Source organism: Schistocerca piceifrons, chromosome 6 (genome assembly GCF_021461385.2).
Source record: "Schistocerca piceifrons isolate TAMUIC-IGC-003096 chromosome 6, iqSchPice1.1, whole genome shotgun sequence".
NCBI lineage: Eukaryota > Metazoa > Arthropoda > Insecta > Orthoptera > Acrididae > Schistocerca > Schistocerca piceifrons.
In genome coordinates, this window is record NC_060143.1 from 572,153,846 (window position 1) to 572,225,934 (window position 72,089).

Sequence of the window (72,089 nt, forward strand, 5' to 3'; positions counted from 1 at the left end):
GCGTACTCCCACTCCCTACTGGAGCGCTGGCGCACAGGCGTGCGTCAGGGATCTCATCGACAGAGATGGGTATTGACCCCATCCATCTAATGTGGACTCCGTAATACGGTGCATCTTAGAAATTTTTACATTAACAAATCATTGCCAGAGGCGAAGGAGGCGATATCGAGTTGGGATCGAGTCTTTTATTTGATAAGACTAAGTTTTGTTTTTTTCCTTGGGATGACAGATAAAGAAAAAAGGCTCGTTTGCAGTATTTCTATATTTGTTTTTATCTTCTCCTTTCGGCTGTGTGTGCTTTACTCCCGTTTGTGATGCATTTGTTTTAAAATTTCAGGACTTACTACTGAAGAATTATTGTCAAGAGTCTTGCGAATTTCCATCGTATTTCTGACGTTTCCGTATTTTATTGCCTTCCACAGGAATGAAATACCAGTAATCATCCATGTTTGTCTTATCTTCGGTTTTGCTATTTCTATTATGATCAGGTTTCTCTTTCCTTCAAAAATGCGTACGTTAAGATGTTCATAAGACCAGTTATTATTACCGTTAATTAGGAGAAGGCAGCACACATAATGACAGAAAGCATATCTTGATTACGTGATTGCAGCATTCTTGTTACAATTATTATATTGTCGCAGCAGAAGCTGCGTAGTAGCGTCGTGTAGTGGTTATAATACTAAACTGTTGACTGGAGGGTCGTGAGTTCAAAACTCACCTGGACTGCAGGATTTTAATTTCTATATTCTGTTCGCGTACATTCTAGAAGTGTTCACAAATGTCAGGAATCATTGTACTTGAATGTTCTGTAGTTGTATATTATACTGCATGTGTTCTGGCCGGAGGCAGTTCGCTCCGCGCTCTTGTATGTGCAAGTGCTGAATAAACCTTGGTTAAGTGAAGTTAGTGTTCGTCATTCATCTAATGACAGCTTCTTCTACGTGACAATATCAAGGTCCAAGTTACAGCATAGATTCACCTAAAAATTGATATTTGAGTTATATATTCTTACCATTAAAGGATGCCGATTTCATGATCGACTATTCTTTAAGTTTTCACACATATTGCGGATAAATGTTGACTAATAAACCTTGCATATTGTTCATACAAAATCAACAGACATAACAGAGACTCTCCTAATAGAGTAAGACGTCTCGGGGAAATGTAAAATGAGTCGTAAAATCTACATACTTCTAACAAAATTATTTCGCAATAATTTATTGGAATTAGATGATTTTGTTTCCCTTATATTCACGTTTACTAATTTTTGTTTTTACTGCCATAATTTGACTAACCATATACTTACGGCGCCACCTACTCTTTCATGGTTTATGGTGCAAATGGCTCTAAGCACTATGGGACTTAATATCTGAGGTCTTCAGTCCCCTAGACTTAGAACTAAAACCGAACTAACCTATGGACATCACACACATCCATGCCCGAGGCAGGACCGTAGCAACAGCGCGGTTTCCAGACTGAAGCGCCTAGAACCGCTCGGCCACAGCAGCCGGGTTTCATGGTTTATATTTGAAAAAAATATTACCACAAAATTTTTAATTTAGTAATTTGATGTTGCAAAACAGATTGAAATATTCTCCACTAATAATGATGAATATAAAATTATTGATGTCCAGCTTCACGATATAAAGTCGTATTAATTTACGTAAGAATTATACACTATCTGAGAAAAGGTATCTGGTTACCGCTAGGTAATGCGCAGCTGACTACATAGTTGTCACTGGAGCCAGATCCGCGAGTGTGAAAGAAGGCGGGGTGTAGTGTGTTGCAAGCAGAGTGTGCTAGCAGCAGAACGAGTCGTTCAGGAGAGCTCAGCCAGTTAGATAGTGAGCTAGTCATTGGTCGTCACTTGACTAATAAATAAATCAGGAACGTTCCACCCCTTTTAAAGCTGCCCAAGTAGACTGTCGGTGATGTGGCTGTGAAATGGTAAAACGAAGCAATAACCACAACCACAGCCAAACCAAGGACGTCGAGTATTTCGCGGGATGACTGAAGAAACCTCACGAAATGAGTGGAAGGAATCGCGAAAGCAGTCCAACTGCTAGACTAGCGGTCAACTGTGCCTACGGCGTTCGAAAATAGTGGGGCGCAGCGGCCGAGCGATAGGAGTGGTCTGCAGCGATGACTCGCGTCGTACTTTGAGTGCAGTCCGACGCAAGGGTTAACTTGCAGTGTCAGCCGTGAAGTACGGAGCTGGTGGAGTTACGGTCTCAGGGGTTCACTTGTACGTGGAACCAGATTCCGTAATATAATTCATGAAAAACGACCTGAAGAGGATGTAGGAGAGATTGTATCTTTGACACCACTGAACCAAAGGTGTTGCCTGAGTGGCAGAAACGGTTGTAAGTAGGGGCGCGCAGAGCGCAGTGGCTGTTGCCGTTGCACTCGTATCATAGGTGGGATGTAAGACTTGAAGCTAGTGGCTAGCCGTGAGAATTTACTTGTTCGTCTATGGACGCAGCAGAATACAGTTTTTACAAAATGAAGTGATGTATCATGTTGTTTGTGCTCACACAGAGCCACTAAATGTTAGGTCGTAGTTATTTCTACAGAAGTGTAAAGTGTGTTATTAATTTGTGAGGCTGCAACATAATCAGAAATTGAAGTGATAGTGATCGTTAACAAATGCTGAGCATTGCCCACGGCAGTTATAGAAGAATAATGAATTCATACGTACCTAACTCAAAGGTAAAGGAACTGAACAAATTTGTAATGTAATGAAATTTTGTATGTTTAGTTTTAAGTATGCAGCAACTCATTGCGGATTTCGCTGATTTTTACTGTACTGCCCCTCGAATGTAGGAACCAAACATTTTCCATCACATTTAATGTATAGGTTGATTAGGTGTATCCGATTTGTAATATTTTGTGTGTTTTGTAATCGTGATACAGAGAAATTAAATTTTTGAATCTATTTTCTCAAACGATGTCAGACTTTTTGTCATGTAAAAGTGCAAGTGTTTTTCATTTTGACAGTAAGTGAGAATTGTAGAACAGTTGAGAAGTTCACTGATTTTGAACTTAATGTAAAATGTTTTATATCAGATATGCGTGAAGATTACACTTTATTTCGAGTATAGTTTACAAACTGAAGCATTCGGTCTTAGCATATCTCCTTATCAGTGCCTCATCCTCTTCCATGCCTCGTTTATTTAAATCGAATGAATATTTTTCTAAAAGAAATCGTGTTTCAGTTAGAAATTATTAATGTGCTAGAATCAGAAGACTATTAATGTTTGCAACAGTTTCAATGCGGGCAGCATTGCAAAGTGCTGAGCCAATATTCAGTATTTTCACTGAACATTAGCAAGGTTATTCATTTATCACCTAATCTATTTATGTTATTTCTATGAAGATATTTTACGGCTGGCATTGCACTTCGCTGTGCCAAGACTGAATATTTTCTTTGCCTACTGTGAAAAGAACTGAATACCACAATTACGTCCGTTGCGACTCTAGAGCTAAGGAAAATTTATTTTATTGTTTACTTGCACAGAGAACTTTGCCACTTATTGTACAGGGCCATAGAACTCGTGCTCACAAGACTGGCTAAATTTCAGAGGTATTGATTTCATTATGGGCATTACGTATTGGTTTGGCAGATTAAGTCATTTGCTCAGCAACTCATCACACAGTAAATTTGAATAACACAAACAGTACGCAAAAAATGGTTCAAATGGCTCTGAACGCTATGGGACTCAACATCTCAGGTCATCAGTACCCTAGAACTTAGAACTACTTAAACCTAACTAACCTAAGGACATCACACACATCCATGCGCGAGGCAGGATTCGAACCTGCCACCGTAGCGGTCACGCGGTTCCAGACTGTAGCGCCTAGAACCGCTCGGCTACACCGACCGGCAAACATTACGCATTTCCTATTGATTGGCAAACAAACTTATACATTTTATAAAGAACATTATACACTTGATAAAGAACGTTACATAATTAAGATGGTAACCAGTACTGTACTTAAGAAAACGCCAAGTGTGGAACGATAAGAACACATTTTACAGCATCGTGTACTTTGTACAACACAGGGACAGCTCGCAGACGGATGTTGTTCGTATCAGCATGACAATGCACTCTGCCGTTCGCGCAGCATCTGTGAGGCGATGGTATGCGTACGATAACGTTCCTGAAACGGACTGAACTGCCCAGTGTCCCGACCTGAACACAATGAGACACCTCTGGGATGAGTCACAACGTACACTTCGTTCCAGCCTCAGCATCCCTGGTTTCGCCTCTTGAGGAAGAGAAGACTGCCATTCCTCCGCAGACATTCACACAGCTCACTGGAAGTGTCTCCAGTTAACGCCATCGTAAAGGTGAAGGGTGGAGACGCGCCATATTAACTTTCAACAGCAGCTGTCTGGATACCTTCGATTAGAGAGTGTACGTTTACTTTGCACCTTGAATGGATTCAAAAAATGGTTCAAATGGCTCTGAGCACTATGGGACTTAACTGCTGAGGTCATCAGTCCCCTAGAACTTAGAACTACTTAAACCTAACTAACCTAAGGACATCAGACACATCCATGCCCGATGCAGGATTTGAACCTGCGACCGTAGCGATCGCACGGTTCCAGACTGTAGCGCCTAGAACCGTTCGGCCACCTCGGCCGGCTTGAATGGATTAATTATATTTGTACAAAGCTACATCGCAATATATGTCATTTTTCGTGTACAGGTTGCTTTTTTAAAAGCTGTTCCTTTTTTAAAAGCTGTTGCTTATTTTAGGCAACAAAACGTCTACACTCTCTAGTAACTTAATCTATATAATGTTTCACGGCACACTCTACACCGATCAGTACCACATCGGTCGAAAACCCCTACTGATAAATACGTTGTGTATATTCGGCCAGGCTTGTTTGCAATTCTTATGTTTGTGTGCGTGTGTGAAATTCGTGTTGGATCTATCGTTATATTGCAGTGTACTTTTTCTTTTTTGGTAAGACGTTTCGGGTTATGGTTTTCAGAATATTTCTGCGTTCGATGAAGAACGTTCGGAGTTGATACAGGTTGCAGTTCATAGCTTTAACGTCGGTTGATGCTTTTTCGCTCTGCAATGATGTTCTGCTAATTAGGTAACTTGTGTCCCAATGATAGAATATACTTTCCATGGAAGAAACAATACCGTTTTCTCTAATATTCATTACCTTTCAACCACCATTTTCATAAGGGTCTTCTGCGGCATTCGCCTTTTGCGGACACCAGCTGACGGCCATTTCCAATCAACCTGATATTTGCGTTCGTACGGAGAATATGTGGGATAAATACCATACTTTTGGGAGAGCTGTGTTGCTTACGCATCGTAGTGTTAGCAACAGACTCAGATCTCTGTGTAAATATATTTGTAATCTTGCTCCTACTGCTGCTAAACCTTCTCAGATTTATTGCAGATGAGTTTTGTAAACAATTCGTGAATAAAATACCTAATGATTTCGTTTTGTTACATGGCTCTATCGATTAGTTAATGCTGCATCTTGATGTGTGGGACCCATATACGTAAGTTTAGATTTGTCTGTATTTATTTTGACGTTGCATGTCTTCAAATGAGTCCTCATTTTTCTTCTATTGGTGCGTTATGATATTCGCATTGTCGACGTATGCACATACTCCTAGTTTCTCTGCGAGAAATTGGATTGCTGTCACTTTTTTAAATACAGCTGACGACAATGGTTCGCCGGCACATGCGAACAGAATCATTGACTAAGAAAACCAGTCTGATGAATCTGCTTATCTGGATTGCTGAACTCAGCTGTGCGTTGATTGAGAATCTTGACGTAGCCTCGTGTTTCGCTGCGCCTATCCCTACGTATTTCCTCCTTCGTCACTGCTCTGTGCAAGTAGTGTTGGTTGGCGCTGTCGAACGCCGTCTTCAAAGTCGATGGTCGAAAGTAGAGATTTTACTTCTGCTGCGCTACACACTGTAATCGCGCGTCGAATATCTGTTTCTGTGGGTAGTACTGATCGCCTGTTTGCGACACTTTTTGGTGGTTGTCTGAATTAGTCAACTTGGGCAATCTATATTTCTCGATTCTTATCCTATCTTTGCCTTTTTTCAATCATTATTACTGATCCTTCTTTCGTTTTGGTAGGAACAGTGCATATGGTCAGCATGTCGCTATACATTTCAACGAGAACTGCTTCGGTATGTGCCAAAATGCTTAATAAGTCTCCGTAGCCAGTCCGCTACGACCTGGTAATTTCCAAGGGGTGGGGGAGAGGCGGGGACTTGCTTTATTGCATTGGCACTCTCTTCCTTATTATCGTCTACAGGCATTTCTAAAGTTATACTATAAGCAAAAAACGATTTGTAATAAACGGACAAATTTTGACTCTTGTTCGAACAGTCGCAAATGCAAGAGAAGCTGGAAACAATATGAAGTTAGTGATGTCAGCTGCTGAAGATTTTGGCACCAGTGGTGAAAGACTGGACGATAAAATACATTTCCTCAGGCAACATTTGATCAGTGTTTACAAAAGGAATACAGCAGTCCGTATAGTGCTCAAACTTCATTATTGACAACCACAATGTTCTAAACATCTCCTTCTTACTGTGCTTTACTTAAAATAGAAATTCATGAAGTATAAGACAGCTAACTGCAAGTTTCGGTTCCTGTAACATCGGTATTACTGAGAGCCATGGTAGTTATCTCAAAGCAAAATGTGTACATTTACTTAAACACTGATTACACAGCTCTTAAATGATTACAGTTGCGTAAGTAAGATGAGAGTCCTCCCCACCCCCTCCCCATCCCAAAGCAGACGGGGAGAAGATATGAAGAATAAAGAACTGCAATCGCTACGGTCGCAGGTTCGAATCCTGCCTCGGGCATGTGTGTGATGTCCTTAGGTTAGTTAGGTTTAAGTAGGGGACTGATGACCTCAGATGTTAAGTCCCATAGTGCTCAGAGCCATTTGAACCATTTTGAATAAAGAACTGCGTTAACTCACGTGCGACGTAAGCCAAATCAAAGCTTGGGTCAGAAATAGCCTTCATTTACGCATTACCTACTCTTACACAACTGAACAGGGTAAAAAATCATAAAATTGAGAAAAGTTGCATTTATAGCAAGAACTAAAATTTACATCCAGGTAATAATATATTTCGTGAAAGATTTCAAAGTCGAGAAGTACTTCACTTTCGCCAGCAGGCTGAGCCCTCGCTCGTGACGTCACGTACACTATGTGATCAAAAGTATCCGGACACATGGCTGAAAATGACTTAAAAGTTCGTGACGCCCTCCATCGGTAATGCTGGAATTCAATATAGTGTTGGCCCACCCTTACCCTTGATGACAGCTTGCACTCTCGCAGGCACACATTCAATCAGGTGCTGAAAGGTTTCATGGGAATGGCAGCTCATTCTCCACGGAGTGCTGCACTGAGGAGAGGTATCGATGTCGGTCGGCGAGGCCTGGCACTAAGTCGGCGTTTCAAAACATCCCAAAAGCGTTCTCTAGGATTCAGGTCACGACTCTGTGCAGGCCAGAGATGTTATTGTTGTGTAACCACTCCGCCACACGCAGTGTATTATGAACAGGTGCTCGATCTTGTTGAAAGATACAATCGCAATCCCCGAATTGCTCTTTAACAGCGAGAAGCAAGAAGGTGCTTGGAACATCAATATAGGCCTGTGCTGTGATAGTGCCACGCAAAACAAGGTGTGCAAGCGCCCCCTCCATACCTGCTGGTATAAAAACTTTTTGTTGTATTCAGTCTGTCTGTCCATATTTATTATGTAGATGAACTGCGTAATTTTGATGCATGTTTCCCTCTAAAGAATGGTAATGTTTAACGTTTCAGAGACGTGGTCTGAAGATCATTTTTGATAAAATCGAAACCGGTTTTCGTCCGACGTGTGATTTTTAGTTTCTAATGAATCCTTGCGATCGAGACTGAACACTATTTTAATTATCTATGAAGTTCCTGTTAATCTCCAACAATGTTTCCAAAACTTATTAAAGGTAATTCTCCTAATATGAACAGGGTAAACCGGTCAGGGTGGCCGAGCGGTTCGTTACTGTTTTTGGTGAATAAAAAAAAAGCGGTTCTAGGCGCTACAGTCTGGAACGGCGCGACCGCTACTGTCGTAGGTTCGAATCCTGCCTCGTGCATGGATGTGGGTGATGTCCTTAGGTTAGTTAGGTTTTAGCAGTTCTACGTTCTAGGGGACTGATGACCTCAGAAGTTAAGTCCCATAGTGCTCAGAGTCATTTGCACCATTTTTTGAACAGGGTGATAGATAGCTACGTTCAGAATTGTTACACCTAGGCCAATTATTACATCCGTATAATTACAGCGGATAGAGGAAACATTAATTTCGTATCAGATGATTTGATTCTCTGAATCGTAGCAATGTATGAGAGGGCGATAGAACGCGACGTTACTAGTGTTCACGTGGAAGGAGGAACATAACTCAGTGTAATGTCCGAAAAGCGGAATGCTAAACAGCTGACAGAGGGTGTGTGTGTGTGTGTGTGTGTGTGTGTGTGTGTGTGAGAGAGAGAGCGAGAGAGAGAGAGAGAGAGAGAGAGAGAGAGAGAGAGAGAGAGAGAGAACCTCATTACTAATGCTTGTAATTCATAACACAGAAGACCGAGCGAGGTGGCGCCGTGGTTAGCACACTGGACTCGCATTCGGGAGGACGACGGTTCAATCCCGTCTCCAGCCATCCTGATTTAGATTTTCCGTGATTTCCCTAAATCATTTCAGGCAAATGCCGGGATGTTTCCTTTGAAAGGGCACGGCCGATTTCCTTCCCAATCCTTCCCTAACCCGAGCTTGCGCTCCGTCTCTAATGACCTCGTTGTCGACGGGACGTTACACACTAACCACCACCACCACCATAACACAGAGTTACTCTCGTCCAACAACATCTGATAGCAACGCAATCCTTTCTTCTCCCATACACAGCAATCCTTTCTTGTCCCATAGACAGCAATATGTCAGTACATTCAATTGACTAGCAGCAGTTACGTTCAGATGTGGCTTCCTGTGTCTTCACTTTGTTACGCATAGCACCTAGTCAGATGGATGTGCTCTGATAATTGTATATTGAATTCAATACAAGATACGTAGTGGTTGCGACGAAGCAACGATCGGACACTTCATCAGAGATATTCTAGAGTGTTCAAGAAACGCCATATAAAATGTGATCTGTCTTCCGGATAAAATCGTCGCTTCAGTTGCCTCTGTGACAGATGCCTGCTTTTTCAGAAGTGGGACGTTTACAGAACATCGTGTCCGTGTGTCTCGGGTAAACTGCTTGCACCGTACAGGGGCGATGCTTCGAGACTTCAGTGGTGTCACGTTTTACTCTCTAGTCTTAGCTGAGTGAGCTTCACTCGCCACGTTCAGCACTACGTAAAGAGAAAATCATCTTAGCACTGGCGTATTTACGCGTGTCGTAACAGAGACTCAGCCAGCCAAGAAGGTTGATTTCTGTGCGCGGGCACGATTAGCAGTTCAGAGAAGACGAGCAATAGAAGTTTCCGAAGTGTGGTGCTATAAGAGAATGTCGAAGATTACATGGGTAGATCGAGTAGCCAATACGGAGATACCAAATCAAATTGGGGAAAAAATAGATTTGTGGCACAACATGACTAAAGGAAGGGATCGGTTGATACGACAGATCCTGACGATCAAGGCTCAAGGAATCGTATATTTCGTCACGGAGGGAGGAGGGAGGTGTGTGTGTGTGCGTGTGTGTGTGTGTGTGTGTGTGTGTGTGTGTGTGTGTGTGTGTGTGTTTTGTGGGGTGGCAAGTGGGGGGGGGGGGTGTAAGAGTTATTGACTGGCACCAAAAGATAGCTACAGTAAGCAGATAGAAATGGCTCTGAGCACCATGGGACTTAACGTCTGTGGTCATCAGTCCCCTAGAACTTAGAACTACTTAAACCTAACTAACCTAAGGACGTCACACAACACCCAGTCATCACGAGGCAGAGAAAATCCCTGACCCCGCCGGGAATCGAACCCGGGAAGTAAGCAGATGGAAATGGATGTAGGTTGCAGTAGGTGTTTGGAGGTGAAGAGACTTGCACAGGAGAGACCAGGTCGGAGAGACAACAACACCGCTAACGAGTGAAACATTCGTCCTGGAAAGGTCCAGCTCTACCGCAGGCTAAGTACGCGGTCATCTAGAGTGCCAAAACTGGGGTACGGAAAAGGGAAGGCTGTTGTTTTTGTTAAACTGGCGGAAGTAGAGCTGTGAGGACGGGGCGTGAGTCGTGCTTGGGTATCTCAGATGGTAGAGCACATGCCCTCGAAAGGCAAAGGTCCCGAGCCGCGCGGGTTTAGCCGAGCGGTCTATGGCGCTGTAGTCATGGACTGTGCGGCTGGTCCCGGTGGCGGTTCGAGTCCTCCCTCGGGCATGGGTGTGTGTGTATGTGTTTGTCGTTAGGATAATTTAGGTTAAGTAGTGTGTAAGCTTAGGGACTGATGACCTTAGCAGTTAAGTCCCATAAGATTTCACACACATCATCAAAGGTCCCGAGTTCGAGTCTCGGTCCGGCACACAGTTTTAATCTGCCAGGAAGTTTCATATCAGCGCACACTCCGCTGCAGAGTGAAAACCACATTCTGTTGTTGTTTTCAGTCTCAAGGATTGTTTGATGCAGCATTCCACGGTTCTCTATGCTGTGCAAGCTTCTTCATCTAATGTGGAACTGGCATGAAAATTCAGAAATTTTAGACAACTACAATTTGTCCATACACAAGTTAGCGGCTTTTTTCCATGACAAACCTAGTATAGAAGCATTACTCTTGCCATCACGAAGGCACCAGCAACTCGCAGCCCCTTTCCATAACAATGCGCACTATTTAGTAAATGGCCCGTGTTCTGTACACCTATATTCGGTGTCCGCTACGACGATGGACGAACTTCCGTACCACTCCTAGCGATTTCCTTGTCTTTTTTATACTTCTCATTTTCTGTCAGGTGCCTGGTTGTCTAACAGTAAAGCCCTTGACTGGAAACAAAGGTCGTGCGATCGAATCCCGATAGAACCTTAGATTTTTCAGTCCGCATTTTAGCCTAGCTTTCACCTCTAGCGATGCGAGGAGTCTCAGAAACGACACGAGGTTCAGATTCTACGTTATACTTTAGGCTGCGTTTTTCCGATGGTATTACTGATGTAGGTTAGGGACACGAAAGTCACCGAAATAGCATCCAATTGAAAGACTTGCAGGAGCCACACGAAATTACTGCCAGGGAAGGGAGAGGAGTTTGTGAGAGATAGGATGAATTATAGGGCCTCGATTCTTTTCGGCCATGTACCAGAAGGGCTTGTAGCGGGACAACGGGGGACCCAATTATGGGTGGAAGGAAGGGGGTGGGGGGTGGAGACTTCCTGTTCCGCTGTTTTCCTTACAACTGAGGAAAACCTTCCCAAAACCTTGATCGGAGCCCGATGACTGGAATTGTTTTTAATAGTTTGTATTTATTTTACATACGGCGGATCACGGTATTATTATACAGATATAATAAGGGTGGGGCAAATAAAAGTGGCCTAGAGAACAGAGCTCCAAGGTACAAAGATACACAGTAGAGGAAAGGAAACACAGTACTAACATGACTATAGTAGATGCTGAAAGTGACCGCGATTCACCTCTTGGCCTTTTTGGACCCTGTTTAGCAAGTTGCTGAAAGCGGATCGAAGCTGGACTGCTGCAGTCTCATCCGAAATATCCTGCAGCAGTTTTTGAAGACTATGAGGGTTGTTGCTATGCACCTTAGACTTGAGGGCTTCCCACGCAAACTAATCGCTCACTGACAGATCAGGTGACAGGGTGGCCGGCTAGGACAGCGACCAGACTGACCTCTGCTAGCAGTTACATCCAGCGTTAGGATCGTGTAAATGTGCTTCAATGCGGCACGTGGCAGGCGAACACGTGGTGTGCGCGTCACGAGGTATGTTCATGCGCAAACATTCACGTCCAGTCTGACCCACCCGTCCGGGACACTTTTATTTCCCCCACCCTGTACAATGGTAATAATGAAAAATAGTTAAAATGTAGACAGAAAATACATTGATGGTACATTAATTTCCCAATACAGTCAACAGCATCTGGGTTCAGCGCCATAAAGTCCTTTGCCGTGTATTTTAAAATCGTACCCAGGCAGTGCAAACATGAAGAATATTTTCCAGCAGAAGTTATCAAATTATCATTTGCTGATACCCTACCATGGTAGTGTACAACGTTATGACGGTGTGTAATAACTCTTATTAAATTTGACAGTTACTTTGTTATAGTCCTTCTGTTCCTCAATCGCGTAGATAAATCTTTCAGATTATTGTCTTATCCACCTGAAGGACGTGTTAGAATTTTTGTACGTCCATTCTTTTGACTGGAGGCCTGGGGGACCACGGCCGTTCACTATTGTAAGAAAATGAAACACCTACAGCCGTCCTTATGAAATTATTTATTGTGCAGCTGCCAGTTTCGACGCTTCAGTGCGCCATCTTCAGGCCTTACTTGATGCTGAAGGGGTTGTCATGATCCATAAATACGACGCATCAGTGGTCAACATAACTGGTTTACACAGGCTATCTGTAGATATGTCATCTCTCCAATCATAAACTGTCACTGCTACAGATAGTCTGCGTAAACCAATTATGCTGGTCACTGATGCATCGTACGCAGGGTGTTTCACTAAATGTGTTTGCCTCTGTAGGTTACGAAGCAATATGCGACGGAAATATTGCGGTAGGTCACCATAAGAAACGTTACACTGTCTGTGGAGCTATGAACATATTTTATTGTCTTATTATACAAAGAGTTCAAAAAGATACAATTTTTAAATGGGACAATAGTTGTTTCTATCATGAACTGGAATCAATAACACCAGCTGTGTATACATCAATTTAAATTACATTCCTATCACTTTTAGTTTTGGAGCTGCAACCCTCAAAGTTTCAGGGGCAGTACCACACGCTGTACATAATACATGGCTGTGTGGTGCGTGATGGGATGTTCTGGCGGTGGGAAGTTGATTTAAATGAGATGTTCAAATGTGTGTCCATGTTCCTCAATGCACAATGCATTGCGCCTTCTAAGGGATCTGCGGACGAGATGTAACATCGCCGGTGTCACGGAGCAACATGCGTCCTCGATGCGCCGTTTTAGATCATTTGGCGATGTGGGCTCAGTGACATAAACACGATCCATTAGATATCCCCACAAAAAGAAATCTAATGGTGTTAAATCGAGCGACCTTGCGGGCCATGAATGAGGGCCATGGCGCCCCAACCACCTTCCTGCAAACCTGTTGTTTAGTTCTTCCACACCAGCGCGCGCAAAATGGGCTGGGTGACTATCGTGCTTCATCCACAAATGGATTCTCGAGTGTAGACACATGTTCAAGGAGACCACCCAAGCTGTCCTCTATTAATGCGCGATAGGGTTGCAGCTCCTAAACAAAAAGTGTTAGGAATGTAATTTAAATTGATGTATACACTGCTGGTGTTGCTGATTCCAGTGCATGATAGAAACAACTATTGTCCCATTTAAAAATTGTATCTTTTTGCTGTAACTCTTTGGATAATAAAACAATAAACTATGTTCATAGCTCCGCAGACATTGTAACGTTTCTTATGGTGACCTACCGCAATAAATATTTCCGTCGCCTATTACTTCGTAACTTACAGAGCCAAACACATTTATTGAAACACCCTGTATATGGATCGTGATAATCCTTTCAGCATCAACTAAGTCCTGAAGACGTCGCATTGAAGCGCCGAAACTGGTAACTACACAATAAATAAGGTAATAAGGAGGGATGTAGGCGTTCCATTTTCTTACAGTGTTAGAATTTAGCTTTCTTTACGAGCAGGTACGGTTGACTAACTCGTGGTTGAGGATGGGGGTGGGTAAAACATATACTCGCCCCCGGGCGAACGCGAAATGTTATGGAAAGAAAGACCGGCCGAAAGTGCGACCCGTGTCGCGCTGCGCGTAGCCGCGTATCTAGTGTAGCCTAGTGCACGGAGCGCTCGCGAACCCGCAGCCCGCACGCCGCGTGACGTCACACAGTGGGGCGGGCGTTGCGCCGGCGGAGCGCCGGCCGGCAGTCGCGGTGTGGACGCGGCTGGGTCAGCGTCGCCCTGCGTGTGCTCGCGCTCCATCGGCAGTCTGTGCGCCACAGTGCTGCTAGTACCTACAACAGTGGCCCGTCGGCGGATTCACGAGGGACAGCCCGCGTGGCTCTGTGACCGCTACTACTCGCCGGCCCGGTGCAGTCGATAGCTGCGCCGCCCTGCCGGCAGCTGCAGTACGGCGGACTGCAGAACAGCCGAGGCGTGACGCCGCTGCTCCCAGCGGTTCCCTCAAAGTCGCTGCTCTTAGCCGCAGGTATCTGCCTCCTGTCATTCTCTCCGCGTGGCGTATCGTACCAGTGCACTCTCCGATTTAGGTTTTAAGCCTTGTTACAACGAGAGAAAGCGCCCAAGTACCTTTCTCCGATACTTGTGGTATTCAGACGCCTGAATGGCTCTGATACCACAGTGTCACAAACGGTAAAAATGTCCTCGTAAGGACAGCCTCCTGATTGTTAAAACCAGACAGCGCTCTGATTACGGCTTAAGTGGATAATTATTCCTTAAGACTACTAGCATCTTAGCTCACAAGAAAGGATATGTGCTGTTCAAATACCTACGGTTTTTGTACCTAAGATATGACAAGCGGCTGTGACAAAAATTGATCTCTCACGATTTTAACATCTTACATTAAGGGTATAGAGTCATTCCGAAGACCTGTCTAAAGCAACATATATTATGTAGATGGGACAGCAAGTCGGGTGAAAAATCAAAGAATCTTCAAAATGTTGCGTGTGTATTCATATTTTCGCTATCATTAACGTGGATACGAGGCACTTGCCGGGTAACTGCCTGTATTAGAGTTAAAACACACCTAAAAGACACTACTTAGCCAAGTCGTTCCACCAGTCTAAAAGGCGTTAACCCGCCCCCCTGTGTCTGCAGTAGGTTATTTGAGCAGGCGAGAAAAAAAAGAGAGAGACCCGTTTAAAATAATTTGAAGCCATAGTGATTATTAATCGATAGTGATTGTTTCAAAAAATGTGAAAAGGTTTTCAAATACCGCTAGCAGTCCCAAAATTTGTTGACAACTAAATTATTTATTTAGCGATCTCTTTCGATGTTTTACCTCATGTAACCTGACGTGAGGCGTCACCTCGAAACAGATCGCTAAATAAATAATTTAGTTGTCAACAAATTTTGGGACTGCTAGCGGTATTTGGAAATCTTTCCAAACTTTTAAAATAGTTTTACTGTAGTCACATTTCTTTGAAGTAGTCTCCCGATACCAGTGCACTTCTGAGAAAATAGGTCCCAAGTGCTTTTCTCGTGACAATTCTATGTTATAATCACTCCAAGCGTACTCTTTTGCCTACAGATGTTAATGGAATACAACGTAACAGATATCACAAAATATGCACTATCTCCAAAAAATACGCGTCACTCGTTCCAAGACCTGCTTACATAGTCCTAACTTGAGAGGAATTCTGTCGCTAACCACCTCACTACAGGACGAGCTATCATAGCGATGAAACCATTCCGCTAGTGCTGAGGAAGAGCGGTGTTCGAAACTTTGTTTACATTTGCTGTCATTCGGAAACATGACTCCAGGTGAATACTGGGAACTTCAAAAAATGGTTCAAATGGCTCTGAGCACTATGGGACTTAACATCGATGGTCATCAGTCCCCTAGAACTTACAACTACTTAAACCTAACTAACCTAAGGACATCACACAACACCCAGTCATCACGAGGCAGAGAAAATCCCTGACCCCGCCGGGAATCGAACCCGGGAACCGAGAACGCTACCGCACGACCACGAGCTGTGGACATACTGGGAGCCGGCCGGTGTGACCGAGCGGTTCTAGGCGCTTCGGTCTGGAACCGCGCGACCGCTGCGGTCGCGGGTTCGAATCCAGCCTCGGGCGTGGATGTGTGTGATGTTCTTAGGTTATTTAGGTTTAAGTAGTTCTAAGTTCTAGGAATCTGATGACCTTAGATGTTAAGCCCCATAGTGCTCACAGCCATTTGAACCATTTTTGAACACTGGGAAGCCAAACATATTTGTTAGTGAACAGCACAATCTGCACTGCAGTTTTAACTACCATTTATTGTGTAACACGGCTCGGTAAAAGCTGTCACGATGAACCGTTTGCGTACGTGCTTAACACCAATGTAACACCGTTACAAATTGAATTAGACCTTCGGTGCTACAGAAACGGCACAGTAATAAGACGGTGCTGTCAGTAGCTATCGTCTGTAAGGGAAGCGACTGTTCGGCTCTTCTTCAGAATGCTGGTTAGTTTAGTGTAAAGAAAGAATATTCGTTTAAAATTCGCACACGATTACTGTGAAGATGAGATTCCGACGTAGTAATCTGATTGTGAACCATAATAACGCTCGTAGATCAATACAGACTACGTAGCGTGAATTGCTTCTGTGATCTTGACAGAACGTTAAACATGTACCTCTTCTTCGGTGCAGCTTGATTTTCCTCTCTAGCAAGACTTCCTTTACTTTTTATTCGTGGGCTCAGTCAGCTTCCAGTTCGTCGTCGGTGGAGAACGCCCACTCTTTGTGGGGAATTTCGCTTCCAAATCATCCTCCCGGAAATTACATTCCAGTGGCTCCATTAAGCGGGCCCTTTTTCAGTGGTTCGTGATTCTCTGGAGATTCTCGGGCCGGTATATCCATTACCTTCTGGATCTGTGAAGGTCCTGTGCTACAGGGCCAAGAACTGACATATTGCAGACCAGAAAATTTCTGTCACGTTGCAGGACGTTTCACCTGAGTGGAAAATTGTAACTTCACGCTGATTCTCGTCAAATTTATATTTCCTCGTATCTTGGTCGAATCGGAACGTTCGGCTTGGTTTTAACGGCTCTACAGTCGGTAAAACGCTGCAAAAAAAAGGCTCTTGTGTAGATCAGAGCAGTTGTCATGTAATCTGTTGCGTCGACTGTGTAATAAACTTATGCTTAACCAACCTTTGCGTTGTTGATTGCTGATACTAATGCTTGTGTTTCCCGAAGATGCGTCTGCCCCTAGGTATAACCTTCCTAATATTCTGAATACCAAAATGAGCTGAGTACGTTTGCATGTTACATTTCTGGTTTATTTAATTCGTCTGTCAATAAGAATTTTGTCCTTGAGGTGTGTGCAAGCACTTAAGTTGCCTAAATACAGAAATTGCTCATGACTGGAATGTTGCGGGAGTGAGTTTTTATGAGTTGTCAGCGGTTTACACTGAATTGCTTCCTTCTCCGGTAATGTCCTTCGCATTTCAGTGTTGCAACTTTCTTTTTCAGTACCGTGACCACAAGTCCATCTGGTTGTGCCAGAGTTATAATAATGTCTGTTTTAAGATTTCTCAGAACAAAATTACAAACTGATTTCATTAAACACAGAAGTAACAGCTCTAGGAGGAACAGATATTTAGTGCACAGTGTACTAAAAAAGAGTACGTAGTGTAATTTCTGAAATTATCTCTAGTTCACCTGAAATCAGTTTGTAATTTTGTTCTGAGAAATCTTAAAACAGACATTATTATAACTCTGGCACAACCAGATGGACTTGTGGTCACGGTACTGAAAAAGAAAGTTGCAACACTGAAATGCACTATTTGTTACATTATGAGGAAATTATAGTTTCGTGAGAATCGATTCCCTAACGCCGGTGTAATGCCTAAACCCTCCGTTTATGTTAAAATTACACTAACATCACACGAAACTGCCATACTTTGCCAATTTTTTATTCTTTTCATATCACTGTTTTGACCTGAGATAATTGAATACTTCATAGCAACACATGTAAATCGAGACCTTTCGCAGAAAAAGTGCACAGAAACGTGTTTTCCCTTGCCCTGGTACAACGTAAGAGTTATTTTAACTTATGGCAACACGATGTGAAGAGTCCAATAAATGCCTCGACGCTCTAACCTTGGTGTAACGCCTTTCACGAGCGGCCATGGGATGTTCTCATAGAGGAACAGCTGACTGCACGTCCCGCATTTTTCCACTCATCATTTGACGACCGCCTGCCTCCCCCATTTTTCCTCGTATACTTTAACGAGCGTCAGTTGTTGCTTACACAGTATTTAACCATCTTACACTTGAGCGCCCCCTGGCTCTCCTCTATGCTTGGCGCCACAAACGCCCGCTACTAACTGTGTAAAGAAATTTACAACTGGGATGCCTCTGGCGGCGGCTTGTGCTTTAAACCGGCCATGGTCGACTAATATGGGCAATGACGTGACGAATTTGCCTTTTCAGCCGCAGGAAAAATGTTAGTAAAATGGTTCAAATGGCTCTGAGCACTATGGGACTGAACTGCTGAGGTCATCAGTCCCCTAGAACTTACAACTACTTAAACCTGACTAACCTAAGGACGTCACATACATCCATGCCCGAGGCAGGATTCGAACCTGCGACCGTAGCGGTCGCGCGGTTCCAGACTGTAGCGCCTAGAACCGCTCGGCAACTTCGGCCGGCAAATGTTAGTATCTAACTTGACAACAGTTTTGTTATAGGAGCTGGAGTGCGATCTAACTGAAAAAATACTCGTTAGCAGCAACAAATGCACACAGGGCGTAATAAATAATTTAACACTGAGTTTTCATTTTCTGTCGCCAAGGTAACGTAGATCTTGATCTATGTTGCGGGTAAGCCTGTCACGATAACTTACATTTCGCATATGCGACCAAATCGTGTATAATATTTCAATACACACAGTGCAAAGGTGCAATATATACCAATAAAAGAAACGTCTATAAATGGAAAAAGCAGAAAACGAAGAAGGGCCGCCCATACAACGCGAGAAATTCGTACAGTTTTGTCAGCACAACCAAGGTTCATATTTCAGACTAAATCACTACAATAATATCTGAATACAGAACGTGCTATACAGTATAACAGAAACGTTAATATACTGGAAAACTATAATATCAAGGAAATGCTGTTTACAAAATGTGTTTAATTCGTATGTTACTGGCATAAAGAGGTAGCTGATTATCAGTTGTTCGTCGCCTGCCACATATGCTATCCTCGCATTGACAGTCTCCAACTTGACACAGAGAGACATTTCCAACTTCAGCTCTGGCGTTACCTCCGCCGACCGTGTACGACCGTTAGCCACATATGCGGAATTGGGTACTCCACACACGACTCTAGGGATGAACGTCACGCAGTCTGGTCAGGGCTACGTCTCGGCACAGAAGAGCGCGTCTAATGACCCCACAAGACGTGTAGCCCGTCGCACCACAGGACTGCCCAAACTGTGGGAGGCAGGCAGCCAAGACAGTTTAAAGTTACTGACGGAGGAGGATTACACTTTCGTTCAGAACTCACTCTAGGGCAACTAGTAGAATCGAAAATGACATTCGCTGCACACACGGCAGGTATAAACGTGGGATTACAGCTCCATAACACTGGAGTTGGAGCAGCAAACCATTAAGCTTGAGAAACGTCTAAATAAATCTTTATTGGCAGCGAGATCGTGTCAGGTATAGGTGATAAAAAAAAAGGAAAAACTGACATTCTTTAATTTAGCATAATGTCGTATAGCATATTGGGATAACTTATCAAGCCAAGCTAAAGTTTTGAGACTTCAAAACCGTGTAATGCGATTTATGAAGACGATAACGTCGTGCAGAAAGGCCATTCCAGGAACTGGGATCACTAGCTGCAAATTTATTCTTCTATGAATATTTATCGATTATCATTTTCAAACTAATAGCTCAGTTCATGGGACCAGTTCTTCCTTTGCCGTAACGTTTACCCCTTGTAATTAGGATCCAATTTCCCTAGGTTTGGCCAATTTTTATTTCGTTATTGAACTTTGTGACCGTGTGCCCTTCCTGACGCTACAGTATTCAAGGCAACCCAAGAGGGACTCGTGTGCGGTATTTTAACTGTTTGCGTATCATATTCTCTGAGGCAGAACGTGGTGACAAGCCCAGCATTTGTCTAAACGAGCGTGGGAAATCGCCTAAAAACCCCACTGAGTCTGGCCGCTGCACTAGACCACTGTCGTTAATCCGTCGCGTGGAGTGGATACGGTTCTAGTTCATCTCCCTGTCTCGCATGCCAGCACCTCTCATGGGATCAGTACTACAGATGAGAATAATTTTACTGTGAGGCGGTTAGGTGTCCGTTATTCAGGATCACACAATTTCAATAAATCGCCATGTGTCAAAAAAAGGTTAGCTACTTGTAAAGTTCAGTTTAAAAGGAGCCTTCTGGTCAACTTCTCCTCCTCCTCCATTGACGAATTTCTTAGCAGAACCGAATGGTGTGCAGAAACAAGATTTTACGTCTACAGGTTATTTGATATTATTAATAATACATTCCTCCTCACACAGTAATGTGGCTCGTAGGGGCGAGTGTTGAGAAGTTGTTTTATCCCTTCTGTTGTTTGTGCATTTCCATGTTTGTGAGAAGACTGGTATTGGGTTTTATATGAAAATGCTTTTTAATTTGGCTTAACCTACTTTCTTGAAGGCCGTTTAACATTGAATTTTTTGAAATAAAATTAAGTAGTTCTGTTTTGTACGACGTATTCTACATCCTTGATCTTTTTACTACGTATTTATCGAACTAAAAGCATATCAATCTCATCGCTTCGATCCTGCAACACAGCTAAACAGCTGGGAGCTTACCACTGCCCCAACGTAAGTGGACGTCATCGTTAGGGTCCAGGCAGGGGTTAGAGGTTATCCGCGAGCGGGGCTGGCATCAGAACATCTGCACAAACACTGTGCCGTGACCCCGGATTGCGGAATCTTCGACGACCCCAGCACGAGACGTCATTTCGGACCAGGCTGTTTGTTGCTCTGTGATGGAAACTGGCTTGGTGTCGATTTTGTACATGAAGTCAACAAAATAGACGCGGCGGGTCTGCGCCTTCGCTGTAAAGGAGTGTACGCTGTTTGGCATTCGAGTTGGGCCGAGGAAAGCCGCGGAGCTGGCGGAGGTTATCAGCAGCACTTACCGATAAGCGAGCAGGTAGGTCGAAGTTCTGCCGGCGACGCGTTACACGCAGAAATGTTATGACGTTAGTGCTACAAAAGTTCCCTCGAACTGCTTTTATCGTGTGTCCGTTGCATCAAACCTAAACCAGTCTTCCGAAGGAAGGTCGCAACAACAGAAGTGGATTGAACAAGCTTTAAAGGAGTTTCCCTTTTTTGGTCATTTATCCTAACCGGTAATCTTAAATTTCCCTTTGTGTCCTTCGTGGACCACGTTCAGCTTACGCTATTCAGTTTTCTGTCTTTCCGAACCTCTTCATGTTGTGACTTCTAGCTTCCGTTTATCGGTCAGCAGCGTCTCCCTCTTATTCTCACGTTTTTTACACACTTTGCGCGTGTCTATTACTCTCGTATACGCGTCCCTGTCAGTGTGTTTTGTGGTTACGCCTGGTTCCTCTCTCTCTCTTTTGTAACTACTGTACTTTCATACATATTGCGGTGGCATCGCATTTGTTAGCCTAGTCCCAGATTCTCCTGCCGCTCGCTTTATGGATGTGTTATGTTTGGCAAAACTTCAGCTGAAGATTTATACTGGCTGAAACCGAACTTCTCCGAAAATGTCCCCGAATAATTTCCGAAATTTTTCATTTGATTTATTACTCCCTTTTATTTTTGTACCTGTAATTCACAGAAAATATCTGCACAACAGCGCAAACGTCTACTAAGTGCACTGTGTGTCTTCTTCTGACACAAACTTGTTCCACTGGCTCGCGGTACTTACTTCGTGTTGAAAGCCGTAATGCCCACTTTATTCTCCACTATCAAGCTCGCCTCTATCTCAGGTTAGTGGTAGGTTAACATTGATACAAAGCAACATGGATACATTTAGTGGTGGCGAGCTAGGCGATATGCATCTCGTTCACTGAATACAACGGGTGTGTGCTGGTCCCACGGCGACGGCGACCACGTCACATGCTTCTCATCTGTACACTGGCACCTGTGATTTGTATTGCTTGTTTTGGTTATTGCATATTACAGGGTATCTCATTCTTGTGAAAGTATTTTCACACAAACAAAGGTAATAGGAGTTACAAATCGAATAAAACAAAATTACGTTATTACTCTGTAACGAGCCACCGGACATTATCGCCTTTATGCCGAAATACTCGAACAATATCGCTTAAGTACTTAAGAAATTTTGTCGACTGAGTTAGGCTTCGCCCTATATGAGGCAGGTGCCAAGTTCTACCGTCGTTTATAAGTCTACGATAAACTGTAGGTTTTTATACATAATGCATATCCCTGGCCGGATGAAGACAGGGGTTTAAACATATAAACATACATTAAGACTACGCCAGACTGTGATCTAGCAGAAGACTGCTAAGGACTTCTAATTCACCGACGAATTCTTGAGTCTTGTTCGCCGGTAGAGAGATCCCACAAACGTAGATAAGAAAAGCACTCGAGAATATGCGTCTACCTGTAAGTGTCTCTGTCGCAAAGAACGTTTTGGTGTGTGGCCGACGGTTCTCGGCGTACCGCTGCCACTCCGTTCCCATCAGTACCCTCCCCCCCCCCCTTCCTTTTTTCTCCTCTCTCTTTCTACGGTAGGTGGGAAGAAAAGCTGTGGGTAAGCCGCTGTAAGAGCTTGGACGACTCTTACTTTCCCCTCGTGATCACTGCGCGAGATGTGAATGAAAACAATATTTAAAGAAAAACCTTATGCTTTGTCACGTGATTCTTTACTCAGAGTAAGAGCGTCACAGAAATGCTCCACGAACTCTGAGAGACCATCACAAGAAAGGCATTGTGGAACGCGAACAGCCTTGTTCAGAAAGCACGTACCAGGAAACATTACTTTTGCCAACATAACTTCCGTAATAACCGAGAGATATCTAGACCACCGTGAGGTGCATGGCAGAGGGTACGTCCCATTGCAGCGGTTATCAGGGTTTGTTACTGTGCCATTCACGTATGAAGGCTAGAAGAATGGTTGTTTGAATGCCTCTGTGCCTGCTATAACTATTCTGTTGTTATCTTCACAACCTCTGTATGAGCGATACTCAGGAGGTTGTACTATATTCCTAGAGTAACCATTTAAAGCTGGTTCGTAAAACTTCATTAACGGACTTTCTCGGGATAGTTTATATCTATCTTCAAGAGTCTGCCAGTTCAGTTCCTTCAGTATATCCGTGACATTCTCCCACGCACTAAACAAACCTGTGCCCATTCGTACTGTCTTCTCTGTATACGTTCAGTATCCCCTGTTAGTCCTATTTGGTACGGGTACACACACTTGAGCAATATTGTAGAACCGGTCGCACGACTGATTTGTAAGGAATCTCCTTTGTAGTCTGATTGCAGTTCGTCAGTGTACTACAATAAACAGTAGTGTGCTACCTGCTTCAGCCTCGACTGAACCTATACGACCATTCCATTTCATATACCTACAAAATGTTAAAATGTTACATCTAGGTTTTTTTATGAGTAGCCGATTCCATCTGTGACTCACTGATATTATAGTCAAAGGATACTACGTTTTTTTTATTTTGTGAAGCGCAGAATTTTATATTTCTGAACATGTAGAGCAAATTACCAATCTCTGCACCACTTTGAAATCTTATCAACATCTGACTGAATGTTTATGCAGCTTCTTTGAAATAGTACTTCATTATAGATAATTCCATCATCTACAAAAAGCCTGATTTTACTACTAATATTGTCTGCAAGGTCATTAATATACATCACGAACAGCAAGGGTCCTAATACATTTCTCTGGGGAACACCAGAAGTTACTTCTTATCCTCCAAGATAACGTGTTGCGCCCTCCCTACCAAAAAGTCCTCAATCCAATCACAAATTTCGCTTTATATCCCGTATGGTCGTACTTTTGACAATAAGCCTAGGTGTGGTACAGAGTGAAATCCTTTCCGGAAATCAAGAAATACTGTATCCACAGTCTGCCTTGATACAAAGCTTTCAGCTCAAGTGAGAAAAGTGAGAGATGGGTTTCACATGATTGACATTTTCGAAACCATGCTGGTTGGCATTGAGGAAGTCATTCTGTTCAAGATACCTCATTATGTTTGAGCTCAGAATATGTTCTAAGATTCTACAAGAAATAGATGTCAAGGATATTGGACGGTCGTTTTGAGGATCACTTCTGCTCTGGTCTGTGGAATAGAGATGCAGATGTCTAGCAAAGCAAGCCGTTTTTAGAGCCCTTTAGGATAGAGAAGAGCTCAGTTTTCATGCTTTGGTGTGATATTCTTATGTAGCGTTTTAGTCCACTAAATTAGTTGCTAATTATTTTCTCCTTCCCAGAATGAAAGTGATCGGTAATAAACACGAGAGTTTCTCAAAATATAAAATAAAATTAATGAAACTATGACATGACTTTTGACAGTATGTGACAACGGCGTTGTAGAAATAAGCTTCAGTCCTTTAGTTACAGCTCTGCTTTGATTAAAAAGCGAATCTTCAGTACATGTGTCGTATATAGAGTCTTCACTTTTGAAGTTCGTGGTGAAAGAGAGCGAGGACATAATTTTCTGGGCTGCTATGTGAAGGGCTATCAGACTCGAAAAGGCCACACATCAGAGAAGAAGGGATTGTCAGTAACGGGGGTGACACTAAGTCGTGCAACTTCAAAGAGAAATTTCTGATTTTTAAATCCAACAAAAGAACCGTGGCGATCCCTTGTCATTAAACTGCTATTATCTGTTGCCAGAAAGCCGGCCGAAGTGGCCGTGCGGTTAAAGGCACTGCAGTCTGGAACCGCAAGACCGCTACGGTCGCAGGTTCGAATCCTGCCTCGGGCATGGATGTTTGTGATGTCCTTAGGTTAGTTAGGTTTAACTAGTTCTAAGTTCTAGGGGACTAATGACCTCAGCAGTTGAGTCCCATAGTGCTCCGAGCCATTTGAACCATTTTTTGTTGTCAGAAATGACCATGTGACCAGTGAGTTGAATTATTCACTATAAAAGACGAGAACGGTGTCGTGCGGGAGTTTGTTCAGATATGATAATATGTAACAGTAGTTTCCGCGATGACAACGCGCACTTTCACACGGCAGTCGTTACACGAGTAGGAAGTTCCTGCCTGCCCGCCGTGCAGCTCACGTTTGATTACGCAGCTGACTGAAGACGTTTGAGCATTTATTTTATACAAAGATGTGGCTGAGTAGTGTGTGATTCAATGGTTGAGAGGGCAAACAGACCGCATGTGTGACATGTCAAAAGCTGCTCTTACACGCACTCTCAAAAAGCACATGTATTCAGCTAATAGTAAAATATAGTACTTTAAGATAGTTGCCTGTGGCTATAAAACAATTTGTGTTTCGAAACACTGTCATAAATTCCTTCACCGATAATTAGATTTCAACAATCCATGATTCTTATTAGCACCTCTTGTTCTGTCACCTTAGCCCATCTTTGGCACCTCCACCTACGTGACATTAACTTCTGAACGCCCTCTTGTCTTAGCACCAGAACACTCTTAGCCCACTTTTACCTTTTATATCGCCATAAGCTGTCTGTGCAGCATCTTCCAAACTCAAGAGACATAACAAGCCAAAGAAGGGTGACGTGGCACTTACTTCTTTCTGTCTCGACCCTATCTGACTACCAGGTATAATTAACTTCTTACAATGTCTTCCACAAGCACTTGAGCGCGATGGAGTCCTGGAGAGGTACTTTACTGTTATTAGCAGTCTTTTAGTAAATCTACGAAAAACACGAATCACGGACCTGAAAACGAACAAACATCAGAACATTAAATTGCTATCCAGTTTGATTCTATGGACTTGTTGAAATTGATATGATGTAATTAAAATACACTGGTCCATATGTGCTTTAACTCTAGAAGCGAATAAGCTACTTCTTTGGAATATTCGTAGTATAGACCATCTATGAAATGTGTGCATAAACATGTGTCCCTCACGCAGAGTGACGGACGCCCTATCGTGAAGTGGTCTTCTCGATAGTTAGCGCAAAAAAACAAATCTCCTCCCACCTTCTCTTTTCCGTTTTATTCGACGAGTGGTTTTTTTTTAAAAAAAGACATCTAAGCATTTGGTAACAGAAAGGCACATTTCTATAAGTTCCTCTTCCTCAGACGCTTGAGAAATAACGTCAGAAGCAAATTACAACTGATTATTGGCCACAGGAATCTAAATGCACTGTGTAAGACAACCACGAATGTTTGACTGAAGGCTTTCTTTGTTATCATTCTGATGGCTCTAATAGCTTAGTGCTTGCTTTACCACGTACGACGCTTTGTCTCTGATAACGTGAATGACTTGTTACTATCTCAAAGTGACGCTCATCCGTGGAAGCAGGCGAAGTAACAACTATCACCAAATATTTAAGATTAAATTTATCTCGACTAAAGAGCACTCAAATCAATAAAAGGAACGTGTGCCACAGATTTTTCCACCTAAACAGAAATCAGAGCGGTCAGATGCTGTATCTCGGTTGAGAGCCCTCACAAGAGATACTGCAGGCTACCGGCCGCAAAAGTAGTGACAACATTTTGTTCTCACTGTAGCGAGTGCTCTTAAGGCGCAAACGAAATCTAAAGATTTGTCTCGTGAGTTGGCGACTGCCAACGGTGGCTGAGCTTCAGGACAGGGAAAGCTGCTGCTGCAAACGCCGCTGTCTCCTCGCTTCCGCGTGACAAGCAGAGGGCGATGAACTGTCGTGACGCCAACACCGTGGCAGCTGAACGAACGAAAAGCAGCAGTGAAAAGGAAGGAAGGGAGATCAGGGGTCAACGCCCCTTCGACGACGAGGTCATATGGTTCAAATGGTTAGGTTAGGTTAGTGTTTTTTTAACGTCCCGTCGACAACGAGGTCATTAAAGACCGAGCGCAAGCTCGCGTTAGGGAAGGATGGGGAAGGAAATCGGCCGTGCCCTTTCAAAGGAACCATCCCGGCATTTGCCTGAAACGATTTAGGGAAATCACGGAAAACCTAAATCAGGATGGATGGAGACGGGATTGAACCGTCGTCCTCCCGAATGCGAGTCCAATGGTTTCAAATGGCTCTGAGCACTATGGGACGTAACATCTGAGGTCATCAGTCCCCTAGAACTTAGAACTACTTAAACCTAACCAACCTAAGGACATCACACGCATCCATGCCCGAGGCAGGATTCGAACCTGCGACCGTAGCGGTCGCACGGTTCCAGACTGAAGCGCCTAGAACCGCTCGGCCACACCGACCTGCGACGACGAGATCAGCAGAGACGGAGCGCGCAGCGTACGGAATTACAAAAATAACTACACTCCTGGAAATGGAAAAAAGAACACATTGACACCGGTGTGTCAGACCCACCATACTTGCTCCGGACACTGCGAGAGGGCTGTACAAGCAATGATCACACGCACGGCACAGCGGACACACCAGGAACCGCGGTGTTGGCCGTCGAATGGCGCTAGCTGCGCAGCATTTGTGCACCGCCGCCGTGAGTGTCAGCCAGTTTGCCGTGGCATACGGAGCTCCATCGCAGTCTTTAACACTGGTAGCATGCCGCGACAGCGTGGACGTGAACCGTATGTGCAGTTGACGGACTTTGAGCGAGGGCGTATAGTGGGCATGCGGGAGGCCGGGTGGACGTACCGCCGAATTGCTCAACACGTGGGGCGTGAGGTCTCCACAGTACATCGATGTTGTCGCCAGTGGTCGGCGGAAGGTGCACGTGCCCGTCGACCTGGGACCGGACCACAGCGACGCACGGATGCACGCCAAGACCGTAGGATCCTACGCAGTGCCGTAGGGGACCGCACCGCCACTTCCCAGCAAATTAGGGACACTGTTGCTCCTGGGGTATCAGCGAGGACCATTCGCAACCGTCTCCATGAAGCTGGGCTACGGTCCCGCACACCGTTAGGCCGTCTTCCGCTCACGCCCCAACCTCGTGCAGCCCGCCTCCAGTGGTGTCGCGACAGGCGTGAATGGAGGGACGAATGGAGACGTGTCGTCTTCAGCGATGAGAGTCGCTTCTGCCTTGGTGCCAATGACGGTCGTATGCGTGTTTGGCGCCGTGCAGGTGAGCGCCACAATCAGGACTGCATACGACCGAGGCACACAGGGCCAACACCCGGCATCATGGTGTGGGGAGCGATCTCCTACACTGGCCGTACACCACTGGTGATCGTCGAGGGGACACTGAATAGTGCACGGTACATCCAAACCGTCATCGAACCCATCGTTCTACCATTCCTAGACCGGCAAGGGAACTTGCTGTTCTAACAGGACAATGCACGTCCGCATGTATCCCGTGCCACCCAACGTGCTCTAGAAGGTGTAAGTCAACTACCCTGGCCAGCAAGATCTCCGGATCTGTCCCCCATTGAGCATGTTTGGGACTGGATGAAGCGTCGTCTCACGCGGTCTGCACGTCCAGCACGAACGCTGGTCCAACTGAGACGCCAGGTGGAAATGGCATGGCAAGCCGTTCCACAGGACTACATCCAGCATCTCTACGATCGTCTCCATGGGAGAATAGCAGCCTGCATTGCTGCGAAAGGTGGATATACACTGTACTAGTGCCGACATTGTGCATGCTCTGTTGCCTGTGTCTATGTGCCTGTGGTTCTGTCAGTGTGATCATGTGATGTATCTGACCCCAGGAATGTGTCAATAAAGTTTCCCCTTCCTGGGACAATGAATTCACGGTGTTCTTATTTCAATTTCCAGGAGTGTATATTATACTAGAACTGACATGTGATTACATTTTCACGCAATTTGGGTGCATAGATCCTGAGATATCAGTACCCAGAACAACCACCTCTGGCCGTAATGATGGCCTTGATACGCCTGGGCATAGAGTCAAACAGAGCTTGGATGGCGTGTACAGGTACAGCTGCACATGCAGCTTCAACACGATACCACAGTTCATCAAAAGTAGTCACTGGCGTATTGTGACGAGCCAGTTGCTCGGCCACCATTGACCAGACGTTTTCGATTGGTGAGAGATCTGGAGAATGTGCTGGCCAGGGCAGCAGTAGAACATTTTCTGTATCCAGAAAGGCCCGTACAGGACCTGCAACATGCGGTCGTGCATTATCCTGCTGAAATGTAGGGTTTCGCAGGGATCGAATGAAGGATAGAGCCACGGGTCGTAACACATCTGAAATGTAGCGTCCACTGTTCAAAGTGCCGTATGAGAACAAGAGGTGACCGAGACGTGTAACCAATGGCACCCCATACCATCACGCCGGGTGATACGCCAGTATGGCGATGACGAATACACGCTTCCAATGTGCGTTCACCGGGATGTCGCCAAACAGGGATGCGACCATCATGATGCTGTAAACAGAACCTGGATTCATCCGAAAAAATGACACGAGGCATCACAACAACTTTTCACCAGGCAACGTCGGTCAACTTCTGTTTGTGTATGAGAAATCGGTTGGAAACTTTCCTCATGTCACCACGTTGTAGGTGTCGCCACCGGCGCCAGCCTTGTGTGAATGCTCTGACAAGCTAATCATTTGCATATCACAGCATCTTCTTCCTATCGGCTAAATTTTGCGTCTGTAGCACGTCATCTTCGTGGTGTAGCAATTTTAATGGCCAGTAGTGTATTTTACGCCTTGAATATTTCTAATGGAAAATACAGAGAGAGAGAGAGAGAGAGAGAGAGAGAGAGAGAGAGAGAGAGAGAGTGTGAAGTTGGAGTACCTTATACACTCTTTACGTCCTTGAATTGACGGGAGCCTGTGACCTCCGCGGTAAGCTGAACATTGCTGGCCATAGTGACTGGAAGCGTTCCAGCGATTCATAGGCCATGGTCGGCAGTACGGGCCGCACGAGGAAAGGTGTTCCCACTCCTCCACCGCGTGGCGGGGCACGCCCTCTTGTGTAAGGCGGACTGGCCAGCGGCCGCAGCTCTGAGCCGTTCCGCTTGCCCTCCTCCGAACCGGACCTCTGCAAAACAAGAATCACCATCCCAGAGAAGACTCAACTCAAGCAAAAAGACAATAACGGGAAACAGTATGTTTGCTGCGGTGTATAGTATAGTTTCGACTTTAAAATTAATCGATGATTCCATTATTTCCATATCAAGTTATTTTTCTCTTTGCGAAAGGCTTTACTGTTCTTTTAACCATTAGAATGGCGGCTAGTTTTGTTTTATCGCGAAACAGCGAGTCGAGTTGGGTTGGCAATGATTAATACAAAGAAATTTTTCGCTGTGACGAGAATTTTCACAAAATTTCTGTCACCGATTTTCTTTCCGGATGTCAAAATATTTTGACTCCCACCTACTTGACCGTAGCAATAAAATCAAAGCTTCACGGAAAAAATTATTTGTTCAATTTCCCCCGTTCTATTCGAAGGGGAACGGTCGAGAATTAACCTGAACGTGGTCGTATGAATCATCTGCCAAACACTTAAGTCTGAATTTCATAGTGGTCTCTTGTCGGTATCTGGAGAACTGTGACAGTTCAGAAATAAAAAGTAAATTCACCAATCTCTTTCTCGTGGAATGTACATAAGATGCGTGACTAGACCGATGTGCAGAACTTCAGAACGAAAATAGCTTTTGCATGATGTCACTTCCGAGTAACATAACTCATGAAACTCAGACCCTATATAGAAAGAACTGCTACAGTACGGTAAAAAAGATACCTGAAAGAAATACGGAATGAGACGAAGAGAAACGACACTTTTATTCGAAGACGATAATTATACTGAAGCCATCGCGATTCATTATGATCCACTGGACATTACAAAACAAGTACATTGTTCTTCATGGCTTACGTGATTACTAATGGACGCCAGTGCATGGTCTGCGACGTGGTGCTATGCTGGCGACGAGATCAGCAAGGACTTGTGATAGGCCGTTCCATTCCTATACCAGCGCAGATGTCAACTGCTGAATGGTCTTTGGTGCCTATAGGCGTGTTGTGTACGTCTCCGCAACGCATTCCACACGTGCTCGAAGGGATTTAAGTAGGAGGATTAGGTAGACCAGTCCTTTCGCCGAACACCCTCTCGCTCCAAGACCACCCACACCTGCGCTGTTCGATGCAGCCGCGCATTTTCACCCACAAAAATGAAGTCAGGGCCGAATGAACACCTCAAAAGACTCACACGGAGAAGTAGTGCGGTGTCATAATACACGTTGACCAGTGAGTGTGCCGCGTTCAAACATTTGGAGGTCAACGCGCGCATGCCACTTAATGCCTCCTCGCACCATAACACGTAGACCAGCAGACGATTATGTTCCGGCATTTTCCTATGTGAATTACGTGTTCTCGCATTTTGAGGGTATCTCTAGCATTGTCGAGCACGATCGTTTTGGTGGAACAGGTGTGGGATGGCTTGATGTTGCAGACCACTGATTCTGTCAGGGGAGAAGAATTGTCGTTATTCAACTAGGAACTGCGTCGAAATGTGCTTCATAAGATCCGAACGTCCCACTCCAAACCGCACTAGGAGTACGCGTGTGTAACACACTGATAATCTCTCTTGATCCAAACACGGAAGAAGCGTCCGAGAAATAACTAGTTACAGGTCTCAGTGTTAATACACAGGGGGCGGCAAAAAGTTTACGTTCGAAGACCACACTTGCCCCTTGCCTACATGCCGGTGCTTATATACCCGCATGCGAGTAGCGCTAGATTCCACACACACACACACACACACACACACACACACACACACACACACACACCAGCAAGCCCTCGATAGGAAACTTTTTGATCGCCTCTTATAGTTTAATTATACCGATTACCAGTCGATCCGTACATGGACGTTATCTAGTTTCCACACTGTAGAGAATTTTGAATCTTAGGCGCCTCAGACTGCCCCGCCAACCGACCCCTTCTCTCACTAAAGCTGTGCCATAAATTTCTTTTCCCTACGGCTGCATTCTGTTGTTCAGAACGCGTTGCGAATCGTGTATGGGCCAGCCCTGTTCCCTCCTGTCAGAAGTGTTTTCTCGCCGCCCAGGTCACGGCAGCCTGCTAAGCGCCAGAGCACACAGTGCCGTGAATCACACTCTGCTCGCGGGACGTCGCCTGTCACGTCGGCCTGGGAACCCCTGCGTACTCCACGACCGCGAGTAAACAGCTCTAAACGTGCGAGCTGCTGTAGCATGGTGACGCGAATCGAATTATCGCAAGAGCTGTCCGCCCCCGGTAGCTGAGTGGTCAGCGCGACAGATTGTCAATCGTGAGGGCCCGGGTTCGATTCCCGGCTGGGTCGGAGATTTTCTCCGCTCAGGAGCTGGGCGTTGTGTTGTCCTAATCATCATCATTTCACCGCCATCGACGCGCAAGTCGCCGAAGTGGCGTCGTATCGAAAGACTACCACCCGGCGAAGGGTCTACCCGAAGGGAGACCCTAGTCCCATGATATTTACATTTACATCTCATGAGTGCACAGGGCACTCACAACTGCCTTGACCTTTCCAACTTCACCAACATTGGACAAACGAAACAAACGTTAATACACTCGTCATTTAAGACCACTAAGCGTATAAATAACCATACCACCAACAGGTAGATTTCATCCTCTTTGGATCTGGGCTTGCCTTTGTGTCCTTCGTGGGAGACATGTTTTTGACAGGCACACTAATCAGTACTTATTTTTCACATTTTCATTTCGTACACAAGCATCGATGTAGCGACGTATTCAGTCAGTTCGGAACGGTAGCTGCAGCCACCCACCATCTCAACAACTTTCCAGTTGTCTGAGAGTACTAATTGTAATGAGAAATAATGTCACAAAACATCTCTAACAAATTTAAGATTAAAATAGAAAGTTGTGAAATACAAAATTGTAACATTTTCGCAATTTGACGGAAAACAATAAAGTAGTTTCAAATGCATATCAGAGTTGTTCCCCTTTGACAACACCTCTGACGTAGATGAATCACTGTACGTAGATATCCAATCAATTGTAAACTTGTAAACGGCAAGTATGTTGTCACATTACTCACTTCGGAAACATGTGCGATTCCTGAATCTTTATTACTCGTGTCTTAATGTTTGGTGTCTGTTCTTTCGGACATGTCTTTCAGACTGAGTGACAAGTTTCTTGTGACATATCTTGGACAACTTAGGTATATATCAAATCCCTTATTCACTTTTCTGTTGAATTCCTTCCAGATAGGTTCCGTCCACATGAAGATAATACCGATAAAATATTCTACATCCACATCTACATCGATTCTCCGCAATTCGCCGTACAGTGCGTGGCAGACGGTACCCTGTACCACTACTAGTCGTTTCGTTTCCTGTTCCACTCGCAAATATAACGAGGAAAAAGCGACTGACTTCATTACTTCGGAGGAGCCCTGATTTGTCGCATCTTATTTTCGTGGTCCTTACACGCATTGTATGTTGTAGACAACAGAATCGTTCTGCAGTCGCCTACAAATGCCAGTTCTCTAAATTTTCTCAATAGTATTCCTCGAACATAACGTCGGCTTCCCTCCAGGAACACCCATTTGAGTTACCGAAGCATCTCCGTAAAACTTGCTTGTTGCTCGAACCTACCAGTAACAAATCTAGCTGTCAGCCTCTAGAATATTTCATAACCTGACCTGGTACGGATCCCAAACATTCGAGCAGCTCTCAAGAACAGGTCGCACTATCGCCCTATATGCGGCCCCCCAGAATTCTCCCAATAAACCGAATTCGACAATTCGTCTTTCCTACCAGAATCATCGCATCCTCGTTCCATTTCATATCGCTTTGCAACATTACGTCCAGATATTTAAACGACTCGACGGTGTCAAGCAGGACACTAGCAATAATGAAACCGAACATTACAGGTTTGTTCTTCCTAATCATCCGCATTAACTTACATTTCCCCACATTTAGGGCTAGCTGTCATTCATCACAGCAACTAGAAATTTTGTATAAGTCGTCTTGTACTTTCCTATAGTCACTCACCTTCGACACCTTAATGTACACCTAGGCATATATATATATATATATATATATATATATATATATATATATATATATATAAGGGGTGTCACCGCCAGACACCACACTTGCTAGGTGGTAGCCTTTAAATCGGCCGCGGTCCGTTAGTATACGTCGGACCCGCATGTCGCCACTATCAGTGATTGCAGACCGAGCGCCGCCACACGGCAGGTCTAGAGAGACTTCCTAGCACTCGCCCCAGTTGTACAGCCGACTTTGCTAGCGATGGTTCACTGACAAAATACGCTCTCATTTGCCGAGACGATAGTTAGCATAGCCTTCAGCTACGTCATTTGCTACGATCTAGCAAGGCGCCATTACCAGTTACTATTGATACTGAGAATAATGTACCGTCAAGAGCGACGTTCACCATTTATGGATTAAAGTTAAGTATTCCACCAGCTACGTCCGTTTTTCTAAAATTCTAATTACCTTGTCCTATTCCAGACCTCACGCCAGCCTGCGTGAGCTAAAACACGTGCCTTTCGGCTTCCTCTTGTAACCCGGTGTTGGCTCTCCTGCCAACCCACAACAATATATATATATATATATATATATATATATAGATAGATAGATAGATAGATAGATAGATAGATAGATAGATAGATAGATAGATAGATAGATAGATTAGATTAGATAGAGAGAGAGAGAGAGAGAGAGAGAGAACAACAGCGGTACTATCACACTTCCCTGGGGCACTCCTGACGATACCCTTGTCTCTGATGAACATTCGCCGCCGAGGACAACATACCGGGTTCCATTGCTTAAGAAGCCTTCGAGCTACTCACATATCTGTGAACTTATTCCATATGATGCTTGTACCTTCATTAACAGTCTGCAGTGGGGCACCGTGTCAAATGGTTTCCGGAAATCTAGAAATATGGACTCAGCCTGTTGCTCTTTGTCCATAGTTGGCAGTAGGGTATCTTGTGAGAAAAGGACAGGCTGAGATGCCTCCTAAAATCATGCAGATTCGTGGATATAAGCTTCTCGGTCTCAAGAAAATTTATTGCATTCGAACAGAGAATATGTTTAAGGATTCTGCAGCAAGCCGAAGGTAGATACATTGGCCTGTAATTTTGCAGGTCCGTTCTTTTGTCCCCCATTATGCACAGGAGTCATCTGCACTTTTTTTCCAGTCGCTTGGGACTTAGTGCTGGGCTAGAGGTTCACGATAAATACAAACTAAGTAAGGGCCATTGCCGTAGAGTACTCTTTAAGAAACCGAATTGGGATTCCATCCGGACCTTGATTCCTTAAATTGTTCCTCTACTCCAGGAATGTTTCTTACTATGCCGTCCATGCGGGAGTCCGTTCGATAGTCAAACTACGGTATATTTGTATGATTCTCCAGCGTGAACGATTTCTTGAACGTAAAATTTAAATATTCGACTTTCGTTGTGCTATTTACAAATGCCACACCAGACTGCTCAACATATGACTGAATGGAAGCCTTAGACCCACAGGATGGTTTTGTCAAAGGAAATGTAGCAGTAACTGCATAAGCAAAACTGTGAAACATCTTACATTCCACAGAAACGGCTTAGGTGAATTTTTGAACTACTAGAATTTAACACATAATGCTAGAATGTTGTCTTAATTATGTTCTGCAACTTTTCCATAGGCCATTCGTTCTTCTGGAATGAGTGAATTTTGAGTCAGCGAAACACACAAGTCTTTTACTGTCGTTGGTAAAGACTGTCATAGCTCAGAAGGTCACATCTTCACACACATCACTTCATGTTTTAGGTGCAGACTAAAAACCTATTGCATGTCCTAAGTGTATTTCCAAATTTAAAACAAGTTATAATCTGTTTGATGATGACATGAAGATTTCAATGGAGTAATATACTGTGATGTGAAACCTTTTTATTTAGATACTCAGGAGTGACGAAACCGGGACAACTGTTAGAAAGAGTCGTTAGGTTCGATATTTATCAATTTTTCATTTTTGTTGCAAATTATGTGGCCGTGTAAGAAGAAATTTCCTTGCAAAATGTCGAACAAAGGAATGTAATGGAAACCGCAACGATAAGCGGTAGGACAATAGCAGGACGTTTATTACGACGTCAGACTATAGTATCATTGTACTATAGGGAGCAAAACGTGCGGAGGAAAACGGAGCGGAATAATTAATTCAGGATGAATTGGAGAGAATTTCACTTCATTCAGGACACAGTTTTTGTTTCATCCTTACATGTTTCCGCTCTTTGTTATATCATCAGCGTGTTTTATTTATTGCTCTGACCCATATGACGCTATCAGTTAAAATATGCTTCTAATGCAGTTTGTACCATACATCATACAACTTGCCATGGTTTCTGGTACTGTTGCCTTTACAGGTGCATTACATCAGTAGGCACACGAATTCGGTTCATTGCAGATGCCTCAACAGTCGCCCATTTATTGCATCACGAAACAAAGAGCAGTTGCTGTCAGCTCATGTGTTATTGTGGCTGTAGGAATCTAGATGTAAGTGCTTTTTTTTTAAAAAATATTATGGGACTTAACTGCCAAAGTCATCAGTCCCTAAGCTTACACACTACTTAACCTAAATTATCCTAAGGACAAACACACACACCCATGCCCGAGGGAGGACTCGAACCTCCGCCGGGACCAGCCGCAGATGTAAGTGCTACTTTGAAATAAAAAGACTGGCACAAAAGGAGAAATCATGGTGGACAACATTCAACATTTTAGAAGACAAATCAAGAAGAGAGAAAGTTATTCAGAGCCATATTTTTTCCTTAATTAAATCATAGTGCAACTTGTAATCTGCAACGGCTGTTGCTTGTACGTGGACTGAATGCCCAATGTGCGGGGTGAGAAAACTGTGGTTAACATATGTTCCACTCACCTGTGACTACCAGCTAGCAGATTTTACAACAGAGATTGTTATCGGCACTGCATTAAACACCGTAATGCAGTGATGGCTATCAGCTAACACAACGCGGATTTGTGGAAGTGATAACGACTCAGATAAAATATAGTAGACCATTATCGTTACGGGCGTTCATGGTGCAGTGGAGTAGCCATCGGCCGTCCGTGATCGTCACATCGTTGACGCTTTAGAGGGCTTCAGTCCCTCACACACCACTAGATAAGTCACATCATGTATCTCCAATGCGGTCCACGGCTGCAGCTGTGAGGTAGCAGACGCGTAAAGTGCACTCACGAAGATTCGTACAGAATTTTCAAGAAAATTTGTCATCCAGATGTGAGTACAGTTTGAGCAGGATAAACACGGCGGATTGATAGGCTATTTAGCCTCCGTGCCACTCTGGGCGTAACTAGGTACTTGAGTGGGTAGTATGTCGGAGTACCAGTGTAAAGAGTCGAGCTTCAGTCATTTTACGGATATTTTTTTTCCTGACATTTCCACTTTTTCCATCTCTGATAATGATTTGTTAATGTCGACATTGCTCTGTTTCTCTGAGTCTACGTTAGACTGACTTCTCTCTTTAACTGTTCGTGTCAGTCAGTTCACAGGTCTCAGAGGTCCGGAAGTTAGGCCATAACGCGTCTAAAGGGACCTTGTTTAATAAAACACAGTTGTGTTCGAACCGACATTCGGGTTTATGGCAGATTTACGCAATACTCTGAGATACATACACGTACATGTACGCACGGACGTACGTGAACACACGCAAAATTTCGGAAGGCTTGTATTTCAAAACTGGAAAGTGAAATATTGATTTGCCCATACGAGGAAGCAAGACCAGGTCGTTGATTAGCGGAGAAAGGATGAGATATCTCTGTTATTTAAAAGTAAAGTACAGTATTTCAGCCGGCCGGAGTGGCCGAGCGGTTCTAGGCGCTACAGTCTGGAACCGCGTGACCGCTACGGTCGTCGCAGGTTCGAATCCTGCCTCGGGCATGGATGTGTGTGATGTCCTTAGGTTAGTTAGGTTTAAGTAGTTCTAAGTTCTAGGGGACTGCTGGCCTCAGATGTTAAGTCCCATAGTGCTCAGAGCCATTTTTGAACAGCATTTCATTCATCGTCGCGAGGGTTGGTTTGAATACCATTCTTTACTAAGTACTGCTTGTTGTACGTCTTAAAAATTTCACATTGTCCTAGACTGGGGATACCTTTTCATTTGGGTTACCCACCAGCTTATTGAAAGTTACTGGGTGACATAGAATATAGAAGAGTAAACCACAGCGTCAGTGTTGATAAAACAGGTGTGTCGCCAGAGCGTTCACTGGGCCTGTCGTACGTTAAAATCGTTAATCCCATCCCGGCATACATTGCGAATGGTCAGTTTCAGTAAATGTGGTAAGTTCTGGATGAATCCAATGGTGATCGTCCTACAATAGACCAAAATTGGTTACGAGGTACTCTTCGACTTCTTCACACAAGGACTGGGAGACTAGTACGGACGTACTTCCGAGATACAGGATTAGTGACTTGCCTAGTTTCTTTACACTCGTAGTGTGTCTGTTTGCAGAACCAATTCATGTGTGTTTGGATACGCGCTACTCTCGAACGCCTTCCACTTCCCACGCGCCGTCGTCGCGGCTGGCATTTATCTGTCGAGTTTATTTGCGATAACGTCCTCCTGTGATAACGAGGCACTGACGTATTAGACGTTCGCCTGCTCGCTGCCCGATGAGCTGCAGTTTTCAGCTAGTATCCAGTTCGCAAGGTGTCCACTATAGTTCTGTCGATGAACAGAATTCTGTAAAACACCAGTGCGACTGGCGACTGGCGAGAAGAGGCGGTCCCAGCAAGCGTGGCAGCGTGACGGACCGAGCTGGCTGCAACGCCGCCTTCAGTATAGAACGGACGGAGGCTGGGGGGGGGGGGGGGGGGGCATTTCCAGTGAAGGCTCATGCCGTTCTGCGCGGAGAGCCACAAGTAGCGAGTCTGGAGCTTCTCCAGGCGGTGAAAGCCAGCGTGGCGTCCTGGGAACAGTTCCTGCACTGGTCACAGGATAAGGACAGTGGCCAACGGCAGAGCCTGACAGCTGTGGAAACACGTGGCCTGTTCTAGCCCGCTACAGTATCGCGTGACCGGAAGCCCGTCGTCTGTTCCTCTACAGTCGCCACAACTCAAGCTTATTCCGGCTCGTTTCGTTAATCCGCCGCCATCGGTCTGCACTGTGTGCACCATACGCTGTGGGTGAAAATTCTTAGTAGGTTCATCTATACGGAGTATAACGCTGTTCTTGGAAGCAATACGCGTTTGCACCTGTGAAAGAGTAGTGTTCGTTGGTCAGTAAAATCTTACTGTCTATGGAAAATCTACCCCAGAACGTAGAACTGGATCGATATCACACATTAAAGCTATGATACTCTCCCTATATTTGCATTACAGAGTTTGCGTGCAAATGTAAATCCCGCTCACTTCTTTTATACAAGTGCTACTATTCCTCTATTACTTAACAACGACCATTGATTAGTTCGAACTGCTTGCAAGTGATGAAGGAGAAGCCGTGCATGTATCTTGCTTAAGCATATACATTAAACATTCATTCATTTAATTTGTTCCTTTTAAAGCTTCCATTCAAATGTGGAAAATAGTAGGAAGTAAAACAAGAATAAAAATAAAATCGTTACAAATCCACAATAGGGAAAAGTAAACAAAAGCAGCTCAGGTTGTTGTTAAGGTATTGACTCTTCTCAGCTACATCGAGACCTGTTCCCCGATGGCTACCGTTGCGATTCCACGACGATTTACAACTTTTGGATCACAACCGAGAGAAGACACCTTGGAACTGATGTTCATTTGCAATTTTGGCTGTTACTGATTCAGATATTGGTACACGTACCTAGTTTGGGTGCTTAGTGTAAAACACTAAGCTCGGTGGCTTCCTCGGCACGTACTACAAGCTGTTTGACATCGTGACTCGTTGTATAGATTACGTATTCCTAGCCAGAAACCCCAGAAGTGAGACTGGCAGTGTTAATAAACAATATTCCTCATGGTCGCCAGTTAACAACAATAATTTGGTAGACGTAATTGGTCGCAAAGCTAAGAGGTCACGCATTTAAGCGCGTAGTCTTCAACAAAACATAGAACATCACTAATGTAGTAAGGTATTAACGTCTAATTAAGGAGCGAAAAAAATAAACGAAAAATAATATGAACCGTAATTACACTTTCTTCACTGAGAATTAATGCTCAGGGGGTAATTTCAGTAGATCAGTGGTGGCACTGATAAGACATCCTTCATCCTTTAAAGAGGAGATACAAAAATGAATTCATTCTGTCATTGCTTTATGGTAGCACTTTGGAGTTAGTACCATTGCGTGACAGAACTGCTTTAATTATCATTGTCACTTCGATATTCAAAGGGAAAAAATTCTTTGTCGTGGTTTCGTATATAAATCCAGATACAACGGAACTTCGAGATCTCATGAAGATTCAAATATCTCTGAGCATTTCGAAATTTTTCTTAAAATTTGTCTAAGATATATTCTACACGTATTGCTCGTTAAGACTGTTGACCACTGTAGAACCTAAAACTACAGGGGTAATCTTTTTCTGTGGTGGTAGACGTCCAGGTTTGATAAAAATTGAAACATTGGCTTCAGATGCCTTCATATAATATACGAAGCCTATTCGGAAAGTAAAGTCCGATCGGTCGCAAAATGGAAACTACTGTGAAAATAAAAAATGTTTTAGTTGCAAAATTAGCTAAACCTTCCAACTACTTCTGTGCATGGCCGCCGCTCCGATTTAGAGATTTTTCGTAGCGTTGTACCAACTATCAAATACCCTCGTCATGGAAGGCAGCAGCCTGTGCTTTCTGACAATTCTCTACGCTGTCTACAGCTCGATGTCTGTGTTAGAACATTTTCTTCATAGATAGCGGTTCATGTTAGCAGAGATGAAACTCAAGAGTCAATTAGAGGCTCTATTGTGGATATCAAACACTTGCTATCGAAAACTCTGCAAGAGCATCTCCATTGTTCCTGCAGAGTGCAGTCGAGAATTGACATGTAGAAGGAAACGCATGGCAGCTATGTTATGTGGGCTGCATGACATCAGGCGAAATTTTACACCATGCCCTCATACTTGGCGGGAGACACTATTGCTCTAAGCATGTTTAGGTGCTCACTGTGTGCTCGGAACTGAAGAGAGTGACGTGACACGATCGACGGGCGTACTAGACTCACTGCTCAATGAATCTGTGCAGAGCTTGATAGTGTTTTCACTGTGGTTTCCATTTCGCACACCATTGGACTTTACTTTTCGGACAGCCCTCGTAATAAGCAATAGTTCGCCCACAGGTGTGGAACGTTTATGCCACATTAGTGGAAAACACTGTCTGTTCTTCAAAATAGGAGAGAGATCAGATTCTCCGCTTGCAGGTAGACAGCGTGTTATACACTTCTGTGATTCTGTGCCTTGTAGCGCAACGTCTGGCTACGAAACCGTGAAAGCGTGCCGCCATATGAGATTCTAATTGGATCGCAGTGCGTCGAAAACAAGGACACGCACAACTTGTCCCATCGTGACAGTCATTCTGCTGCCAAGTACCACATTAATTAACATAATTTTGCCGATATTTCGTCTACAATTAACGTCATTTTTTCGATTTTTAAGTCTTGATCCCAGAGAACAAATTAAGACTATGGGCGTAGACAGCACAAAATAAACAGAACAGAGTAGTTCCAAAGCTACTTGGAACTTCCTACCTCTAAACATAATTTTAATGGATGCTTCACAGTCTGCAGTAATGCAGTAATTTGGTTTTAAAATTTGGTGAGTGGTGTTACAACATCGCACCCTACTGCACATTCTTACTGTAATCGGTGTCATCTGCCGTCGTCTCTGTATTCGTGTCGAGCTAGTTTCGTGACATAACACGCGGTAAACAGCTAACAGCTGTCGGAAGATATGCCGCACGCGTTAGCAGAGGCCTCTCGGTTGCACGCACAGGATTCTAAATTTGGGTGTTTGCTGTAACCTACTATCACCGTACTGCTGGCAAGGTGAAGGCATGGACAGTGGTTTTCCGTTGCTCATTGGTGCCAGAAACGTTTGCAGAATTTTGAAATGCGTCCAATGGTGCGGTATTCAGACACTACGCGCATTTACGTGAGAGGAAATTTGAGACATTGCAGTAACAAACATCGTATTTCTGGATTCTTCCTTCGCTGCTTGGAGCACTATTTCATATTTATTTTATTGTTAAAAACAAACTTGGAGTGGTTAGAGTATTAGCTTTGCTCCGTATTAGAGTATCGCTGTGAGATAATAAATATCGCGTTGAAAGATAATGAAATGCTGGTGACAGCTTCGGAAAAAGACATTACTGCCGAATGGTATGTTGCAAAAATTGTCACAGAAGTAGTTTGTAGCGTTGCTGTGGGACAACAGAAAACAAAGCATTGAACAGATGGAGAAGGAAGTGTAGGAGTTGAGAGACCAATTTTATTATTGGATAATATAAAAAATTAGAAGAACAAGACAGAAGAGCAGAAGAGACATGCATGTGGTTAAGTAGCAGATTTCATAACCCGGAATACTGAGAATGCTCACAATAAAACTAATACAGAACATTGTGTCCAAGTACAGTGCGCCGCAGACCGTAGGAAGTGGAGAAGTGGTTAAGAGAACTGGGTAATTTTTTTAGGGTGTTAGAGGGTTCCAGGTAGACAGTCCTACGTCAGCTATACCCATATTAATAGACTCTGGCTGAAGGAGGTCTAACTATTAACCATACAAAGACAAGTAATTATATGTTTTTAGACTAAAGCAAAACCTTTTATTTCCATGATGACCATAATGCCTTTGTGGCAGTTGCTACTCGTCATGTCCTTGTCTTCAACGACGGCAGTCAGTTGTTACCTAACAACAGTTCTATAGGCCGAAATAGATTAACAAGATAAACATACACAGTTTGCGTTTTCATAGGCACATCCTGTTTCTTGGGGTGCAGAACTAAATCTGTAAAAAGACATTTAGGATCGCTTTATTTCTTACATTTATTCTGAAATATTATTTAAGAAACGAATTTGTTAATAGCTGCTTTTTTATGTACATAACAATGAGGTAATCAGAATTTAGTTCCTTTTTTATGTTTATATTTCACACCATCGCCAAATGGTACTTCTGTGGTTTACATTTACATTAAAACTAACTTTTCTGCTTAAATCTGCGTGTCTGTTTTCGTCTCTGACACTCTCCACCATGGACGCCACCAACCGTCCCTATTTGTAGTTATATGACATATAATTACAATAATATAACTGTACTTATTAGGAAAGACAGAAACGTTGATTTTTAAACTCAGTCTGTAATTTTCTCGAAGTGGAGGGGCATTTTGGAGTCTGTGGGCGCCAACAACCATGCGTCTTCAGCCACAGAGATTTCTCGCCGCAGACTACTTTCGGGACCTCGGCAATTAGCGAAAAATTACTACCCATATGCACTTGAATTTAAACATGTTCGCTACGTGGTGTTTAGGATTTGTATTGAAGTAGTGGTGTGAACTGGTACACGAAACGACAAGAAAACAATTAACATGATACAAATACAGAAACACCGATAGATTAGCAATAACAATTTAGAAATGAAATGTTGCAGCGTATACGTAACTCCGATGCTCATATTTAATCACCAATATGTACCTTGGGGGACTCCTTCAGTGATTTCTCCCCAGTCACTAAAATTTTATCTCTTTTCACCATGGTATGGATTATTTAGCACAACATTTTGCATTCTGTTTCTTAAGTATGATTTAAACCAGTTGTGTGTAAATCCATCAGTCCCATAAAACTTCAGTTTTTTTCCAAGAGAGTAACATGATCTACGCCATCAAATACGTTGGAAAGATCACAAAAAATACCAGCTGGTGATATATTACGATGTTAAATGTGTAGTGTATTGAGAGTGAACGTGAAAATAGTTTTCCGTCGAGCAACCCCGGAATCCAAACTGTGTCGTACTAAATGGATTGGTTCTACTTAAATGCGAGAGTAATCTAACAGTACATTACGTTTTCATACCTTTAGACAAAGTCGTCAGTAAGGATATTGCACGATAGTTATTTTCTATCTTATCATCTTTTTTAAAAAGAAACTTTGCAGTTTATTTTAATCTGCCTGGAAAAATTCCCTGTGCATTAATACATTACTTGTATCACTAAGGACATTTCTTATTAAGTTGGAACAACTTTTTAGAATTCTATTCTATTGCTGTGCTGGTACTGCGAACGGCTGAAAGCAAGGGGAAACTACAGCCGTAATTTTTCCCGAGGACATACAGCTTTACTGTACGATTAAATGATGATGACGTCCTCTTGGGTAAAATATTCCGAAAGTAAAATAGTCCCCCATTCGGATCTCCGGGCGGGGACTATTCAGGAGGATGTCATTATCAGGAGAAAGAATACTGGCATTCTACGGATCGGAGCGTGGAATGTCAGATCCCTTAATTGGGCAGGTAGGTTAGAAAATTTAAAAAGGGAAATGGATAGGTTAAAGTTAGATATAGTGGGAATTAGTGAAGTTCGGTGGCAGGAGGAACAAGACTTTTGGTCAGGTGATTACAGGGTTATAAATACAAAATCAAATAGGGGTAATGCAGGAGTAGGTTTAATAATGAATAAAAAAATAGGAGTGCGGGTTAGCTACTACAAACAGCATAGTGAACGCATTATTGTGGCCAAGATAGACACAAAGCCCATGCCTACTACAGTAGTACAAGTTTATATGCCAACTAGCTCTGCAGATGATGAAGAAATTCATGAAATGTATGACGAGATAAAAGAAATTATTCAGGTAGTGAAGGGAGACGAAAATTTAATAGTCATGGGTGACTGGAATTCGTCAGTAGGAAAAGAGAGAGAAGGAAACATAGTAGGTGAATATGGATTGGGGGGAAGAAATGAAAGAGGAAGCCGCCTTGTAGAATTTTGCACAGAGCATAACTTAATCATAGCTAACACTTGGTTCAAGAATCATGAAAGAAGGTTGTATACCTGGAAGAATCCTGGAGATACTAAAAGGTATCAGATAGATTACATAATGGTAAGACAGAGATTTAGGAACCAGGTTTTAAATTGTAAGACATTTCCAGGGGCAGATGTGGATTCTGACCACAATCTATTGGTTATGAACTGCAGATTGAAACTGAAGAAACTGCAAAAAGGCGGGAATTTAAGGAGATGGGACCTGGATAAACTGAAAGAACCAGAGGTTGTACAGAGTTTCAGGGAGAGCATAAGGGAACAATTGACAGGAATGGGGGAAAGAAATACAGTAGAAGAAGAATGGGTAGCTCTGAGGGATGAAGTAGTGAAGGCAGCAGAGGATCAAGTGAGTAAAAAGACGAGGGCTAATAGAAATCCTTGGGTAACAGAAGAAATATTGAATTTAATTGATGAAAGGAGAAAATATAAAAATGCATTAAATGAAGCAGGCAAAAAGGAATACAAACGCCTCAAAAATGAGATCGACAGGAAGTGCAAAATGGCTAAGCAGGGATGGCTAGAGGACAAATGTAAGCATGTAGAGGCTTGTCTCACTAGGGGTAAGATAGATACTGCCTACAGGAAAATTAGAGAGACCTTTGGAGAGAAGAGAACCACTTGTATGAATATCAAGAGCTCAGATGGCAACCCAGTTCTAAGCAAAGAAGGGAAGGCAGAAAGGTGGAAGGAGTATATAGAGGGTTTATACAAGGGCGATGTACTTGAGGACAATATTATGGAAATGGAAGAGGATGTAGATGAAGATGAAATGGGAGATAAGATACTGCGTGAAGAGTTTGACAGAGCACTGAAAGACCTGAGTCGAAAAAAGGCCCCGGGAGTAGACAACATTCCATTAGAACTACTGATGGCCTTGGGAGAGCCAGTCATGGCAAAACTCTACCATCTGGTGAGCAAGATGTATGAGACAGGCGAAATACCCTCAGACTTCAAGAAGAATATAATAATTCCAATCCCAAAGAAAGCAGGTGTTGACAGATGTGAAAATTACCGAACTATCAGTTTAATAAGTCACAGCTGCAAAATACTAACGCGAATTCTTTACAGACGAATGGAAAAACTGGTAGAAGCGGACCTCGGGGAAGATCAGTTTGGATTCCGTAGAAATGTTGGAACACGTGAGGCAATACTAACCTTACGACTTATCTTAGAAGAAAGATTAAGAAAAGGCAAATCTACGTTTCTAGCATTTGGAGACTTAGAGAAAGCTTTTGACAACGTTAACTGGAATACTCTCTTTCAAATTCTGAAGGTGGCAGGGGTAAAATACAGGGAGCTTAAGGTTATTTACAATTTGTACAGAAACCAGATGGCAGTTATAAGAGTCGAGGGGCATGAAAGGGAAGTAGTGGTTGGGAAAGGAGTGAGACAGGGTTGTAGCCTCTCCCCTATGTTATTCAATCTGTATATTGAGCAAGCAGTAAAGGAAACAAAAGAAAAATTCGGAGTAGGTATTAAAATCCATGGACAAGAAATAAAAACTTCGAGGTTCGCCGATGTCATTGTAATTCTGTCAGAGACAGCAAAGGGCTTGGAAGAGCAGTTGAACGGAATGGACAGTGTCTTGAAAGGAGGATATAAGATGAACATCAACAAAAGCAAAACGAGGATAATGGAGAGTAGTCAAATTAAATCGGGTGATGCTGAGGGGATTAGATTAGGAAATGAGACACTTAAAGTAGTAAAGGAGTTTTGCTATTTAGGGAGTAAAATAACTGATGATGGTCGAAGTAGAGAGGATATAAAATGTAGACTGGCAATGGGAAGGAAATCGTTTCTGAAGAAGAGAAATTTGTTAACATCGAGTATAGATTTAAGTGTTAGGAAGTCGTTTCTGAAAGTATTTGTATGGAGTGTAGCCATGTATGGAAGTGAAACATGGACGATAACCAGTTTGGACAAGAAGAGAATAGAAGCTTTTGAAATGTGGTGCTACAGAAGAATGCTGAAGATTAGATGGGTAGAGCACATAACTAATGAGGATGTATTGAATAGGACTGGGGAGAAGAGAAGTTTGTGGCACCACTTGACCAGAAGAAGGGATCGGTTGGTAGGACATGTTTTGAGGCATCAAGGGATCACAAATTTAGCATTGGAGGTCAGCGTGGAGGGTAAAAATCGTAGAGGGAGACCAAGAGATGAATACACTAAGCAGATTCAGAAGGATGTAGGTTGCATTAGGTTTTGTGGCGGTGTTCGTAGCGACAAACACTTGGCTGTAGAAATGGCTTACGAAGTCACCGCCACACTTTTAATAGCGGGCCGACCGGTCCGCTGAAACAGTAAACAGAAAGATGAAACCCCAAACACTCTGATTAAATAAGTCGGTACTTATCTTTATTGATGAAGATACAGAAACACAGTAGTGAACTCGGTGTCTACAGAAATCTGTCTAGTTCGAGTCGGAGCGGCTAGGTCAGCGTCGGCTGACGACTAACAACAACTCTGCTGCGATGAACACACAACTGACTAGCAAGTACACAATTCGGTGGCGAGTATACAACTGAGCGGCGAATACAGAACTGTCCTAGCGCTCGCGACTCCAGCGCTTAAGAAGCCAGAAGCCAGCGGTGGCGCGCGCAGACTTGCGGCGATTTGCTGTCTCCCTGGCGCTGCTTATGCGGACGGCGTCCGGACTTTGATGCTGCCAACCTTTTGGCAGCGGGCTCGGGTGGCATTACTGGCTAGGACATAACATTAGGTACTGGGAGATGAAGCTTGCACAGGATAGAGTAGCATGGAGAGCTGCTTCAAACCAGTCTCAGGACTGAAGACCACAACAACAACAACATTCGAAATTTCATCAATAACACAGGAGCTTTTGTTGTTAGAAATATTTGATATTAAGCTACTTCTAGTTGTTTAAAATTTTGTGGAATGACATTTTTAATGTGTTCTCTTGCTTCTTCAACTGATTCACTTACTCCTGTATTTGTTGCTATGTTCAGAGAGTCATTGTTAAAAGTGCTTGCACCTTGTTATTTATTTATTTATTGCTCCGTGGGACCAAATTAAGAAGTCTCCATGCTCATGGAACGAGTCAATACATGAAATTATAGCACGATAGTAGAAACAGATAAAATGAAATATAAGTAACATATTCAGGCGGCAATTCGTAAAATTAAATAAAGAAAATCAAGAATGTAACACTGTAATTTGCTTAATTTTTCAGCTCTTCCAGGAGCTCCTCGACAGAATAGGACTGAGCCATGAGGAAACTCTTCAGTTTAGACTTAAAAGTGTTTGGGCTACTGCTAAGATTTTTGAGTTCTTGTGGTAGCTTATTGAAAATGAATGCGGCAGAATACTGCACTCCTTTTTGCACAAGAGTCAAGGAAGTGCATTCCATATGCAGATTGGATTTCTGCCTAGTATTAACTGAGTGAAAGCTGCTAACTCTTGGGAATAGTCTAATATTGCTAACAACAAACGACATTAAAGAAAATATATACTGTGAGGGCAATGTCAGAATTCCCAGACTATTGAATAGGGGTCGACAAGAGGTTCTCGAACTTACACCACATCTAGCTCGAACAGCCCGTTTTTGAGCCAGAAATACCCTTTTTGAATCAGAAGAATTACCCCAAAAAATAATACCATACGACATAAGCGTATGAAAATACGTGAAGTAGCCTACTTTTCGTGTTGTAGTGTCACTTATTTCAGATACTGTTCAAATGTAAATAAAGCAGCATTTAGTTTCTGAACAAGATCCTGAACATGGGCTTTCCACAACAGCTTACTATGTATCCGAACGCCTAGGAACTTGAACTGTTCCGTCTCGCTTATAGTATGCCCATTCTGTCTGATCGAAATATCGGTTCTTGTTGAATTGTGAGTTAGAAACTGTAAAAACTGAGTCTTACTGTGATTTAGCATCAAATTATTTTCCACAAGCCACGAACTTATTTCATGAACTACATTATTTGATACTGTTTCAATATTACACACAAGATCCTTCACTACCAAGCTGGTGTCATCAGCAAACAGAAATATTTTTGAATCACCTGTAACACTAGAAGGCATATCATTTATATAAATAAGAAACAGCAGTGGCCCCAGCACCGACCCTTGGGGAATGCCCCACTTAACAGTGCCCCATTGGGACTGAACATCACTACCACTCTCAATATTGCGGAGAATTACCTTCTGCTTTCTGTTCTTAAAGTAAGAGGCGAACCAACTGTAAGCTACTCCCCTTGCTCCATAATGGTCCAACTTCTGCAGTAATATTTTGTGGTCAACAAAGTCAAAAAACCTTCGTTACATCAAAGAAAACACCTAGCGTTCGCAACTTTTTATTTAATCCGTCCAAAACCTCACAGAGAAAAGAGAATATAGCATTTCCAGTTGTTAAACCATTTCTAAAACCAAACTGTACATTTGACAGCAAATTATGTGAATTTAAATGCTCCAGTAACATTGTATATACAACCTTCTCGATAGCAATCACCGATGACATAGAAATAGGTCTAAAATTGTCAACATTATCCCTTTCTCCCTTTTTATAAAGTGGCTTCACTACCGAGTACTTTAATCGGTCAGGAAACCGACCACTCCTAAAGGAAAAGTTACAGATATGGCTAAGTACTGGGCTAACATACATAGAACAATACTTAAGTATTCTGCTAGATACCCTGTCATATCCATGAGAGTTCTTGGTCTTTAGTGATTTAATTATTAATTCAATCTCCCTCTTGTCAGTATCGTGGAGGAGCATTTCGGGTAAGTCTCGGAACACTTTTTTCTAGGTGCGCTATATGATTCCCTGTTGGGACTAGGTTTCTATTTAGTTCACCTGCTATATTCAGAAAGTGATTATTAAATACCGTACATATATGCGACTTATCAGTAACACGGACATTCCCACTATGCACTGATTCTATATCCTCGACCTGTCTCTGCAGACCAGCCACTTCCTTTACGACTGACCATATGGTTTTAATTTTATCCTGAGACTTAGCTATTCTATCTGCATACCACATACTTTTTGCCTTCCTAATAACATTTTTAAGCACCTTACAATACTGTTTGTAATGGGCTGCTGCATTTAGATTTTGACTGTTTCTAACGTTTTGATATAATTGCCACTTTGTTCTACAAGATATTCTTATCCCTCTAGTCAGCCACCCAGGCTGCCTGTTTGTGCTAGTACCCTGTTTTGAACGTTCTAACGGAAAGCAACTTCCAAGGGCCACGAGAAAAGTCTTGAGAAAAGCATTATATTTATCGTCTACTGTATCAGCGCTATAAACATCTTGCCACTCTTGTTCCTTGATAAGGTTTACAAAGGTCTCTACAGCAACTGGATTAGCTTTCCTAAACAGCTGATGACTATATTTAACACGTGTTGCAGCACAAAAATCTTTTATAGTTAAAATTAGTGCATCATGATCTGAAAGGCCATTCACCTTTTTGCTAACAGAATGCCCTTCTAGTAATGAGGAGTGAACAAAAATATTGTCTATGGTTGTTCTACTGTTCCCTTGCACTCTCGTTGGAAAGAATACGGTTTGCATAAGATTATATGAATTAAGGAGTCTACCAGCATCCTCTTCCTTCCACAATCACTTATACAATTAATATTGAAGTCACCACATATAACTAACTTTTTGCATTTCCTATAAAGTGAACCAATAACCCCTCTAGCTTTATCAAAAATGTCGTGAAATCGGAGTCTGGGGATCTATAAATAACAGTTAGAAGTTTAGCTCCATTAAATTTAACCACACCTGCACAACATTCAAACACCTTTTCAGTGCAGTACTTTGAAACATCAATTGACTCAAATGGGATGCCGTTTTTCACACACCGCAAAGAGCTCCTCGAAAAGCCGCCAGCCAACCTGTATCCTGGTAAAATAAGCCTCTGAATTATCTCCTTATTTAAGAAGTGTTCAGATATACCAATAATTTCAGAGTCAACATCTATAAGCAGTTCACTAACTTTATCTTTAATACCTTGTATATTTTGATGAAATATACTAATTCCCTCGGATACCTAAGCTTTGTCAAAAGTGGTTCCTTTGTTAGAGAGACTTCCCTTAAGCAGGAACACCTATCAGCTGACTTCAATCTAAAAAAGGTGCAGCTCTAACACCCACTACAGCAGGAATTTTCCAATGAGTGATCCCACCAACCCCACCTATGCTGTCACCTATAAGCTTTGCCAACCTCCCCTTCCCATACCTGTTGAGGTGCAGGCCATGTCTAGTGAAACCCGTCCTGCTGATAGACTCCACCGACACCACTGAAATATGACCCATGCTTTCTGTCATCAGCGCACCCCCAAGTCTCATGTTATTACGCCTGACGGCTGTATTAAGATGAGGCCGATCGTGACGCTGAAACAGTTCCACGAAATGCACATTCGTGTTGCCAGTCTGAGTGGCTATCTTTTCCAGGTCACCATCTATGTCATGCTCCCCATCCCTATCAATACTATTACCAGCCCCATCCACAATCACTACCTGATCCTCTTTAGTAAAATCCCTACATAACCCCCCTATGTTAAGTCACCTGAGCCAATCACAATGCTGGTGACCTGGTACTCACTCCCCAGCACTTCCTGCAACTGCTGGCCTACACCTCTGCCATGAGAACTACCTAACAGCAGAACCTTCTTCTTCCTCTTCGACTTTGCAACTGTTCTAGCCACCGTAACTACTGAGGTCTGCTGCATACTTCCTACATCTACAGCTACTAGAGATTCCTCTCCACTAGACTCTGTCAGTTGGTCATATCTATTGTAAACACCAATAGTAAAACTATCTGAAAATCTTCTTCTCCTAGTAGATCTTTTGCCAACAGCCAGGTCCCATTCCCCAACCCCCTTCTCCCTCCTTATCCTATCTAGCTCCTCCTGTGCGTTTTTCAACTGCACCTGAAGGGCACAGATCGTACGCTCCTGCTCCTCTATCAACTTACTTTTGCTACATAACCTGCAGTTCCAGGAGAGAATCTCACCAAAATGCCCACTGGCTTCCCCACTGCATTCCCCCCAGTGAAAATACTTCGAACAAGTCTCACACCGCAATCCACTACTCACGAACCTACGGCAAAGCCCACACTTCTCACTCATGGTAAAATTTTACTTTTTCTAAGTTCCGCTACTACAATAAGAAAATGTTAAAAACCTGACTACAGTAATCACAAACTTACTCTACAAGGGAAGTAACTACTATTATTAACAGTATTAATAAACAACAAATGTGAATATAACAAAACATTAATACAGAAAGAGAATCAAACGTCTAATGACACAGTAACGAAGCTGAAAACAGTTCCCAAAACGTTCTTCTGAAATTATTTCACGAGAAAACACAAAAAACACCGGTTGAAGGCTACTGAAGTTCCTAAATAAACCACTATACACAAACAATTAATTAGTACTTAGCTTTCGATGCGCCGCTACAGCTGCAACTGGTCAGCGCGGAATGTAAACACAGGTAAGAGGTTACGTTGCTCGATACGAAACACTCACAAATATCAGGTCACAACACGAGAAAGGCAGAGGTGAATGAAGAAAGCACTAATAAGTCACTTATATAGTAAATATTATCACAAAAACCGTTAAAATGTGTATCTGAAACCTAAAAATATATAAAAACTTAGAGCGATCTCACACGCAGTCACTCGCTTATGACGTCACATCAACATGACGTCTCACAACATTGTCATTTAGTTCAGCTGTTATGGAATCTTGTGCACTGACTGGCTGTCCTGTCTACTGTCTCATAATATACCATACAGTTTCAGTCTTATTATTTGCGTACATTTCTGTCAGGACGTGCGTTTTTCTGTATATTTTAATGACTATCTTTAAAATGCTAAAGTATTTTTTGAAGTATGCAAGTAATGTCGGATCCTGATTTATTCTGGCCTCTATATTAATTTCCCGTTTCCTGTTACACGAAATTGGAATCGCTTTAGCTATCCTTGGCTTAAATGTTTTTTTTTTTTTTTTTTTTTTTTTTTTTTTTTTTTTTTTTTTTGTTTAATCGCCTATCTAGATAGCTTTCTAGGAATTCTACTTGACACACATTTACTATGGAGTGTATTGAATTTCACGTGGCATCTCTTTCTGTATGTGCCTCTTCACTTACACCCTCCCAACTTATTCCTAAAACACTGAACTTAGCCGGCCGCGGTGGCCGAGCGGTTCTAGGCGCTTCAGTCCGGAGCCGCGCGACTGCTACTGTCGCAGGTTCGAATCCTGCCTCGGGCATGGATGTGTGTGATGTCCTTAGGTTAGTTAGGTTTAAGTAGTTCTAAGTTCTGGGGGACTGATGACCTCCGATGTTGAGTCCCATAGTGCTCAGAGCCATTTGAACACTGAACTTTGCTTTTATTAATAAGTCTCACTGCTTTGTACGAACGTGCATCAGTTGTTGTGACGCATTGTTTGTTTCCATTACTTGTGCCTCACGATCGGGTAATTCATAAGCAATTTGGTACACATTGTTTTAGCCTGAGCATTACCTATAAAATGTAATCTATCAGGTTCCTGCTTGACCTTATCTCCCAACACAAGAAGTACCTTGAAGGAATTGTTCGCATCCCTTGCAAAATAACGTGCTTACTTTGAGGATTGTTTACACATCACAAAAAGCTCTCTAAGTTCTTCGTGGTTAACATACACGACGTCAAGTGATGGTATGAATGCTTTCTTCACCAGGGACACGGCCAGTTCTTACCGCAGCCTTCGCCCGTCGATGTTGATGTTTTGCACTTGATGAACTCCAAGTACAATGAACTAGTGCACGTACCCAGGCATCTGGATTTGAAATTACCTGATCTCATTAAAGCGATACAACCGAATACTTGGACAATTTCTTAAAGGATACAGCCTATTTCGTTGCTATCATTTTCAATTTGAGCATTTTCTAAAATATTCGTTGTCGACGAGACGTGAGACTAGAATTTCCTGCACTTAGCTGTTCGTGCTCGGTGTGGAATCGGTATAGTTAAGTTTGCGACGCGATGAGTCACCACGAAGAAATATCTTACGGGCTCTTTGCCGGTGTGGCCGGAGGACAGAGGCGTGTTTCGGGGTCGCCACCCTCTGTAGCCGGTGGCGTCAGCCTGACCCACATTCTCCCTCCTCCCTCTCTCTCTCTCTCTCTCTCTCTCTCTCTCTCTCCCCCTCTCCTCCTCTCTCCCTCACTCTGCGCATTGTTCTCGTCGCTCTGCCCGAGCTTCCGGACGGCTCTGCAGACCAGCGGTCCTACTTTATAACGAGGGGTGGAGGGGGGGGGGGGGGGGGGCGCTGGAGCCTTCAGGACCATCTGAGCTAGCTTTCATAGCATCCGTACGATTACCACAACGAGGCCTCGTTCCGTCAAGTGCTGTCGAGCCACAGATAGTGCCCGCAGCGGTTCCTCGCCCGCGCGCTGCGCTGCCCCTGGGGCCTTTAAGATAAGCGCGCGTTCCCTTTGTGTGGCGCCTCTTACAGTCTAACGAGCGTAAGTGGTGGAGCTCATGAGAAGGTCGTAAACACGGGGGCCACAGTGAGGCTGCACACACTGTTCTACAGCTTCGGAAAAAAGATATTCTCGGTACCCGACACTGTCTCAGTTATCATGAGTGAAACATGCTGCGGTACTAAATGTGTCAATCATAAATTAGCGCGACACCTTTTTTTAGTGTATTCTTCAGTTCTTGGGACCGAACGAGGTGGGGGCCGAGGGTAGCACACGGGTGGCGGTTCAAATCCGCGTCCGGCTACTCGCGTTTCGATTTCTCTTGCCTACCTTGCAGTCGCTTTCAGGCTAGTTCCGCAGTGTAAACGCCCATTTCGCTCCCCACCCCCACCCCTACACGAATCTGCGTCCGTACTCATATTACCTTGTTGTTGATGGGACGTCATCAGTACCCTGGAAGGAAAACCGCGAGTGGGCAGTTTAACTACTGCCATTCGCGCATAATTTACTGGCGTGGTTCATTTTATATTTTCGTAGCTTCTGTGCACAGGTTGTATCAAATGGTTCAAATGGCTCTGAGCACTATGGGACTTAACATCTATGGTCATCAGTCCCCTAGAACTTAGAACTACTTAAACCTAACTAACCTAAGGACATCACACAACACCCAGCCATCACGAGGCAGAGAAAATCCCTGACCCCGCCGGGAATCGAACCCGGGAACCCGGGCGTGGGAAGCGAGAACGCTACCGCACGACCACGAGATGCGGGCGCACAGGTTGTATCCTTTTTGCAATAAAAGAATATTATTTCCTACTCTCGCATTCAGGAAAATACAGTCGTTTGAAGTATTTTCGGCTCCCACTAATTCTTCGCATATAATTTACACTTGTTTCCTTGTGAGAGTTGCCTCCAGATGGGTTTACCAAAGGGTTTAGCAGCGCCGATAGCTAAATCCGTGAAACACTTCATTACTTGGAGGAGAATATACCATCTGCTTTTTGAATAATCGGTATACAACATTCACGACATAAACGTATAGGGACTTTGTCGTGGCAATGCATACTGCTAATACAGGGTCCTCTGCAGGGTTTCTATACGCTGTTTCAAACCAGTCGTGATCAAAATTTATACTGTGATCGTGTGTGTGTGACTGTAAATACGGTTTTCACTGACCTTCTCCGCCACGTTCGCCTGTAAGCCCTTCCACTTATTTGATTCACCACTCGCATCAATGACAGACGGTGTTCTTCACTCGCGGCGTAGATTATGATAGGTGGTGCAAAGATCCAGTCTTGATTCTTTCATCCTACTGACTCACCGACTACATCAGTCCCGTCTGCTACTCGGGTAATCGCCTCTCTTACACCTAACGTCGACCAGCCGAATGTGAACAGCTGACACGCAATCACTCATTTGCCTGTTATCTGTAATAGCTACATGGAACAACACTAACGTAGATTTTCGTGGTTTATACATGTAGCGTGCCAAAAATGTAATTTGATACTTTTCAGGGCAGAAAGACAAAAATGACGTTTTTTTTATGCCAAAAGTCAGACGGACGTCGCCAGAATACCGAGCAAGATGCGTCTTTAGCCATTCTGTACTCCCTTACCCGCTTTCTGCAGACTGCATCACCAATAACACAGTCACAGAAGATTTGCAGTAGCTTGTTGACAGAGAAAATGATCACACTTCGGCGTACTAAGTCTTTATTGTGCCTGCTTCTCAGATATATTTACTGTCTACATGAAGTTATTGACATACGCCTCACGTGTGTCGAAACAACAGACGAAAAGCGAGGTGCCTGAACAGAGAAGTTTCCAGTGACGAGCTTACTTTCCCACCTTTCAGACTTGACGACTGTATTTACGAAAAAGGATGTGTGTGCTCACCTCGGACGTGAGGTTGGTATACCTGGCGAGGTACGCACTGTTCAGCTTTAGGTGACTGGCTTCGTTGAAACACCACGGCACCTTCACCGCATGATACACGCACGGAACGTCATGCAGTTGATAGATGCAGCTACTCAAGTAGCAGAAAGTATAATAACCCCGATGATGCAAATTCGTTTTGTTTTTCGAAGCGTGTTTTTTCGCGAGGGAAGGATTTTTCACAGCAACAACTGCCATCCATGACGCAGCTTTTGAGACAATGCTCATTACAGTATGTGTATAGATTGGTAACGTACATGATATGGTCGACAAAACCGGAGCGGGGGTGGGGGGGGGGGGTGGTGGGAAGTGCTTTACACACATTAACATTCCTGTAATATTTTTCAGTTACTTCCGTTTGACAGGGCTCGGAATGTGCCTTCATCTCGTTATGGCAGTGGATTTCTCTCCGTCGGAAGTACACAAAAATTCACTGCAACCTACTCCCCCTCCCCTCCTACCCCCTCCCCCCACCCCCTGAGAAAGTATTATCCGCTTCTGTCGCACTCGCCAATAGTTCTGTCCCTGCACTTTTTACTTGGGGCCTTTGTTTCTCTTTATGGTTCTCCCGAAAGACGAATATGCTCGGAAAATCATTACTGTCGCTCGTTAACGTAATACTCGATGTGTTTGCTTTGTGTCGACCACTTTGTGTCGCCCATAATCTACACTGCAATGGGCAAATGGCCTCATAACACCTACACTAGCACGCAAATGAATACTGATTGTTCTACGTGAGAACAGAAGCTCATGCTATTGGCTGCAACGTCACTTGATAGGCTGCCCCTTGTTATTGTACGCCACCCCAACACTCACTTTTTTATCCGACCATCACTCTAGTAAATTGATACAGGCAACCACACACACACACACACACACACACACACACACACACACACACACACACTGACAAGCTCGGATGTGTGACCATTTTGGGAAAGCATCCAGCGAGCTCCTTCGCGTCCTCACAGTAGTTTGTGCTTGGGGTACGGCGAGCAGACGTAACGACGATGCGCTCGTTTTGGCCAGCTTTCCCTACGTAATGCGAAAAAAAGAGGAGATGGGATGTGTGAGGTGAAGACCGGTTAATGAAACGAAGAACTTAATCTCATTTCATGTTACTGTGATTTATCCACACGATTGATGGGGTTATTTAAGGATCAATGGATAAATACATTTATTCTACTGTCACTAGTAACACCATTGACAGAAAAGGATAAATCACGGTAGAACCTCTAACTCGACATGAATGAGTGACGCAAATAAGGCGATTTTTCGTAAGCTGAAAAGACCACGAACCCTCAAATACGGATCGCTGCAAGTGAGTGTAATGCGAGTGTTGACGTATCTACCTCACGTCTTCCTGGCCAGCAAAAAAAGTATCTTTCATTTTTTCGCTCTTTTAGTTGGTCGAGAACGAAATTATCTTTTTATTAATGACGCGTCTGTGAGATAGGCTTAAGCCAAACTTGTTACGGCTTTCGTGGCCACTTGTTGACAAACTGCCTATTGGCTTCTGCCTCGGGTTCTTCGGCCGACGTTCGTCTGATGATATTACTGATGTTTCGCCAGCACCAGTGGCTGGCATTGTCAAAGCTTCACCCTCCATTGCTGGCGGTGAACTGGAGCCGAGCTCGCGACCGCATACTATACGCATCTGGCGCGCCAACGTCCGAGGGCTTCTCCGCAGTCATTTCCGGTGCAGTTCTCCTCTTGCTACCTGCGACGGTCGTTCGCTGCGGTACGGGAAGCCAGGACGCGTTTACCTTAAGGCTGTCTTCTTTCGTGTTGAAGCTATTCCTGTGTTTTTGTATTTCTATAACTTCTCTGGACAAGCGGGTGTGATAGTGCTTCTCTACAGCCAGAAATTCCGTGTCGGCGAAGTTTATTACATGGTCGATCTCACTCAGTGCGTGCTCTGCCACGGCCGATTTCTCCACCTGCCCCAACCTGCAATGTCGCTTATGTTCTGTGATCCTGGTGTCGATTCATCGTCCAGTCCTTCCAGCATACACTTTTCCGCATCTGCATGGTATGCGGTATATACCCGACATTGCAAGTGGCTCCCTTTTCTCCTTTTCAGATGTAAGACACTCTTTTGATCTTCCTCGTCGGTTTGAAAATCGTCTTTGCGCCGTGTTTACTGAATATACGGCCGATTCTGTACGTCACTCTGGTAATGTATGGCAGAAAGGCCGTATCAGATATTTGTTTTTCTGATTTCTTACTTCGCCAAGTGGTTGGCTCTGTTACACTTCTAATATAATTTGTGGAGTACCCGTTCCTCCTCAGAACACTTTCCAGGTGTTGCATTTCGCGTCTGAGGTGCCGCGGCTCACATATTCGTCCTGCTCGCGTTACGAGGGTATTAATCATGCCTCTGTTCTGGCTCCGGTGGTGGTTTGATGGTTCGTGCAGGTATCGGTCAGTGTTTGTCGATCTTCGATACACGCTGTGTCACAGGTTTTCGCCATCCCTTGTGACCAGCACATCTAAAAATAGCAGTTTTTTGTCCTTTTCTAATTACATGGTAAATTTTATGTTGGCATGGAGGCTGTTCAAGTGTCTTAGGAAGTCATCGAGCTATTCTTCAGCACGGCTCCGCAAGTATCGTTTACGTATCTATATCACATCTTATGTTTCAACGTCGCAAAGTCCAGTGCCTGTGCTTCGACATGTTACATGAAGAAGTTGGCCACCACTGGACTGAGAGGACTACCCATGGCGACGCCTTCCAGTTGTACGTAGAAATTGCCATTCCAAGTGAAATAGCTCGTGGAGAGATGTGGATGGAAAAGTGTGATGTCTTGCGGGAAAATGGAACCGACGTGCTCCAGAGTGTCACTGAGTGGCACTTTCGTAAACAAACAATATCAAAGCTGACCAGGATGTGGTTTGGTGCAAGCTCCAGTTTCTTCAGCTTTCTTCTTCTGAGTCCTTTATGTATGTGTCAGTCTTCCCCACGCGCGGCTGGGGCAGAGAGGCCAAGTGTTTTGCCTGTCGGTGGCACGGCTTCTGTGTTGCGCAGGCTTCTCTGTATGTCCGCCGGCAGAGAAGATGCCAAGAAGTGGCGCATGCTTGTACAATCCGACATATAATCTGTGCATACCATTAGCTCGTGTACGTCGGTTTGCTCGCACGAGCTTCCATAACGAAGTCGATCAAACATCGGACACGTAGGCCAGAGGCGCGCAGTGTGGAGTGGACGCCGGCCGGTCGGTCTGTGGAGCTGGCCGCGGCCCGCCCTTGGCAGGACCCCCTTCCGCCGGCGGTCTAGCGTGTCGCCGCACACCGGCGTTGCCGTTGACTCGCTCTCAGCAAACGTTCAACTTTCTCACCTGGCGTCGCACACATCGATCCAGTTAAAGACCGAATAGTGCAACGTTCTATTCACGGTGTAACACTACTCTTCCGTTGATTGGCGACTCCATGGAGTGCTGTGTGCACAACGACCGTATAAAAGGAAGATCAGCGTTGGCCCTAAAACTGATGTTTTATTGATAGCAAAATCGATTTTCAATCACATAGTGATCATCTTCAGTGCTGGAAGTTAAAAATTTCACATAGGGATCAGTGAATAAAAACAAAAACAAAACAAAAAAAAACACAAATACACCTTAGTATAAACCAACTGTTAGAAACAACATACCTGTGGTGTACAAATTAAACTCAGACACTGGTATCAAGTCATCAGTAACCAAAACTGAAAAGCGATCACTATAACTGAAGCCGCTGTTTACATTCAGCAGACCTCGGTGTCACAGGGTCTTGGAACGCCCTCTATGTGGCGTGTGTCACGTGAAGACTTAACAATTCTTTATTTGCCAAGAGATTACCACAAAATACCAGCGTGCACTTGCAAATCATTAATTGAATATTTCAATTTTAAAGTTGTACGTTAAAAAACGCATAGCAAAAAAGACAGGGGGGAAGTGCACATCTTGACAACATACGTTGGCGTATTATTTTCAAACAACTTAAAAAACGTGTCAGAACAAAAAATCAACAGGTGAAGTTATATGGTGTCAGATCACAGGACTAGAAAGAAGAAAAATATACAAATAACATGACATCAAATATAACAGAATTTGTTATAACACAGTAACCGCCATCTGGCGTAGAGAGTCAGAGATATAAAGTTCTTAATTTACGTAAAATATTACATTGAAACCAAGAAGTGAAATACATAAATGTAATTATACAATGTATGTCACAATATAGCAGGTCAAAATGCCATGAAACTCATTACGTGTTATAAAAAAAAAATTTAAGGGTGTAGACTAACAATTTTTATCGTATTTAACGACGTGATAAGACACACATCTCATTTATCCCGTTGGGACATGTGAACACTTCATATAAATTAAAAAGTCATCGTAATTATGAAAGCAGAATGTTTTAAAAGCACATTGTGGATGCAGAGATCGTTTAGCACATTCGTGGGTGAAGACTACTGTTACAAATTGCAAAGAATAAATTATATGTTGGATAGAGACAAGTGTACGAAATACGCTAGCTTAGTAGATACCTGCACTATCACACTTGATATTTATAGAAAAATTTATCATATGATACAAACAGAACTTGGGTATAAGGAAACAGTGTTCTCTTTAAAGTATAAAAGCTTTGTCCAAAATAAATACATCGCACTCAAGCTACACCCTTTTGCACAAGCACTGGGCCAGAACCCATCATACCTTTACAGTTGATAAAACAGAAATCCGAACGATCAGCACGTTCGTTGTTTACTTTTCCTTTGCACCCTTCGCCTTTCAACCTTTTAAATCCGAAGGGTTGCGGTCGTCAGTGGCCAAGAAACGTGATCATTTCTGTCGATCCATCTTCGGAGGTTTATATGATGTCATCTGAGCATTAGAATGTGCGCGGATTCCGACATTCTGGAAGAACATACCCAGCCTTGAAACCAAAGGAATCACTTCAGTAATGCAGGAATCTGGTTCACAATAACGTCCTGGTAACCAGCCTCTTCGAGACGATGCGGTAACACTACAGGTAAAATCTGATTGTCTGTCATACAACACTACATGCTTACAGGGCGCCGTTCTTGAGACTGTCTCCACAAAGGAATATGGGTTATGGTCGGACCACTGATGTAACTTAAGATTGCTGATGATACGGCTGTGATTGGAAATGACATAAGTAAACGTATGAAGAGGACTACTTGCCGATTTGTAATTAGTCAACGTCTATACCTTCATCTCCTTCTCAAAAGATGTTGATTCACCTGTAAATGGGAAGGATAGACGCCGTTCACACGTAATGTCCGCCGTATTATTGTATGTCGAACACTGATACGTGTAGAAAATCTGCGTGTGCTTGTTGAAGGACTACGTCCATCGACTGCATAGTGTTCTCTGCTTCATTCACAATCTGTTCATATGCACGTCCAGATGAAGTATGAATCCTGTACGCTGCAGCAGTCTCGCGCAGTTCCGTGAGAACACGAGTAAAAGCTCTAGAATCTGTTACCCTGCGGCTAGGAAATTGTCTACCGCATTCTCTACAGTCGCGGGTAGCATCGTTTCCAAATCACAAAACCCTTACTTAAATACCGTATCGGCTTACTCGGTATTTGTAAATAGGCGTAGTATGCTAAGACGACGCAGTAGTAGAATTCACCATCATCGTCGTCGTCGTTTTCCAAGTTTCCCGGGTGTGGTATAAAAGCGCTCATCATCTCCTTCTGTCTTCATACATCTTCTGTTCCAGGACAGCTTCCCATTTGTGTCCTTTCTCCTCCACGTCTGATCTTACAGTCTCTATCCAGCGTTTTCTTGGTCTTCACCGTGGTCTTCTTCCTACAAGGTACAGGTTGAAATACTTTTTGGCAGGTCTTTGGCTGTTCATTCTCATTTGTGTCCATACCACTGAAACCTGCGCTTCTTTATGACGCTGGTAACAGGAACCTCAATACCAGCCACTTTTCTGATCACCTCTTTCCTGATTTTGTCCTTCTAGTTGTCTGATTGTAGTTCTAAATATTCTCATTACTGTGGCCTAAATTCTGCTGAGGTCTTTGTTCAGTAGCGACATGTTTCTAAACCATATGTGAGGACTATTAAGAAATAGATGTGGTACATAGTTGCCTTTGATTTCCGTAGCATTTTATCGACCCAGAGAAGACTTCTGATTTGACAGTAAAAATTAGGTGCTGTCTATGTTCTGCTGAGTACTTCCCGCTTAATGGTTTTGTCTTTCGAGGTCATGCTTCGTAGGTACTTGAAATGTGAAACAGAGCCGGCCGCGGTGGTCTCGCGGTTCTAGGCGCTCTGTCCGGAGCCGCGCGACCGCTACGGTCGCAGGTTCGAATCCTGCCTCGGGCATGAATGTGTGTGGTGTCCTTAGGTTAGTTGGGTTTAAGTAGTTCTAAGTTCTAGGGGACTGATGACCAAAGATGTTAAGTCCCATAGTGCTCAGAGCCATTTGAACCATTTGTGTAACAGATTCTGCTTCGACTCCTTCTACAAATATATTTAAGGTTGTTTCTTGATTGTTGATGGTCATTTCTAGTGTCTTTGTTTTACTTATTTTTAGTCAAATATTTTTGAATGTGTTGTTCCAATCATTAAGTTTCTTCTGTTCTTCAGCTTCCGCCTCTCCCCGTACTATCAAATCATCAGCAAAAATAAGGGCATTTGATGCGCTGTCTATTTTCTTGATAGATTTTATGATCTTGACTTTGCTATTACGAAAGGGCACTTCCTTCTTGGACACCTCTCTTTGTTTCAAAGCATTTGGTCGTCCGTTGCCTATCTGGACACATTTGTAACACTATTTGTATAGCATCTTGACCGTATCTATTAGGTACTTTTGCTAGGCCTAACACAGAATGCTAGTCAGCAGCTAAGCAAATATATACTGCTTGCGAACTTAAACCAAGCCTCGGACGGAATAATGAATAAACGCAGTATAATTGACCATGAAATTACAATCAGAATTACAGTTGAAAAAAGTCAATTATGTAAACTCAAGCTCAGCTTGTTCTTCCAAACAAAAATGGCGACCGATAAATAAATTCATAACAACTTGAATGCCAACACGTAAAACTGAAACTAAAATCTGTAACCAATAACAACTGAACACACATGAAATGATTTATTCGAATAACTGTGTACTACCACTTTCTAAAATGTTCGTTTTTAAAATTTCGACTGTTCCTCCTTAAATTACAGTGACTTAAGAAAGTAGGTACACATTGTTATAACAGACCAAGTAACTTGGACGCGCATTGCTCTTAAAGTCGCAGAGGAATATGACAGTGTTTTCCAACACACTTACTAGTTTCTGTTAACAACGATCGGAACTTTCCACTAGTTGTTCAGTTCCTCGACAATAGAAATCCGCTCCTTGGCCACGAAGCCTGTAGAGAATCGCTGCGGTAACGTCCTTATCGTCGGAAAATTTGCGATTCTTGCAAACCGGTTCCTCCATTACCTCAACGTTGTCGTCTGTGGTTTGTGGTCCTGCCGGAACGGCATCACTAACGTCTGTGCGGCCTCGGTCGAAAGGTTAGGACAATTTAATTATGGTTGGAAACGAATTTGCGTTTGGTCAGATGTACTATCATGATGAATCCGTGTGAATTTTAGACCCTTTGCCAAAAAGAATCGTACTGCCTCACGTACTTCATCTTTGGAATATGTTTGCAGTTGGCGCGCCATTTCATTTGCATACTGTGAATCACGTGTCAGCTGTACTGCAGCAGAACTGTGACTAGAGGACAATTGTGTTGCGCAGTGATCGTAGCGTGGACAAGATAGATAAAGTATCATAATGTGGTAATAGGTTGGTGGAAATGAATGAAAGAGGAAAAGAATGTTGCCAGAGGTGTCCCAATGTTCCCAAGAATATTGGGCGTCACATTTCTTGTCAGCGTATCTGTAGCGCCAAATCAGGATGGCCTCGCAACACGACGCAGTTGAAGGAACTGGAAAAGACAGTGTGAGCAGTTACGGTGAATTGTGGTGATGGTCTTCAAAACAGCTTGGCCCGGAGACATCAGGATGACTTCACACAGAGAACAATGTTTGAGAAACTGGAAGAACAAAGTTTGAGGAGAGTAGCCCAGGATTTTTGTATTGGTATTGTTTCACGTGCATGGGTAGCGTCCCGAACAAAAGGCAGTGCTGCCCGAAGGAGAGGAGGTAATCCATCATGGTCAACTTGAGACGCCCGCTAAACATGCTGGGCAGAACAGGTGATTAGGACTGCGGAAAGGGCCAAATAAGGTTGGAGTCAGTTTCACCTTAAAATTGTAATTTATTGTAATTTAATTGTAATTTATTGTAATTTAATAACACATTTATAACCAAAGCGGCACATAGCCGGATCTTTACAACTACGAGTTTCAAAATGCAACTCCTTCACGGCTGAAGGCCTCCAAACAAGAAATCTTAGAAATCAACAAGATAAAAATGCAGTTATAATAGGAAATAAAATAATTAAAAATACATCACAGCTAGGCAGAAAGCCTCAAGGCAAAGTAGATAGAACAAACATATGCAAGGTGCAATGCAAACGGCTGAAGGCCACAATTAAATTTCAAAATTTTTAAATATATTACCATAATCTTTTAAAGGCAGAAGACCGCAATGTTTAAGCTTGAAAGGTAATTTTAAGAATAAGGTTCCAAGGCTGAAGGCCCACAATTAATTTCCCAAAATTAAAAAAAAAAACCAAGTTTAAGTAGCTGAAACTGGACTAAAAGAAAAGACAACACAACGGCAATAACCTTTTAGCAAATATCCTCTTGCTGAAATTCAAACTTACATAAACACAGTAAAACCAAGACTTTTTCTTTTATCATTGGCTATGATAGATTATAAACAGACAATTAAACACCGGTGAGAAAGACAGTAAAGACAACAGCACTCAGAAGCCTCCAGGGGTCGGTCTGCCGTCGTTCACTTAGGTGAGACAGGTGGTGAGCCCAACTACACTTGATCGGTCGGAAACCAACCAAGGGACAGCCACGGACCGACCGACAAACGACTTGCTTGCCGCCAATCGGTACATGAGAATTCAAACACAAAATGTTACGGGCGTGATTATCCACAATCAAATATGTATATGTATTACGCTGTCAAAATTACACACTGTGTTGGGCAGCGTCAACAGGTGAGGAAAGGACACTGCCTGAAATTACGTTAGGGGCCAGGGCAGGTAACTAGAACTCTAACGCCCACAAGGCAGAAAATTGTGCTGGTGCACTTGAATTGTAGTCAACCAACATTGTTAGTTCCACCACATGGCGGCTAAATTTCAGCAATATAAACACTCAGTGTTGCTCACAGGAAAACCTCCCCAACAGCGAACCACCGAAACGAACCACACAACATGCATGGACGTGGCTTGGGTACTTGAAACCACTACTCAATTTTGACGTCCTGGGTCGGTGAACCACGAAGCTCGTAGCGATCGGACAGCTCCACACACGCTCCGACACTGCGTGGGACCGCCAGCGGACCCAGCCACCTTCACCGCCCGGAGATAACTTCCCTGGTCCGCAGCAACCGACCGACTCGCTGCAGACCCCCTAGATGGAACTATATGCACAAAACCAAAGATGGTACACGGTGCAAATATCGATACACATCGCTGCTGCCACACATAGAAGGAAGAAGAAACACGGCTTAATCGCAACAAGGGCGGGAAACCAAACACAAATAGACAGCCAAGTTCACGAAAACGCATAGTTGGGAGTGAGCACGGCTCACAACTGCAGCAGGATATGATAGCAACATTATGCAACAGGCGAGAAACGACACGCGTTAAACAGCGCCTGAAATTGCAACCACATTTATGCGCTTCGCAAAGGTACGGCGACATCATGGGAGTTCTTTTCTTTGGCCGATCAGAACGCTTTGTTCTGTTGACACCCTGACATCGGCCGGCACCGTTTGCGATGGTGCCAAGAGCACGTGGAGTGGACGAACTAGGAGTGGGCAGTCGTGCTGTTCTCGGATGAGAGCACATTGAGTCTGAATAGTGGTTCTGCACGTACTCTCATACGGCGAAAGGTGGAAATACGTAATGGACACAGGAACAGTGCCAAACAAGATTGTTTTGGTGGTCGAGATGTTATGGGGTGGGGAAGCAATGTTGCATAGGCGTACTGACCTGCAAACTTTGAACACACTACACTCAGCGGTCAGCATTATTGTGACACTGTATTCCTTCCTCTTGTGCTTCTTCTGAGGGGTGCATTTGGTCCTTTCTTCGTGTTAACATTGAACAACGCAGGTGGAGGAGCGTCTGTAACGAGGGGATATTCGGCGAATGGACTGCCCTGCCCGTTCCCCCTGACCTAAATCCCATCGATCGCGTGTGGTATGCCTTGGGGAGACGTCCACATGCATCAGCTAGCATCTAGCAGTTGTCGACGTCTCGGGCGGGGGAATGGAACGCTCCACCACACCAGATTCTTACCAACCTTGTGGTCATCAAGGGAGCACGTTCTGCAGAGAATGCATTCCCGTGCATGGTGATCACGGACCCTGCTATGAACCATGTACCGCCTTATGTAATGTCCAGGGGACTTTCGTAAATTACGGTGACTATGGTATAAGTATTGCCTTTGAATAAGTTCTTTGTAGACAAGGTCCAAGTTTCATCGGGTCAAGTTACTTGGCAGTGATATAATATGGGAAAGTTACTTTTGTTCGTAAGTCTTGCACAAAAGTACCTTTCCTGAACACTGTAATTCCTATGACAGTTTGAAACGGTGAACATAATCGATGTAGCTTTTTGTTTAGGTTATAAGCTTTGGCAGAGCATCACTTCGTACTTAATGATGCGAGTTATTCTTAAGATCAAATGGTTCAAATGGCTCTGAGCACTATGGGACTTAACATCTGAGGTCATCAGTCCCCTAGAACTTAGAACTACTTAAACGTAAGGACATCACACACATCCATGACCGAGGCAGGATTCGAACCTGCGACCGTAGTGGTCGCGCGGTTCCAGACTGTAGCACCTAGAACCGCTCGGCCATATTCTTAAGAATCTTACATTTGGTAGAAGACGTCACTTGAAAATGGCACGTGCTCTGGACGCTGCGTTGCTGAAGAGGGAAAAATTATTTGACCAGGAAACATCCTACACCATGATTTCGAGATTTAATTTACGAAACGGGGGCACGAAGGGTGGGGAAGCGGGCTATGTAACCCCTAAGGTGAGTAATATTATTAAGGCATACGAGTGAGCCTGACAGGCAGTCTAATGGCTGTTAACGACGGATTATAGTTCGTAAAAGACTAAACCGGCATCGAGCTCGATGTACAAAGCAAAAGGACGTTTGTCAGTGAACAATATTGTAGTGCCTGTGTTATTCTGATTACGATGCAAATTTCCTCTGGACATGCGTGCATGTCCAAAGGAACAGGCAGTGCGGCGACTACGGCCGCTATGAAATATATTTAACGAATTCGTAACTGCATCCATTCCCAAAGGAATTTTGCATCGTAATCACAATAACACAGACGCTGCAGCATTGTCTTTTTCTACCGATATCGGGTAAGCGACTTTGAAGTACAACGTCTGACCTGTACACATAATGGGTGTACAAGTACAGGTCGTAAACACATGGTTGATGACATATGGAAGTTTGGGTCTGGCCATGAGCTGTGTACGGATAGTCAAATGGTAATGCGACTGCTGGCGATAAGAGGGAGATCCGGGTTCGAGTCCCGGTCCGGCACAAATCTTCATTGTTGTCATTCCATACTACAGCTGATGGTTGTCCTCGTTCGCAATTGCGAATTGATGTAATGTATATTCGTCATTGCAATCAGCCTCACCTAGGGTCAGCAGCTGCAGCGGCAGGTGGCTCAAGGCGGACTACGCCGCCAGCCAGCCAGACAGAACGGCTGCCCCTGCGGCTGTTCACTCTGCTGCCTAACTGCCTCCTGTAACGGCCGCTATCTGGCCTGGGCGCTCGCTACATCAGTTTGTACACTAAACTCCTGCGCCAACTGCCACTTGCCCACTGACTCTCTACAGTCGTCGTCCTCCTTGAAGTCTATGTCCCGCCCTGGCAGTCTACCAACGATGATAATTCTAATTCTGTCGCCAGATACTCCTCCTGTCCTCGTCAGTCATCTGCATTGTGCGAGATAAGTGGTGTAAGCCACCTGCCTCTGCCTCGTGTGGAGTCATCGCATTTTCTTTGTGTGGTGTCACCGCCAGACACAACGCTTGCTAGGTGGTAGCCTTTAAATCGGCCGTGGTCCGTGAGTATACGTCGGACCCGCGTGTCGCCACTATCAGTGATTGCAGACCAAGCGCCGCCACACGGCAGGTCTAGTCTAGGGAGACTCCCTAGCACTCGCCCCAGTTGTACAGCCGACTTTGCTAACGATGGTTCACTGACTACATACGCTCTCATTTGCAGAGACGACAGTTTAGCATAGCCTTCAGCTACGTCGTTTGCTACGACCTAGCAAGACGCCATATTCAGTTACTTCAAGAATGGCCGGCCGTGGTGGCCGTGCGGTTCTAGGCGCTGCAGTCCGGAACCGAGGGACTGCTACGGTCGCAGGTTCGAATCCTGCCTCGGGCATGGATGTGTGTGATGTCCTTAGGTTAGTTTAAATAGTTATAAGTTCTAAGAGACTGATGACCTAAGATGTTAAGTCTCATAGTGCTCAGAGCCATTTGAACCATTTTTGAACTTCAAGAATGTATTCTGAACAGATAATATTGTGAATCATGTACCATCAAGAGTGACGTTCATCATTAATGGTTTAAAGTATCAAACTAATTACGTCTGCTTTCTGAATTCTAATTCCTTGTCATGTTCCAGACCTCACGTCAGTGTAGTTCTTCCCTCCTCACACCAGCCTACGTGAGCTAAAACGCGTGCATTTCGGCCTCCAGTTGTAACACGGTGTTCGCTCTTCTGCCAACACAAAACTTTGTACGCTGTTATTTAGAGGAAGTACGTTGGTGTTCGCCCAGACAGTTGTGGGAAACAACCTGGAAATCATACTCAGGTGGGTGGCGTACAAGACAATGGTCCTTACGAGGCAACGGGAAATCGATAGTGATTGCATCACTCCCCAGTTTCAATCTTGGGCTGTCTGCGGTAAGCTAGCCGAGCAGATAGATTAGTCAGTAATACGTCACAGTTTTCATTTTCCTCTGGATAAGGCAGATTTGGCAGGAATAACAATGAGCCGCCATTCCTATTCCTTATTCCACTCCCCCCTACTCCCTCGACCCCCCCCCCCCCCCCGCGCTACCCCACACATACAGGGAGACATACAGAGAGAGAGAGAGAGAGAGAGAGAGAGAGAGAGAGAGAGAGAGAGAGAGAGAGACAGTCCTCACGTAGATGACAGGGATATTTTGCGTTTATTCTTTGCATCTCTGCATGTTAATTGTGTTTGCAACTTGCCGTGCATGAGAATTGAATTCTTCTCTGGGTTATTACTGAGAGTGAAGAACAGGTAAGGGACATTCCTGGCTGTAGCTGCCCGTGTGCCAAGTTGCACAGTATCATCTTAGAATACTTAAGACTTCTGAATGAAAATCCCCAATTTAAAATGACCCTTCAGGATACGCTATCGCCGTTGACCCACTGGTAGTAAGTAGTATATCAGTAAATCGCGTTACTGGAATTTTGCCCCGCCTCTAGCGATATCAAAGTGAACTCTAACGGCGACACCTGATGATTGTGTTGTATTGTATTTTATGTTAACCAGGGACCTAGAAACGACGGAGAAGCTCCGTCCCCGCCACAGTTGCAGTGGTCCACAACCCCACGACGACTACCGCAGTCCACTTCACCCCTCCGCCGCACCACACCGAACCCAGGATTATTGTGCGGTTCGGTCCCCAGTGGACCCCTCCCCCACCCCCCCCCCCCCAGGGAACGTCTCACACCAGACGAGGGTAACCCCTATGTTTGCGCGGTAGAGTAATGGTGATGTACGCGTACGTGGAAAAACTTGTTTGCGCAGCAATCGCCGACATAGTGTAACTGAGGCGGAATGAGGGTAACCAGCCCGCATTCGCCGAGGCAGATGGAAAACCGCCTAAAAACCATCCACAGACTGGCCGGCTCACCGGACCTCGACACAAATCCGCCGGGCGGATTCGTGCCGGGGACCAGGCGCTCCTTCCCACTCCAGAAAGCCGTGCGTTAGACCGCGCGGCCAACCGGGCTTGCCACCCGATGATTAGTGTTTGAAGAATGCTCAGCTTATCAGTCACGGGCGTAGCTAGCGTATCTTGGAGAGTGCAACGGTCGGCATACCTCTTCCTGTAGCAATGCCCAGTTTACTACTCGCAGCTGCGCAACTGTCCCCAAAACGTAATTATCCCGAGGGATATCAGTCCCTGAGGTCCCAGTATTTCGACCAGCACAGTTTCTCATCCACAGAATGGAAATATTTATCGGAAGCTCGTACAACACTGCGTTCGCTTTGCAGCATAATAGTTCTATTCTTAATACATTTCATGTAGCTGGCCGTTGGAGTGACGATCCATTGGAGAGTGAGAGACTTCGCAGACAGATTCCTGGAGAGCCGCTACTGGCGCAATAGGGAATAGTCTGGCAAGGCATTACCAGTTCCAGAATTTGCCTTTCAACCAAGGGAAAGCTCCCGCAAACTTAGGCCAGAACAGGGAGATTTGGAACTCTTTTTAATCTAATTCTGGGACTATGCATCACATACAGAAAAAAATTAAAAATTCATAGAAATCCTATGCCTGTATAGCTGCGTATTTTGATGTACGTATAACGTCCATTACTTGTTCGACATGTGGAGAGCGCCTATCCTGTGCCTCTCGTTTTTCCGTGTTTGACCAAACGGTGCACTTGCATAGTTTTTCCAACAAAATACAGGTACAGTCGCAACTGGAAAAGTACCAGGTGGCAGTTTAGGCGCCACGCGCTGATAACTGAGATTACAGCCACGTGATACTCATTACTGAACTGATCTGACTGGCATTCGCAAACACAGTAGAGACGGAACCACCTGACATCTTGCGTAACCATGGTACAAGAGTTATCTTTCACGACTGCCTTGAAAAACAAACATGGCTTAGAGGCGATTTGCTTCAGGTTCCACTGGTTGCAGTTTGTGTCACAAGTCTGATCATTTTCGTACGAAAACCTGTGAACACAAACAGAAAATCTCCATTAACCGGTTATTTGAGGGGCTCTATATAAAAATATTATTTCATAATTTCATTTTTGTGTGTAATCATTTTGTTCCGAACATTTTAATACGATAAAACGGCATTCTTCTTACATTAATCCTACGTTTCTGGCATCGCTACCTGAAAGTTAAGTTTTCAACTTCGATGTCCAGGAGCTTACTCAGTACCAGAACTGAGTCTCTTTACCGTGGTCTTGAAACGTACAGTGGATTTTTATTGCTGCCACAGAAATAGGTACTGTTCGAGGCGGCGGTGACAGCTGAGTCGTGTGAAGGCTGCCTTTCTACTGTAAAGCGCAGCCCGCCGCCTGTGGCGTCGTTTCACTGTACGAGCGGCAGCCAACACTGTCGGCTCGCCCTTCTTGCAGCAGCGACCTGTTTTCCTCGTGACGTCACTGTCGTGACCAGCTACCGTGACGTGACGAGGTGTTTGTTGCATTTAGTCTCCGGACACTCCGCTTGCTTTACGTCTGTGAAGTAAAACTGAATATCTGACGTACTGGATTCCTCATTGTTTCCAAGAAATTCGTGATATGTATGCGTACCAGTAGCGGGAAACAAAGGCGATTGTGTCGAGCTAAACATCTTAGTAACCAAAGCTGTACCACAAAGCTATTAAATATGT